Below are 69,143 nucleotides of genomic sequence, written 5' to 3'. Positions count from 1 at the left end.
GGGCCATGGATGGCTGTATGTGTATCTGTGATCGGTGCCCGTGCATAGGTGTGTGAAGGTCTTGCATGGATGTGTTCGCGGAAAGGCTGTGTGTCCACAGGACTACTGTGTGAGTGAGCACATTTATTGGAAAGGCCCATGTGCCTTCTGTATGTCATCTTCGTGGAAGACATCCATTTGAGTCAGTGCAAGCTCTCTCCAAGGCGTGTATGTGTGTGTGTGTTTCTGTGTGTATACATGAGTAGTTCAGGTCCTGGGCCCAGAGAGCAGAGGGGCACTGATTGTCCAGGGTGAGTGGGTTTGGGGAGGGGGGGTGGTCTGGGCTTCCTGGGTTGGGGCTTGCCCAGGTCCTGGACCATTTTTGTTCTGCAACAAATTTACAAATAGTCTTCCCGTTTCTCCATCACTCCATTTTTGGTGGTTCTGACGGTGCGTGTGTGTAATGACCCACAAACCATTGGGACTCTGTGTGTAACCACTCCACTGATTCCTTACGTATGTGTTGTGTGTTTGTAGCCAACCTAAAACCCATGTGCACAGCATGTGAAACATGCACATGAAAGTGTGCCACACACTCCTGTGTGTGTGCAACAGCTCCCACAAACCACTGAGGATGTATGTTTATGTGCAAGAGTCCCAGGATCACTGTGCACGTGTGTCCTATGCAGTGTGTGGGTCAAGCTGACAGCATCCTTCCTCAGCCCCCACCCTGCTGGGAACCTCGTCCCCAGGCACACCCGGCTGCCTTGTCCAAAGCCCACATGTGCTGATGGTCACTCAGCTTCTCTCTGCACGCTTCCCTGGTCCCCACCCCACTCCTCACAGCCACCAGGGAAGCTATCTGGGCCAAGCTGAGAGCTGGGCCTCCATGTGGAATTGGTAATTTTCCCCTAAGTTTGCCCATATAATGGGGCCAGGTGCAGGCCACCACCAGCTAGAGGGTTCAGGGAGCAGCCACAGTCAATGGAAGAAGCATATGTTTTAGAGCCAGACAGACCTGGGTTCAAACTCACATTCTTACATACTGCACCTGTGTGATCCTGAACAAGTTGCCCCTCTATGCCTCAGTTTTTCCTCTGTTTATTTTTGGAATTCCTATGAGAAGCAATAGATGAGGTGAATGTAATGCTCCTAGTATAGGGCTTGGCACACAGTGGTCTCTGGACAAATGTGGACCCCTTTTTTTTCAAGGGCTCACTCTGAGATCACTTTGAGATCACTTTAAGATCACTGTGAGATCTTGCAGGCAAGGGCCATAGGGCTTGGAGAGGGTATCTTGAGCCTGATGCAGTATAGCATTTGGTTTCTGATCTTTAGGGGCCCTGCAGTGTGGAGGTGGGCAGAGCCAGAGCCAGAGAACTCTCCAAATGTAGTGCCTGCCAGGCTTGTCTGGACCTTTCTGAGGCCCAGACCTTGAACACTTCTCAGACAGGGGCTTAAAAGAAGCATCCAGGCTGTGTTTGGATGGAGTTGTTTAGGGGTGCAGAGATGATCTTGAAATGGTGGTCATGGAGCTACAGCCTGAAAGGACCAATATGGAGTCGCCAAAAGCTCCCAGAGACACCCCCAGAGAGATGACACACAGCTTCCCATTTCAGAGGGACAGAAGTCCCTATCACCCCAAGGGCAGACACTCAGATTCCCCAGAAGAGCACCACCAGATTGCCTACCCCGAAGAGGGCCCGATTCTTCCACAGGGTTGGACACACATTCTTCACCCCACCCTGTCCCTGGCCCCTGGGAAGGACGCAAACAGGGCGGCAGGCAGGCCCGGCTCCCCTGCTGAGTCAGGCTGTCCCGGCTTAGCGGGCGGGTCTTGGGTGGAAGTGGCTGGGCACTAGTCCAGCTCCAGGGGTGGGGCGGAGGAGGGTGAGTCACGCAGAGGGGCCCCGCCGGAGCTGCCTGGGCCCCAGGCGGCCGTGGGAGCGCTGGGCCAGCCAATCAGCGGCTGCCACTCTGCCTACCTCTCTGGCCCCGCCTCCGCCTCCGGCCGCGGGCCTCCTGCTGCCCAGTTCCCAGCAGCCCTCGCAGCCCCAGCGGACCCCTGACCCGGCACCCAGCCAGATCCTGGGGTCGCTGCTCCGGAGAGAGGCTGTAGGGGACAGAGCATGGGGATCTCAGGAAAGAGAGCTTCCAGCCAAGGAGCCAGGTCCTCCTGCAGGGATTCCCCTCTCTGAGCTCCTGGTTGCTGGTTAGGGCTGGGGTGGCCCTGCAGATGACAGGGGAGACTGCCTCCTTCTTGCCGCCCTCTGAGCTCTTCACAGATTCTCTGCAGGGCACTCAGCCCCTCCTTAGAGGGGGCAGACTTCCCTTGTTGCCCAGGCTAAGAGACTGTGCTGGCTTCATACTGGCATTTCCTGCAACAGACTCGATAGCAGAAGTTCTCTGCCTGGAGTCAGCCGCCCCACATGCTCTGCTTCTACTTCAGAAAATACAGTCACTATTCTCTGGAGGATCACTGTTCCTCAGGCTCTGGTGACCTCAGCTACTGAGCCTGGCCTGGCCAGGGCCTGGGCCTTGACACAGACACACACGCAGATATGCATAGATTCACCTGAACAGGTGTAGACCGTGAGGACACAGACAGGTGTGCAGACATGATGCCCAGATTCTCATTTAACACACACAGGTATTTTCAGCAGGAGAGGCAAATGTCCCATCTCTGTCCCTTACTAGTCATCTGACTTTGGGTCTGTTAGCAAATCTCTCCAACTGTTTTCTTGTTTGAAGAATACCTTCTTCTAGGCTGGTTGTGGGGATTACAGGGAATAGCAGCTGGAGAGTGCCCAGTACATTGTGATAATTCAATAAATGGTAGCTACGATGATCTCCTAGACCAACATGGGTTATCGCTACATCAGCACACTCATGGACACACACCAGTGCACACAAATACACACACACACAGCCTCAGACATCAAGACATATGCAAGGACCAGGTGTGTTTGCATATAGATACGCACACACAAACAGCACCCAAGGAAAACAGCAACCCCCGCAACAACCATAAAAGCAAGTTTTACTGCCCAGGGTGTGATGGGAACAGTCAGCTTCGCTGGGCCGGAGGTGGGGCGGGGCCGCGGCGTCAGGCGGAGCCCGCTCTGCTCTGGCTCCCACTCAGCCCCAGGGAAAGGACGCTTTCATTCTTCTAGCACACCCCTCTCAGTCCCCCAAGAGCAGTCACCCCATCCTCTCTCCACTGTCACCTGAAATCAGGCCCCACCCTCTCCCAGCAGCCTGAGCCCCACAGTGGGCTGCCCTCCAAGGATTTCAGCTTTCTGTGGTTGGTGGGGAGGCACACGATGGCCTGGCTTCCTGGGGAAGGCTTGGGGGTGGGCAGGGGCAGTCCTGCCCCCACCACTTCTCTGGGCTAGTGGATTCTGGAGGGTAGTGTTTGTGGGAATCTGGCTGCTGGGCCCTGGAAACAGCCAGAGGACCCCACATGTGGCTGGAAACACTCCTCTGGGCTCAGATTCCCCCTCGCTCTGGGCAGGTTTTAAATACTTTGTTTTATTTCTCTTGTGGTGAGATACTTTGTGAGATCTACCCTCTTGCATTTTTGCATGTCCAGCATAGTGGTGTCATCTAGAGGCGGAATGTAGAGCAGCTCTTGGGAACCCACCCATGTGGCACAACTGAGCTGCCCTGCACTTCACCTTGTGCCCCCATCCCTAGCCTTGCCTGGCACCCCTCCCCAGAGCTGGGGACATTTAGAAATGTTTTTCAAGTCTCAGGGAACACAAGAGGGATCCCTTGCCCCAGCTCGGGAGTGAGAGCCCTTTCCTGTGAAGCCATGGCCATACTCACTTTATGCTTTGCCATAGCCCTGGAGCCCCTTCCCCGCTTTAACACATTAGGATGCTGGACAATCCTGGCACCACAGGGACATATGCAAGGACCGGGTGTGTTTGCACATAGACATGCAGACACAAACAGCACCCAAGGAAAACAGCAACCCCGACAACAACCATAAAAGCAAGTTTTACTGGAAGGGAACCCGAGGTTCCTGAGTCCAGACCCAAGATGGAAGGCCCCACGTCTGATGTCACACCGATTCTGTAGAAGCAACAGTGGAATCAAACCTGGGGCTCCTGTCCCCTTATTCAGAAGGACCCCAAGCCTCAGTCCCCTCCACCCCATGTCATTTTCACAGTGACAGGTCTGCAGCCCTCCCATGGCCCTCTGGTCCTAGGAGCTGGGGTTGGAGACCAGGGCAAGGAGGCTATCAGGCCTTGTCCTCTGAAACTCCATACTGATAGGAGAGGAAGGAACAGGGAGATCCAGGGGACAGAGAGGCACATGCCACAGGTGGGGCCCGCACTCACTGGACTGGAAGGGTCTCAGACTCTGGGAGGTATGCCAGGCATTTGCCTAGAGGATGGACATGGAAAAGTCCAGAGGTGGCCTCTGGACTGTGGGGTGGGGGTTTTTGAGGACCGATAGATGAGTCTTACTCCAACCCCTTCATGGAATAACCTGCTGCTTCCCACCCTGGGGGTTAGATTCTTGTGGTTGGCCATGAGAGACCAGGTGACTCTGCTTTGAATGCTGGGTACAACTGAAATGGCCAGAGGGAGGCCTGAATGCTTCACCCAGGCCTGGACCCATAGTGGAACCCCAGGGCTGGAACACAGGATACTTTCAGGGACTGGTCATCTTGTGGGAGCTGGGAGCGAGGGGACGGCTCTGACTTCTACTCTCCTGCTCCAGAAGAAGCCAATTCAAGCTTCCCGGAGGCCAGCTGGCCCTCGAGTGTGGCTGTGTCCCTGCCAGTGGGTCTTCAGAGGACTGGGAAAGCTCAAATGCCCAAGCCTGCGACAGACCCCTTCCTTTCCTGCTTTCAGATTTTCTGCCTCCTTCTACCCCCCAGGGCCTTGATGAGCCAGGAGGGTAGGGAGTTGGCAAGACCTAATTTTGCTGGCTGGGAGTTTTTCAGGGTGTTAATTAAAAGGAGCCACCCAGAAAGAATGACTTCACTTGTTCACACACACACCCTTCTGCCCTGCCCTCTCCTCTGCCCCCATTCACACGCCCAGCCAAGGCAGGGGTGGGTGGAGGGAGCCCAGCAGCACTGAAAGCATGGGCTGTGAGCACATGCAGATGTCAACAAGCAAACTGCAGGCTCAGAGCATTTTTGACATTTTTTTCGCCCTGGTCAAATGTTGCAGTCACTGCATTTCCGTGGTTCTTCCCCTCCCGCTGACCAGGAGGGTTGGAGCTAGTTGTCTTTCAGGGCCCCCAAAGAGCCCTGCTACTGTGGGGAGTCCGGCCCTGGCCCGACCTCAGTGCAGCCAGCTGCAGCCCATTCCCCGTGGCTTCATTCCCTGTGGGTGAGGCCCCAGCTGGGAAGACCCTGGCGGGTCCACTTACAGTACAAGCTTGTGTGAGGGTTTCCCCACTTCTTCACAATCCTCTCTGTTCCCCAAATGCTTTCAAAAGCACTATTCCCCCTGTTTCTGGGATGCAGGATGGGGTGTGGCACACCGGGTGGGGTGCTGCTGACAGCCCAGCACTCCCAAATACTCCTGCTACAGCCCAAGATGACCCTCTGGTCTTGGCTAATAGGGGGCAGGATGTGAGCTTTTGGATTGTGTCAGGATCCGGCGGGGTACTACCCTCAACTCCGGTGCCCAGGAGCAGTAGGGTGTGTGGGAGGCACAGGGGCCTGACGGCTGCGCCCATGGGGCGCGGGGAGGGGCCTCGCTTGCCATCCTGGGAACACCCTGTAGGGGTCGCCCTAAGCCAGGCTTCAGACCTTCCGTCTAAGTTTAGGCCCTCTTCAAAGGCTGGGTCCCATCTCCCACCCCTGCCCCCAGCTTGGGCTCTTTTCTTCTTCTGGGAGCCTTCAGTCTCAGGAGTCTAGGAAGGGCCACGAAGAAGCCACAGAGAACGTGGGGCCTAGTTGGCTCGGAAGAGACAGGAGTGACAATGTTGGTAGCCAGACAGAGCACATGCAAATGACATGTAGATGAGACTGGCTAGCCTGCCCTGGCCGAGCCAGAGCATTTGGGCCCAGGCCCCTGCTCCGTTGCCCTGGGGTAGGGAGAGAGGTTGCAGCCTGTTTTCTACCCTGACTATGGGTGTTCGCATCCCTTATTTGCTGTTCCCTCCCTCCAAGGCACCTACTAGATGCTTTAGACACTTCCCTTAATTGTCACAATTACCCACTTTGTTTCCCAGGCTCCCCCTTTTCCCTCACAAACCACCCAGGTATCAGGTAGGCTTGAAAAGGATGCCACAGGCCCTCCCAGCCCTGGAGGTCATGGTTGTCCTGAGTTGGGGGACTCTGGTCTGCGGTTTGGCACAAAAACCCTCCTGGGGGTCAGGCATGGGAGGGAACTTTAGAGAAGCCATCCTGAGCATTCCCCTGCCTCCACGGGGCAGCCTCTCCCTGCCTGACTTGGGTCTCCTTATCCAGTCCCAAGGCCCCTTACTCTGTCCTGTCCTTTGATGCAGTCTCTGTACCTCCCTTTTGCAAAAGGCCTTTATGAGGCTTGGGGGCCTGCAGATGACACTGGTCACTCTCCTGGCATAAGGTCCTAGAGGGAAGGCCAAATGGAACTGATGGCCTGCTCCCCTTGGGGTTTGCCTGGGGTTCTCCTGGCACTTGGTTGGTCCTGGGGAAGCTGGGAGGGAGTTGGGAGTGGGTCTGTTGAGGTTTTCCCTGCCTGCCTCCAAGAGCCCTGTCCCAGCCTGGCTCAGCAAGGAACCCCCCCAACTCCATGGTACCCTTAAGCCTAATTCCTCCCATATGGTCTCTTCCATTCACTCTGCCCTGCTCTTTCCGGCTCCTACCTATTTCCTGAGTCTTCAGCTAGGCATCCCCTTCTCTAGGCCCCTTGGTGGGCCACTTCAGAGTCCCACTTAGTTTATCTTCCTCACAAGCCCACGGGCTTGAGTGCTCCTCCCTGTTGCTGGGAATGAGGTGCCTCAAGGAATGAAGCCCCGACACATTCCACAGTTTGGAGGTACTCGACTGCCCAGCACCTCCGCTCCTTGGGGCTGAGAGCCCTGTTCTAGCAGGACCTGTTCTAGCAGGCAGATGGGTGGATGGCACAGGGGACACGTATTTTGGGGGCTCAGCCACCAGGCCTCAATTTCTACCATCTCTGTTACTCTCTGCTACATTGCATACAGCCATGCAGCCACCCTCCCGTCAGATGTCCCAGAGGCCCAGCTGCCCTCCTCAGCCCTTCCTTCCTCCACTCCACAGTCCCTCTCCCTTCTTCCTGAGGCTCTTCTCCTCTGGAAGTCTTTGCCAACTGCCCCAGCTCACTGTTCCCCCTACTTGTTCTGTCTGGTCTGAGCATGTCTGTCTTCCTTTGGACTTTCCCATCCCCCTGGTGGAGAGGGAGGAACAGAGGGCCTGATTCTGGCTGAGAATAGACAGGTAGATGCAGGCCTCAGAAAGGGTCCAGGCTTTACAGAGAGATCTGGGTTCAAATTGTGCCTTTGTTACCACTGGTTGCACAATCTAGGACAAATTATTTAGTCTGACTGAGCCTCAGTTTCCCCATCTGTAAAGTGGGGGTTAGAGGTACAATATATAAAGCACCTGGCATATAGTAGTTGTGAGTTAAATAATAATTATTCTTAATACATAGAATAATATTGATGCTTGACACAACTTGCTGGAGGAGATGCCTCCTCTGAACCCCTAGATGAAAGGAAAGACCCCTCTTGATGTCCAACTCCTGCCTCCAAGGGGCCCCTCTCTCTGAGACACCCTTCTCACCCAGTGTGCTATTGGGATTTTTGCCTTCTTAGGAGATGCAGGGTGGGGTGAGGTGCCTGCCTCCTGGGATGGAGGTTGGCCATGGACTCTGAAGTCAGTTCCCACCCCCAACCCCCAGTTCCCCTCTGGCAGGGAGTTGCCAGCTGCCCCTAGGGTAGGGCCTGCCTGAGCAGGTAGGCTAAGTGCTCTCAAAGCCTGGAGAGGGGCTTAAGCTTTCTGGGAGTGGCCCCAGGCGCTCTCAGAGGGGCTGGGAGAACAGGGAGAGGGTGTGGCTCTGAGCAAAGCAGCGAGTGGGAGGTGCAGGGCAAGGTGTGGGTCCTGCTGTCCGCCAGGAACGTTCCGGGGGGGTGCAGGGTCAGGGTGGCTAGCGCTGGTTTCTTTCCTGAGTTTTCCTCTGTGGGGCAGGTTTAAAGCTGCACTCCTGAGCTAGAAGCTTTTCTCCAGAAAACTTGAAAGCTTTGAAGAGAGAAAACATCAAGGCTATTCCACATCAAGTGGGGGATTTTTGTCTCTGATGAAGCCCCCTCTCCAAGAGCCACGTGTCCAGGGTGTGGCTGGTGAATGTGGACGTTCACACACAACCTTCATACACACAAGTACCCTCACACAGTCATAACACATAACCTGCTACACACTCACAGCTCATCCCTCTCTCTCTCTTATGCACCCTTCCACACTGCTGTACACAGAAACTATACATTCACACTCCACCTTATATGTACACAACTAGCCTACACATTCACACATAAAACTAGGTTTCACATTCCTGTGCTTTTATGTGTATGCATGAGCGTCTGACCTCTGCACACTCACTCAGTCCTCCATCACTCACAAGCCCCTGCAGTACGCTCCCCACACATGTCTACACACGCCCCTGCTCTCTCTCTTCTGCCCCTGGAGGTCAGAAGGGATGGCCATCCTCACATGATAGGGAGAGCAAGAGGAGTCCCAGGAAAGTCAACCTTTAGTACGTCAGACCTGTTGGTGAATGGGGCTCAGAGGATAATAATAATAATAATAAAATTAATAGTTGGTGGACACCACCCTGTGCTAGCAGTTCCATGTGTCATCTTGTTTGACATACACAGCAACCCTATGAAATAAGAATTATTATCCCCTTATTATAGTTGTGAATAAGGAAGCACAGAGAGGTTAAGTCACGTGCCTGAGGCCACACAGCTACTCAGTAGAGGAGATAACATCAGAACCAAGGGGTCTGACCCATGCTCTTAACCACAAGCCCATAGACCCTCTCTCCCAAACCCTGAGCTTCTTTTTTTTTTTCTTGTTAAAAGAACAAAAGTTTATTACTCTACCTTTAATGTTGAAAGATTGTAGAAAGTTTTCTAATTAGTTATTAAAACAGTTTCTTATGCTTAAAGACTTAATAAATTGTCTGTGTATTTAAAAAAAAATAATGAGATCAATATTAAAAAGACTAAGCTAAGTATTGTTAACAACTATGTAACCTGCATTTGCTTTTTTTTGAGAGGGCATCTCTCATATTTATTGATCAAATGTTTGTTAACAACAATAAAATTCTGTACAGGGGACTCAATACACAATCATTAATCAACCCCAAGCCTAATTCTCAACAGTCTCCAATCTTCTGAAGCATAACGAACAAGTTCTTACACAGTGAACAAGTTCTTACATAATGAATAAGTTCTTACATGGTGAACAGTGCACGGGCAGTCATCACAGAAACTTTCGGTTTTGATTACACATCATGTACTATAAACAATCAAGTCAGATATGATTATTCATTTGGTTTTTATATTTGATTTATATGTGAATCCCACATTTCTCCCTTATTTTATTATATTATATTTTATTTTTAATAAAATGCTGGAGTGGTAGGTAGATTCAAGACAAAGGTAGAAAACATAATTTAGTGCTGTAAGAGGGCAAATGTAGATGGTCAGGTCTGTGCCTATAGACTAAGTATTAATCCAAGCAGACAAGGGCAACAAAACATCCATGGATGCAGAAGCTTTCTCTCAAAACAGGGGGGGGGTGAGGTTCTAAGCCTCACCTCTGTTGATCCCCAATTTCTCACCTGATGACCCCCCCTGCGACTGTGCCTGTCTTAGGTTGTTCCTCCCTTGAGGAATCTTACCCGTACCCTGAGCTTCTTTTGTGCTGTGCCCAAGGCACCTCCAGGGTCCCAGGGGCTAGCTTCCAGGGAGTCCTGTACTGTGGATTTTCCCAGGTTGGCCCAGGGCCAGCTAGGACTTCTCAAAAGTTCAGGAGAACACCGAGGAAACAGTGGTGCTCTAGGTGGGGGCCTGTTTAGGGCCTCTGGCCTTACACCTCCATCAGGCACCAGGGAAGCAGTGGCAGAGAAGGGACTTTAGGGAGAAGACTGCTTCTTGTGCGGCTGCTGGGCTGGCTCCAGCTCCAGTTGCTAGAGCCCCCGGCCGCCTGCAGGGGGAGTCAAGAGTGGGAGAAGCTGGGCTCCTGCTTTCGCTTGGAAGGGAACGCTGGCAATGGGTCTGTGTTCTGGAAAATCCTGGAAAGATGTCTGGGACCAGGCTGGAGTGGACTGCACTGTCCAGCGACCAGCCGGCTGGCTCCCTCAAGCCATGCTCATGTGCGCATGCACGCTCGTGTGTGTGTGTGTGTGTGTGTGTGTGTGTGTGTGTGTGTGTGTGTGTGTGTGTGTATGTGTGTGCTGGGACTCACAGGGGCTTCCAGAGGTTCAGCTCTCTTCTGGGAAAGAACTCAGCGGACCTGGTGGAGGCCTTGAGAATCCATGCAAGGGAATACTCTTAACCATTCCCAATAATCTAATGGTATATTTATTGACACAGACAGGGGAAAACTGGCTCTAAATCTGTATGTGTAATATGATCCCACTTCTGGGAAGTATATAGTTATATGAATAAATGGTACTTACACTAGAGTAGAATAGGGTGTTATACTGGACATATGAATATACACATATACAGACACATATACATAATTATGAAATACAAACTCCATAAGGGCATGGATTTTTATTTTTCATTTACTACTTTAACCCCAGTGCTAGAACAGTATCTGGCACATAGACTATGTCCAATAAATATGGGTTGAATGAATAATGAAAGTTATTTGCATATGGAAAGTTTATGCACCAAAATGTTAGTAGTGACTACTTCTACATGGTAGTATTTTGGAAGAGTTATTTTTTCTAATTTTATGATCTATTGTTTAGATTTTTTCAACAATGAATTTGTATTATTTGTATAAAAAAAAGGAAGTGCTACAGGCCTTAGGATCTTCTTCCTCCATAGCCTTAAAACAACAGCCTAGACTTTAAGAAGCCAGACAGGGGCTGGGGTCTGCCTTTTCTCCTCCCTCCACCTCTCACCCAACATCTTTCCGAAGGTCCTCTCCTTTCTCTGCCCCCTTCCTGCCCACAAGCTACTGCTGGCACAGTTCCTCGGGTTTTTATGCCACCTTAGCAGCAAAGTCATTGAAACAAGATTGGGCTGACTCAGGAGCCAGGAGAGGGCCCTAGCAGCATGGGCACCCTCCCCAGCTGCCAGGCCAGGCTGGCAAGAAAGTGCCTCAGGGGCCAAGAAGAACTGGGCTGATGATGCAGCAGGAAGGGGTGAGTTTAGACCCAAGAGCCTCCTGAGAGCAGTAAGTGTCTGGAGGAGGTCAGGGAGGTCACAGAGCCAGTCTTCTTTCCTGGAGGGCAGCAGGTGTACTCCATTCTTATCTGGAAAGACTTATTCATTCTATCTAAAGCACCCAGCATAGTGCTTGGCACTGAGGAGTGCCCAGAAAATGTTTTTGGGGGATGATAGCATTCATGAGCTTGTTGGAATGGCTGGGGTAGGTAGGGGGGATTGGAGTCCTCTTTGGTGGGTCTCTAGCCTAGCCTCATGGCTATCTGGTGCAGGATGAAATGAGTCCTGCCTAGTGAGCACTAGTGCTATGTGCCTTGGGCAGGTGACATTCCCTCTCTGGGCCTTAATTTCTTGTGCTGCGAAACAAGGGTGCTGGAGAAGATAACCTCTTAGGTCTCTCTGCTTTGACATTCTACAACAACTGGCAGATGTGCATGTGTGGGGTGTTCGTGCTGTGGATCACTTTCCAGTTGTCATCTTAACTATTGTCTCCTTTCCCCAAGGACAAGCATGCAGTCTGGCCTGGTCTGTGTCACCAAGAACACATGGGCTAGCCCACAGCAGGCCTGTGGTCAGGGCCTCCTGCCTTGTCTGCACTCAGCATGCTGCTGAATGCTCTCCCTGGCCCAGCTGGCCTTACCCTCCCTGGATCCAAGCAGTGGTGCCTGTCCTTGTCACTGTTGTGTCTCAGTGGTTCAGTGGAGGAGGCGACTATGGTTCTTCCTTTTGGAGAGCAGCTGGGATGCTGGGCAGAGCATGCATCAGTGCATTTAGGGATTAGATTAGATGCTAGGAGGCTTTCCTAACTCCCAGGATAGACAGGGAGACATCCCCCTGTCTCTGCTTTCCCCCTGCTGAACTCTGCTTTCATTACTTGTTTCTTCTGGAAAAGCTCCCCAGATGAAACCTCTGTTTTCCTATCCCTCCAACCTGGCAGTGAATGCTGTTCCTGGTTCTGGTCTTATTTCTTGGTTTTGTGTGTGTTTGGGTGTGGGACCACCTCCTCTATTAGAGGGTTTCTCAAACTTCTTTGGACAGTGATTCCTAGTAAGAAATTCATTGTGTATCACAGTCTGTACACACTTACACAGATACACACACATACGGAATAAAATGTCCTGGTGCAATAGGATACTTACTACCTGTAATGCTCTCTGGTATGCTGGTTGAGACCCATTAGATGGACTGACCCATTAGATGAGATTACAACCCACTACTGTGTTGTAACTTGCAGTTTTGAAAAATACTGTTCTGTCAGATTGCAGTTCCTTGGGGATGGGGGCAGAAGATTCACCGCCACCCCCACCCATGCCCCATGCCGAGGGCTCAGCTCTTTAGATGGCCATGGGAGAGATGCTGGTGAGGGGGGGCTGAGGGCCAGGTTGCTAGTGCCGGTAGCCCCCACCCCGTCTTCCAGTCCTGGAGTTCTTGTGGAGCCTTGACCTTATTTTCCCAGGGTTGTAGGAATCCTGGGAACTTTCCCTTAGAAGTTGCTCCATGGGCCTTTCACCCTCTGGGGGTATTGGGAGGCTGTCTTAGTAACAGCCATCATAAATATTTGCTAATTCAGGAGCAGTTGCTAACAGCAGGGTACCCAACTGGCTGAACCTGACTTGGTCAGAGTGGCAGTGGGTGCGTGCTGAGCCCTGGATGGGCAAGTCTGGACTCTCAACTCAGGCTTTCCAGTCTGAACACTTCTCATCCCTGCCCTCTTCCCCTCTCAGGCACCACCAGTCTGCCCCCCCAGTCTGAGACAGTCTTCCCTCCCCAGAAAGGCCTTTGCCTTCTTCACCTCGGCTGGCAGTGTGCTGGAGCCAGCTTGTGCAAATGCAGAAGAGCTCATTGTGTTCATCTCTTTCCAGCTTTGCTCTGCGTGACATCATGCTGGTAGCTTGAACTTAGCTGTGGTTGGAATATTTACACTCCAGAAAATGGCAGATGTTACAAAACAGATACATGTCCTCCTGCCCTTGCAGAGAGCTAGCTGTTACACAACAACACACTGCTGCCTGGCCCTGAGCTGGGAGTCCCCTCCCTGGGCTCTCTCTCTGGCACTCATGGTGGGGGAAACTTCCAGTTCTCTGTGGAATGAGGAAACATGTGCATGCACACATTGCACAGAGGAGTCTTGGAGGATGCTGTGGTGTTCCCGAGAAGACTACTGGATCAACGAGGAGATCTGGGTTCTCATCCTGAGTTGGCCTCTTCCTGCCTTTGAGATACTGGGCAATTGCTTTTTCTTCTGTGTCTGTACAGTGAACAACAGTGAAACCCACTTCTCATATTGGGATGAGGTTTAAAGAGGATGAAGTCCACTGCAAAGGCCTGGGACAGTAATGGCTTTCAGAGCATCCTCAATAAAATTTTTCAAAGTGCTTTGTATAACATAATCATGTCACACATGTAGAAGAGTTATAATTCTAAAGTTAGGGTTTGGCATTGTCTCTTCCCTCATGGCCACCTGCAACCCATAACTTGGAGACATATATTAAATTTCTGAACTTGCAGGCAAAGCTTTGCACATTCCTCTTCTCCAAGGCTTCTGCCTTGGGAATGTGCTCCTGGTGGATTGTGGGGTCTTGTTACCTGGGCATCAGGGGCTGTCCTTGGCTCACCCCTTCTCTGTTGCCATAAGCCCATGCTCTGGATGAGTGCCAAGTTGCACCACTTCTAGTGCAGCAAGGAGGGCCGGGGCCACCTGCCCCCAGCCCTGCAGTGCCGCCTGCTCCCCAGCGTACAGGTAGGAGGGCGCCAGGGCAGAGAAGGCTGGAGTGAGTGTGCTCTGCCTGCCTCCCCTGAATCTCCTCCCTCTGCTTTCCTGCCCTGACACGTCAAAAGAGGTGTAAATGCAGGTGTCATATCCAAAGGGTACTGCCCGCTCCTCGCCCTCCCTGACTTTGGGGCAGCTTTGAGCCTTCCAGCTTTGGTGCAGCCAGCAGGTCAGGGCTCACTTGGGTTTCCCTGAGGATGCTAGGAAGCCATGGGCACATGGACGAGTGCTTTGCATTTTGAATAGTTATGTTTTATCCGAATGAGAATTAGAAAGATTAGAATTAGCACAGAAAAGCCACTATGCCAAGGATATTATTGCTTAGGGTCAGGGTAAAAAAATAAGTGAGTTGGTTTAATTTTATTTAAAGAATAGTATTAAGTATGTAATAGTATATACGGAATGACAATATGGAAAGATGGTGAAGGCTAAGTGAGAATGACTGATGTTCACGATATTCTGGGTTAGAATTTGGCATGTATTACTCAGATGCAAAGGACAAAGTGAGGGAGGTTTCCCTGACTAGATATGGGGAAGTCACTGGGCTGTCATGGTGAGGGAGGGGAGGCAGACTAAAGGCAGGCCAGGGACACCTGAGTCTGTTCCTCTCAAACAACGTGACAGTAACCAACCCCTCACTGCCTTGTGGAAGCCAGGACAGCTAGAATGTGTGGGTAGCCCAGCCTCACCTTGACATAGGAGTTGACTTTTGTTCCAGAACAGGTCAAGAATAAGATTGCCTGCTGCTGTGGCTTCGAAAAGACCCCTGAGCACCCCAATGCCTTGTACATCCTACAGGGGTGCCTCCAACACCTGACTGTGCTTACTGATTTTCACATAGATTCCCCACCCCTCACTCTTTCCCCCACCAGCTTGTGAACTCCTTAGGGCAGGGACTTTCATTAAATCTTCGCTTAACCTAGGCTAGCATGGTGTCTTGGCACCTTGTGGTGCTTATGAACGCTGATAATGGATGAATGTTGAGGAATGAGCTTGACTTTTGGATCTGCTGTGGGACCTTGGGCAAGTCATTCCACCTCTCTGGGCTTCAGCTGGCTAAGGTACCCTTCAACACTGACATTCCCATGTCTCTGAGAAGAGCATGGTGTGGTGGTTAAGTGCAAGGACTCTGGTGCCCAGCTATTTCTGTTCAAGTGTTGGCTCTGCCACTTACTAGCTGTACGGCCCTGGGCAAATTATTCGTTTTCTCTTTGCCTCAGTTTTTCCTTCTGTTGGCTTGTGATAATAATAGTATCTACTTCATAGAGTAGTTAGGATTACATACTTAATAGATGTAAAGTTCTTAGAATCTTAGTAGATATAAGGGTTTTCATTTGTTATTCTCTTGTTGGATAAAATAGCTCACTGACAATGTTATCTTGATGGTTTTATAAATCAGACAGAGGCTCTCTGGGATACAATGAGACATTTGATACAGTTTCTGATGTCCTTGTAGAAAGATGGGAAAACTGGGTCTGAATAAAAGTACAACTGTGTAGATTCCCACACGGAGCCTAAGATCCAAAGGGCACACCCAAGGAGGCCACCAAGCTGCAGAGGGAGGGTTTCTAGTGGCAGGCCACAGGGCTCTGTCCCTGCTTTCCTCCAAGGCTGCTGGGTCAAGGGGATAAGAGGAATCCCCCACTATTACACCAACACTGCCACTTGCAACTTGGGGCAGCCCCTCTCAGATGACCCCCACTCTGTATTCATACATGTGTCCTCTATGGGGCTACATATTCCTTCCAGGTGGGAATGGGGCCTTCCATTTTCTGTCTCTTGTATCACTTAGCTCAGTGCTTGTCCCACAATAGGAGCTCAGTAACACACACACACACACACACACACACACACACACGCAGGACCATATTTCTCAACTGCATGCATTCTCCCAACCTTGGGTTGATGGGTAGGGAGTTACTAATGCTTCAGAGAGCATTCAGAGAGTCACAAAGATATCCAGAGGTTGAAAGATAGAAGGAAATCAACCAGATGAAACTGAATGTGGATTCATTCATTCAAAGAATATTTTTTGAGCACCTACTGTATGCCAGGTACAAGTGCAAAGGCTACAGGAGTGAGTGAAGGGATCAAATGTCCTCACGGAGCTCACATTCTAGTGGAGGGAGACTGACAAATGAGATGGGTCAATAAAATTATAATATGTTAGGAAGTGACAGATGTTAAGTGGAAAGAAAGAAACCTGGGCAGGAAATAAAAGTATCTGAGGAGGGAGGGATGGTCTCAGGGTTGCACTTTTGGTTTAGGGTAGCCAGGGAAGGTGACTTCTAGCTATGTGGGTCTCTGAGGAGGAGCATTCCAGGAAGAGGACATAACAGGTGCAAAGGTCTTGAGGCAACAGTGTTCCTGGCATTTTTGAGAATAAGTCAGGGGAAAAACTATGTTAGGCCTCTTTCATGCCCTGTACTTTTTCTCTATTATAATAATTGAAATTAAATACTTGTCTAATTTATTTAGTGTGTTTCTCTACTAGACGCTAAGCTTTCTTAGTGCAGAGGCTGGGCCTTTGTCTTTGCTCAATTCTCAACTCTCAGCAAGTTCCTGGCCCTTAGTAGGTGCTCAGTCATATTTTGTTTGTGAATAACTGGCACGGGGTAAAAAAAAAACTGTACAAATAGAACAGGCCTAGAGAAAGAGGCTGGGGGATTGTAGCTGCGGCCAGGGGTGAACTTAGGGTGGGGCCGCTGGGGAGCGACAAGAAGCTGCACTGGGATTTTGCTTGCCATCGCGGGCGGCCATTTTGGAATCTCTGGCGCTCAGTCGCCTTACGGTTCTGCGGTTCTGCGCGTGCGCCTGGCTACTGGTCCGCGCACCCCTTGGAATCGGCGGTTATGCGCGTGCGCCCGGCAACTGTTTGGTCCGCGCACCTTTTGGACACGTAACGGCCGCGCCGCCAACGCGCGAAGGCAGGTGCAAACGGCAGCAAGCGGCTATCACCATCATGCCCAAGAATAAAGGTAAAGGAGGTAAAAACAGACGCAGGGGGAAGAATGAGAATGAATCGGAAAAAAGAGAACTGGTGTTTAAAGAGGATGGACAAGAGTATGCTCAAGTTATCAAAATGTTGGGAAATGGACGTTTAGAAGCTCTGTGTTTTGACGGTGTGAAGAGGCTATGCCATATCAGAGGAAAACTGAGAAAAAAGGTTTGGATAAATACCTCAGACATTATATTGGTTGGTCTGCGAGAGTATCAGGATAACAAAGCTGACGTAATTTTAAAGTACAATGCAGATGAAGCTAGAAGTCTGAGGGCGTATGGCGAGCTTCCAGAACATACTAAAATCAAGGAGACAGATGCATATGGTCCTGGAGATGATGATGAAATCCAGTTTGATGATATTGGAGATGACGAGGACATTGATGACATTTAAATGGAACTCGAAGTTTCTGAGGCTCATTCTGCAATTTGGGTTTTGGCCATCACTTGTTAAGAAGAGAACTTTATTCGGTGTGGATGTAGTTTGCTAAGGCCCCCTGATTTATGTTCATTATTTTAAAGTGTTTATTGTATTTTTAAAAAATTGATGAAGCTGACAAGTGAAATGTAAACACTTGTTCTTCTCATAAAGTGTAACTTAGGAGTAAAAGACCAGAACATCAGAGTTCAAGTAGTTTCTTCAAAAGAAGTTTTCTTTCGTTCAAAAGAAGAAAAGGAATGCCTTTCCCGCTGCAACTACTTTTCTTCCAGTTAATGCATGTTTTGAATAAATTGCCTTACCAACATGGACTGTGATGAGCCCTATTTCCAACTAGCCTGCTTACTCTAGAAAGTCTTTCTGTATGTTCCAGTTACCTGTATGTTCTCTTGAGATTTTTGATGAAATTTGAGGATGTAGAAATCTGCATTTGAAGTCAAGAAAAGGGGCTAATTCAAAATTATGTAGTCCTATGTATTTTTATACTGTTTGATAACATAGGCATTCTTTCTACCACTTTATGTTGCCAAATGCAGTTTTTAGAACATGAGCTTGAGCATAATTTTGAATTCGTAAGATTAGTAATAGTTGCAAAAATTCCATGCTAGGTAATACCCAATTATCTTATTTATTTATTTATTTATTTTTAAATTAAGATATCATTGATATACACTCTTATGAAGGTTTCACAAGAAGAACAATGTGGTTACTACATTCACCCTTATTATTGAGTTCCCCCCGATACCCCATTGCAGTCACTGTCCATCAGTGTAGTAAGGTGCCACAGAGTTCCTATTTGTATTCGCTGAGCTACACTGTCTTCCCCATGACCCCACATACACCATGTGCACCAATCATGATACCCCTCAATCCTCTTCTCCCTCCCTCCCCACCAGCCCTCTCCCACCCCTCCCCTTCGGTAACTACTAGTCCTTTCTTGGAGTCTCTGAGTCTGCTGCTATTATGTTCTTTCAGTTTTGCGTCATTGTTATACTACACAAATGAGGGAAATCATTTGGTATTTGTCTTTCTCTGCCTGGCTTATTTCACTGAGCATAATATCCTCTAGCTCCATCCATGTTGTTACAAATGGTAGGATTTGTTTTCTTCTTATGGCTGAACAGTATTCCATTGTGTATATGTACCACCTCTTCTTTATCCATTCATCTACTGATGGACACTTAGGTTGTTTCCATATATTGGCTATTGTAAATAGTGCTGCAATAAACATAAAGGTGCATATGTCTTTTTGAATCTGAGAAGTTGTTTTCTTTGGGTAAATTCCTAGGAGTGGAATTCCCAGGTCAAACAGTATTTCTATTTTTAGTTTTTTGAGGAACCTCCATACTGTTTTCCAGAATGGTTGAACTAGTTTACATTCCCACCTGCAGTGTAGGAGAGTTGCCCTTTCTTTGCATTTTTTGTTCCTATTCTTTTCTATGTTGGCCATCCTAACTGATGTGAGGTTATATCTCATTTGTGGTTTTTAATTTGCATTTCCCTGATGATTAGTGATGTGGAGCATCTTTTCATGGGTCTGTTGGCCATCTGAATTTCTTCTTTGGAGAACTGTCTGTTTATATCCTCCACCCATTTCTTAATAGGGTTATTTGCTTTTTGGGTGTTCAGAAATGTGAATTCTTTATACATTTTGGATGTTAACCCCTTGTTGGATATGTCATTTACAAATATATTCTCCCATACTGTAGGATGCCTTTTTGTTCTGCTGATGGTGTCCTTTGCTGTACAGAAGTTTCTTAGCTTGATTTGTTCATTTTTTATTTTGTTTCCCTTGCCTGAGGAGATGCGTTCAGGAAAAAGTTGCTCATGTTTATATTCAAAAGATTTTTGCCTATGTTTTCTTCTAAGAGTTTTATGGTTTCATGACTTACATTCAGGTCTTTGATCCATTTTGAGTTTACTTTTGTAGATAGGGTTAGACAATAATCCAGTTTCATTCTCTTACATGTAGCTGTCCAGTTTTGCCAATACCCAATTATCTTAACATTGGCAATATTGACATATTGTTGACAGTGTTTTTACTTAACGTGTAGAAAATTTCTGAAGACAGCTTTTGATGGTAAAATAAGTAGACTTTTTTATTATACAAAACAGGTTGTGTTAAAATACATCATTTATTTTTATTGTCAAAAGTCATATGCATTGTAGCCCATAGTTTTGGGCTCTATGAACATTACATTACAATGTATAAATGAAAACCTAATTTCATAAATTGAAACTTTAACTGTCCCTTAGCTGGGGTAAGGGAAAGAAGGAACCATAGCTTAGAAACATAATGAAATGCCGCACTGAGTATATATATATATATATATATATGTATATATATATATATATATATATACATATATATATATGAAGAAGCTGCACTGGGCTGGGGCTTTCCTGAAGGTGGAACCAGGGTGGGCAGGGGCTGCAGAGCATGAGACATGGTTGAGGATGGTTGACCTGGAGCGACGGAGACTGCTCAGCCCTCTAGAGCCTTTGCTGGGTGTAATGTGAAATCCATGATTTGAGCTGTTTGTACTTTTGCTGCTGCGTGAATTGAGATCCCTTTGTGTACCCCCATGTGCAGAACAAATCGCTCAGCTGGTGAGGGCCCTAGCATCCAGTCTCCAAGCTGTTTCATCATGGTCTCCATCACCGCATGGCTTTTATTTTTAAACAGGGGAAGGCATATGTTATAGCAGCATTTGAGAACCTGGGGATTTAAGAAGGTCCCTGGGTGTAACTGTCGTGGATAAGAATTCATCTCATAACACAAGTGCTTACTGCTGTCGAGTGTACTCCCGACCCTGAGTGGACAGAGCAGTGGATGAGACGTCCTGGAGTCAAGATCGAGGGTTTAGCAGGCTGTCCCATGGGGCAGCGGTCTGGGCTGGGGGGTAGTCCTGGCTCCAGCCAGATCAGTGGTGTGGGTGGCCTTGAGCAAGTTACTCAGACCACAAAGTGATGTGTCAAAGCAGGCTTAGAGGTCATCTGGTGGGATCCCTCAGGTTTGCCAAGGGTGCATAGTCTCTGAACCCACCCTATACCCTGTGGGGCCTCAGAGGACTTAATGAATGTGTGAAATGAGAGCATTGGACCAGACGACCTTGAAGTTCACTCTGGCTCTAATATTCTGTAATATTACAAATATGAGGAAGTTTCAGGAAGGCGGATTGGGCCCCATCTTAACTGTGACCTATCTTTCACCCTTAATACCAGGGTGGAGGGGTGGTAGAGTCTGGCTCATAGATATTTTTCTCAAGTACATCCTTGAGATCTTTCTCAAGGAAGGCAGTTGGCCTCTTTGCCTCTGTAAAGTGATCCCAGGGGACAGGGTTTAGAGGTGGGTCCCCAGTGGGATTTGACTAATTTCCCACATTCTCTTTCTAGACTCTGGGTCTACTCCCTCTCCTGGGGCACCTCCATCTCTTGCTTGGGTCTTTTCTCTCCTCTTCCTCACCTGGCCCCTCAGTCCCTTGATCCTTTTGTTCTCCCCACTGAGGCCCAGCCTATTCTTCCCCATGAAGTCATCACCCAGTTTTGTTCAGGGATGCTGCTTGATGGGGCTGGGGGAAGGAAGAAGGGGCTTCTAATCCTCTGGGTCAGACTTGCTCCCCACTGTCTGGCCTGGGGCAGAGTACCTCTGGGATGTCACAGTGCTGGGACTGACTGCCTCACAGCATGCCTCTTGAGTATTTATTATGCTGAGTCTCTGTCCTTGCTTTGAGCTGTATTAGGTCCCAGTATCCTCACTTCAGAGCCCACCAGGCTCTAGGAATGGGTTGGGGGACAGGAAGAAATAGCCAAGTAAAGAAGACATTTTAGAAATGTCTAGAAATCAGAGCTGCCCAACTTGCTGGCCAGCAGTGGAGGAGTTTCTGAGGAAGGGGCTGGATGCCTCCTACCAGGGGCCCTGCACCAGGTGGAAGCTCCCTGAATACCAGGTGAACTCTGGGCTCCTCCACCTGGTCGGCTCACAGGGCAGACAGAGTCAAACAGGGGGAGCCCCAAGCCTCCCCTGTCTGCTCCCAATCCCCCAGGGGAACAGTTTTCTAAACACACATTTTGTTTCAGAGCCTACGTACCTCTGATTGCTAACCCGACAAATGTAGTGCTTGAACCAAATGATGCGCCTGGTGCTGTGTTTGTGGAAGGAGCAGGGACACAAGCTGGGCTCAGAAAAGCCCCACTAGCCTTTGTGCATGGAGATGCCTGATGTGAGTGGGGTGGTGCCTCATGTACACTTGCTGGGTTGGGCAAGAGGAGGTGCTTGGACACCCTGTTTGTCTGTCTGATTTCCAAATCCTGGAGTGTCTTTTAGCCAATGAGGACGGTAACACCTCTATTAACCTTCTGGCTTCTCCTGGTGTTGCAAAGTGCCTTCTTTCTCCAACTCCTTTAGGTAGATTCTTCCTGGAGATGCCTTACTCTCCTCTGTCCAGCACCTCCGGGGCACTCAAAGGCTCCACCTCCCCCCCCTCCATCTTCTTCTTCCCTCTAACATCCTTCCCTTCCTCCCCTCTCCTTCTCTGGAAGCCTCCCTGGAATGACCCCCAGTGATTTTGCCCAGGGCCATCACTTCCTGTCCCCCAGCACTGCAGTCCAGGTCCTTGACTACTTCCTTGTCTCCAAGACATGCCCAGCTCTCCCACCATCCTAGGAGCTCTGAGGGCAGGGCCTGGGTCTCCATCCTCCTTGGGCTGGGCATGTGTTGAGCACCTATATCCCAGGCATGTCAGAAGAGGTCAGCTGGAGCCAGTGACAGACACAGTCAGGCCAAGAGCATCTTGCTCTCCAAGGCCCAGCCCAGGCACAGGAGAGGATAAAAGTCCCGTGCTGGGGCCTCAGGGCAGGAACTCACACACCTTGACAATCTTCTGTCTGCCTGTAGCTGCCTCGGTCTCTGTCATGTCTTTCTCCTCATGCCGGGCCCAGAGGGGCTTCAGCGCTCGCTCAGCCTGTTCTGCCCGTGCGGGGGGCCGTAGCAGCAGTAGTTTCAGCAGCAGGAGCATCAGTTCCTTTGGGGGCTACCGAGGAGGTTCTCATGGAAGGGTCTGGGGGTCTGGGGGAAGGCTGGGGGTGCAGTTTGGGGAGGGCAGTGGGGGGCCTGGGCTTTCCCTGTACCCTCCGGGGGGCATCCAGGAAGTGACCATCAACCGGAGTCTGCTGACCCCCCTGAAGATTGGGATGGACCACCAGTTCCAGGCGGTGCGGACTCAGGAGACCCAAGAGATCATAACTCTCAACAACCAGTTTGCTTCCTTTATTGACAAGGTGAGGGTCAACTCAGCTAAGCCCCTCTCTCTCTGCACCTCCCTTGGAGGAACTGTGCTTGATTGAACTTGGGAATGGGGAAGTCTGGTCTTCCACCATGTTTCTAATAACTTCTGCAGCAAGGAAGTTCCCCCTGTAGTCTAACTGGAGCCTTTCTGGTTGGGGTTCAGGGGCAAAGAAAAGCTGCCGAGCAATGGAAATACCCTTCCCTGTTAGTTCTTGCCATCATTTTGACGTACTCAGAGTCTCACGGAAGGGCATGAGGCTGCCCCTGCCTGGGCTGGGTGGGGAGGCAGGGGAAAGGTGGAATGACTGGAGGGTCCTTGAGGCTTTACTTTCCAGAGGCTGTGCCTGGAGAGTCCACAGGAGTTTCAGGGAGTCTTTGCTTGTGCTGCAGGTACGGCTCCTGGAGCAGCAGAACAAGGTCCTGGAGACCAAGTGGACCCTGCTGCAGCAGTTGGGGGTGAGTGACAGACCCCAGGGCCTGGACTCTTTCTTTGAGGCCCACCTGGCTCAGCTCCGGAAACAGCTGGAGCAGCTCCAGAGAGAACGAGGGGCTATGGATGCTGAGCTGAAGTCCTGCCAGGACCAGGAGGAAGAGTATAAGGCCAAGTAGGTGACTGGCAGTGTCCCCATGGGCCTTGGTGGGGGCTGGGAGGGGCTGTCAGTCAGACGGTCTTCCACTGCTGAGCTCCCAGACACATGACTGGCCTCCTCTCTAACCCCCTCCTCATCCCCATTCTCTCTGATTCTCAGGGTGCCCCACCTGCTGCAGGGCAGGAGGCCCTGCAGCCCCTGATGGCCTGGTCTGGAGAGCCTCGGGTCCAGCAGGCCCCAGCTATGAGGGCCATACTTCCTGTCAAGGCTGGGAGGGGCTTATTTGAGCAATGCCTCAATGGGGTGTTTCTCGAGAAATTCCTGTTGAGCAGGCTGTGGGCTAATGTGACTCAGATGCTCTCTGGTCGTAGTGGTGGAAGGGAATCCATTTAGTGGGACCATCCTCAGGCCGGTGGCATGATTCACAGCTGTGCTGTGGTTCTGCAGTCCCCACCTGTGTCACCTGGTGGTGTGGAGAGAGCCTTGGACTAACAAGAGGCTTGGGTTTGGAGACTGTGAGCCAGGGGTAGCTGTGCTGCCTTGGGCCAGGCATTTTACCTTTCCTGGCTTCAGTTTCCCTATCTGTATTGTGGAAAATGTTGCCTGCCCTTCCTGCCTCTCAGAGTCATTGGGAGGATGGAATGTGAGGTGGAGTGGGACCCACAAGCAGCTGAAGACTGGGGCAAGGAGACCCGGTTTTAGATCTGCCTGGGCAACCTAACTATTAATGACTTGGCCAAGTCACATAATTTCTCTTATAAATCCAAAATGCCTGCTTACATGATGGTTGAGAATAGTAAGTGAGAAGAGGTATTTGAATATGCCCTACACCAGTGAAGTAAGGTGGGCCATGTCATTAAGTGGACACGGGCTGATAGTGTAGAGAGGGACATAGGTAGGACATGACCAAAAGTTCCTGCCAAGAAAGGTGGAGAAGCAGGCTGGCTGTGTGTCCTGCTCTGGAGCATCTACAGGCAAGAGTGGCCTTTTCTGGGAGGTCATGCCTGGCGGACGGGCTCTGGTTTCAGCACTTCAGGCCGTACTTGTTTACAATCCTTCTGTACTTGTTTGGCAGGTATGAGCAGGAGGCCAACAAGCATGCCATGGTGGAGAATGACTTTGTGGTCCTCAAAAAGGTGAGGGTGGGGATCAGCTGCTCCATTCCAATCCTAGCACCCAGTGTGCCCAGAGCCCAGTCCTGCCCTGGAGAGCAGGGGGTGGGAGAGCTTAATGCAGAGCATGCTATCCCACTGCCTGCAGGAACCCCCAGGGAAATGGGGCAGCTATGTGGACACAGGGACCCCAGGGCAGGATCCGACCGAGGGGCCATCTGATGGGCTCTGGTGTCACTGTGGGGGTGGGGTGGGGAGGGAGTGGGAGAGGCAGAACTGGTTGTGAGTAATTAGGGAAGGCTTCCTGAAGGTGGTGTGGGTCAGTATCAGGCAAAAGAGAGCAGGGCAGGGTGGAACTGGAGGAAGAAGGAGTGGGACTCTGGAGGTGGCTGTGGGTGGGTGTTGGGTTATGTGGGAATGAAACTCCTGAGCCAGAGTGGGACCAACAGAGAGGAAGTGAGGGTACATAGTTTCTGTCTTCCTGTCCCCAGGATGTGGATGACTTTTTCCAGAGCAAGATGGAGTTGGAAAGCAATTTGGAGGCTCTGAGAGAGTACATCTGCTTCTTGAAGCGTCTGTATGAAGAAGTGAGGGTCTGCCAAGGGCTGGTGGGAGTGAGGGGAGGGGACAGGCATGCATGCTCCCTGTGGCTACCGTGAGAGAGTGGCCTGGAGGCAAAGCATGGTTAGGGACTTAGATCCCAGTCATTCAGTCATTTGACAAACAATAACTAAGACTTTACTATGTGGCCAATCAATATTGGTGAATAATCAGACCAAAGTCACTAAGCTTGCTTTCTACTGGGAGACAGGCAATAAACAATAGATCTAGGAAATAAGTGCATTATATAGTATGAAGGTGATGAATGTTATGGAAAAAAGGAAAAATTAGAACAGGGAAAGGAAGTTTGGGGATGGGGGTGGTAGGGCAGGTGACAGTTTCCATGGGGTGGTTAGGATGGCCTTATTTAGAAGATAAATTTAGAAGCCAAGATTTGAAGAAGGTGAGGAAGTTAGCCACGCAGGTGGGAATGGGTGATTCCAGGAAGAGGGGAGTGGCCCACAGCCAAAATGGGCTGGTGTCTTTGAGGGGACGTAAGGACCTTGCTATCAGAGCAGGAAGAGCAGGAGGGAAGGGAATGTACTAAGTCAGAGGAGGGATGGGAACCAGGCAATTCGGGGCCTTGTAGGCCATTTATCTTTAATGTCTAAGCTCTAAGACTTGTTAGAGACCACCTCCCATAGCCCTCATTTACAGAGGAGGAGATGGCCCCCAGAGGGCAGGGCATGCTCAGTGCCTTCCAGCATGAAGGAGGCTGCCCTTGGACAGAGAGTGGGGAGCAAGTCAGACATCCTGCCCACCTTCCCTGGACTCCAAGGGAAAGGGGCCTGGGGGTGGGGGTTGGTAGACACTGAGTCAGTCTTTCCCGCAGGAGCTGGGCCAGCTCCAGACCCAGGCCAGTAACATGTCTGTGGTGCTGTCCATGGACAACAACCGCTGCCTGGATTTCAGCAACATCATTGCTGAGGTCCGCGCTGGCTACGAGGAGATTGCCCGGACCAGCAAAGCTGAGGCCGAGATGCTATACCAGACAAAGGTGCTGGGGCTGGTGGGCAGCACCGTGCTGGAAGAGGCTGGGTCGCCATGCCTGTGCCCTGGGGTGTTGTTCACCTTGGTCCCAGTGGGGCAGTTCTGATAAGCTCCCTGAAGCTCCAGGGCTGGGTGGGCATGACCATTCTCCTCTCCAGGAGGGAGCAATGAGGGAAACTGGGGAGCTGAACCTGGGCTTCGGCTAGCACATCCCAGCACGTCTGGCCTCAGTGTTTATCCCACATTCTAAATGAGGACAGGAGGAGGCATGTGGGGACATTCTGTTTTTCACAGTCTTGGGATCAAAGCTGTGCGTCTTATCAACTAACGGTGTCACCTGTCTCCCTCCAGTACCAGGAGCTTCAGGTGTCTGCCCAGCTTCATGGCAACAGCATGAAGGAAACCAAAGTCCAGATCTCTCAGCTGCAGCGGGCAATTCAGAGTCTGCAGAGTCAGATTGAGAACCTCAAGAAGCAGGTGCGGGCCCCAGAGCTCCCCAGGCCCTCCTTCTTACTGCCTTTGTGCCAGGGTCAGCACTGGGTTTGTGTAAAACCTTGATAACTGGATGGAACTTTGGAAAATTTGAGGTGGAGAGAACCTCAAGCCCCGTTTAAGAGGGACTCAGCCTTCCTCCTATGAATTCTAGCCTGTGTGGGCTCTGCACTGAATAACACCGGGGGCACTGCTCACACTGCCTTCCATGTCCAGATGCACATCTTGCTTTCAGCTGCTTAAGGGGAGGGTTAGTTAATCTCTCTTCGTATCTCTTCTTTTGATTCATACTCCTTGAACCCAGCAGGGACTCTACAGCGATGCACTGAATTTCCTGGTCTCCTTTTGGGAAGGGTGAGGGTCAGGACCTCAGGGAGCAGGTGAGATGGTCAGTGCAGTGGGGGGTCGAGCCCTCCTTAGGCAGAGACTTTGCGTGGATTGGATGTAATGCTGTTGGCGCCTGGCCTGGGAAGGAGCAGGGAGAGGTTGGGGGAGAGGATGGCAAAGGCAGGGATGTGGTCTCCTGCTCCTCCTGGAGGCCTCGCTTCTAGGTGTGAAGGGTGTAGGTGTTAAGGTCTTCAGTTTCCAAGTGTCTTTGCACTTACTTTCACCAAACAGAGGATTGAAAACTGAGGCCACAGGGGCAGGTGGATTCATTCAAAGCCTAGGCCCAGTCTCCAACATCCTTCCGTGCTCTCCTTAGGAACGCGGCACAGGACCCAAGGTGAAGGTGCTCAGGTCCTCTTACTCAATTTACTGTCACAGTGTTTTGCCCCTCAGTTTGGACTCCTTGTTTTGGAATCTCCTGTGACTGTTAAGATGCAGAGTCCCGGGCCTCCTGCCAGACTGAGGGAATCAGAGTCCTTAAGCGTGCAGCCCAGAAACCTGCTTTTTAAACCAAGCTCACCCAGGCTGCTGTGAGCACGTGGAGTCTCACAGCCCAGTGACCAGCACTTAGGAGTGTCACTGTGTCTGGGAGCCACAGCTCCTCCCACGTGGCAAACGGCCTTTGCTGCTACAGAAATCAAGGACTGTGGTGGCTCTCAAGACGACACTTGTAGATAGCACCATACAGGGCAGGAAGAGCTTTAAGTACCTGGGAGAGAGAAAGGACCGCAGGTGGGCTGCTGAGGCTAGGGGGTGGGAGGAATAGGGGAAGAGCACTGGAGCGGGTGGTGAAGGAGGTGGAGCCAGTTCCTGTGGCTGCTGTAACAAAGTTCCACACACTTGGAGGCTTGAAACAACAGAAACTGCATTCTCTTAGTTCTGGGGGCTGTGTTCTCTGGATTCTGCGCTTCCTTGAAGGAGCTTGGGAGGGATTCTCCCTTGCCTCTCCTGCACCTCTGCTGGCCCTTGGTATTCATTGTCTTGTCATTGTGTCACTCCAATCTCTGCTTCCATCTTCACATGTGTCCTCTCATTTTTTCTAGGGACACAGTTATTGGATTTAGGGCTCACTCTAAATAGAGTATGACACCATCTTGAGATCCTACCTGGTTATACGTGCAAAGACCCTAGTTCCAAAGAGGATCATGTTCTGAAGTTGTAGGTGGATGTGACATTTTTGGGGACACTATTCCACCCACCATGGAGGTTAAGGAAGCAGAAGAGGTGATACTGTACTTTTCCTAGAATGAGAGAAGCTGGGGGCCATGGATCCTTTTGAGCTTGGTAGATTAGGTCCCCCCCAACCTTTATGTTATATCCACAGTAGGTGCCTTTGGTGCTGCTAGGCTCACAGTCACTTTCTCCTCCGTTTCTCCATCCCTCCTAGAATGCCAACCTGCAGGTCGTCATCACTGATGCAGAGCAGCATGGGGCCTTGGCCCTCAAGGATGCTCAGGCCAAGCTGGAGGAGCTAGAGGCTGCTCTGCGCACCGCGAAGCAGGACCTGGCCCGGCTGCTGCGGGACTACCAGGAGCTGATGAGCACCAAGCTGGCCCTGGACGTGGAGATCGCCACCTACCGCAGGCTGCTGGAGGGCGAGGAGTGCCGGTGGGGACCTGGGAATGGACAGCTGAGGTGGGAGTGGAGGACAGAGTGCCTGCACAGCACTCTCCTCGCGGAGGGGGCTTCTGAGAGATTTCCTGACACTCTGAGCCACTGAGGGCAAGCCATTCTTCTGGGAGGGATTTTAAATTGGGGACTGTGGATTTTATCTGCTGAGATGGGGAGAGAGGTGCTCCAGGAGGCAAGACCACCCAGGGATACATTCTCTGCAGCCTTTCTTACATCTCCTCCTCTTGTCCTCACTCCCTCAGGATGTCTGGGGAATGCACCAGCCAGGTCACCATCTGTGAGTATCGGGGAACTTCAGGGGAGGGGTCCCCGTGGGGAGCTGAGGTCCCTGCTGTGACCCTGGTGCATTTTTTGGCAGGTGTCCTTGGAGGAGGCAGTGCTGTTGAGTCTGGAGGAGCCGGTGGCCCGGTGGGCACTTGTGGACTTGCAGGTGGGAAAGGCAGCTATGGGTCCAGCTGCTCCAGCATCGTGACTGGAGGCTCCGTCGTCCTGGGCTCTGGGCCGGGCTCTGTTCTGGGCTCTTGCTCTGTGTCTGGCTCTGGCTCCAGCTCCAGCTCCAGGTCCAGCTGTGGCACCATCCTGAAGAAGACTGTCGAATCAAGTCTGAAGACATCTGTTATATACTGAGTGACCTGGCAGCCATTTGCTACCCCTGCCCCTCACCACCCCCCAAGTCCTCTCAGCGCTGCTCCCACCCCCATCATCCCCATCCTTGCGTGGCCAGCTTTCTGTTCATTGCCCATGGCCAGAGCCAGCCAACAGGGGACTCTGCAAAAGTCAATAAAGCCACGCTCTTCTAAGCGCTTATCCAGTCTGGCCTTACTCTGCTTGCTGATTTGCGTCTCGTTTGTTTGCTGCCCATGCCAGGCCAAGGTGCGCTGGTGCTCTCCAGCCAGCCAGTCCCACCCTCTCTGCTCTCCACAGCCTCAGGCTGAGCTATGAGAACTCAGGCCTGAGGCCCACTAACCAGAGCCTGGGCGCAGGAACCAGGAGACACCACCCTTGTCCTCGTTACCTGCCCTCGGGATTCCGTTTCTCTTGCTCTCCTGTGAAATGGAGCAGTGCCCAGTTCTCTCACTGGAAGGTCTGCTTTTCTCTCCCCGCCTCCCCACTTCCTCCCTCCCACAAATTAGATAGAGTGCAAACCATACCTGAGGCACTGTGCGGGGACTGGGCTGCTCTGGCAGGCAAGGTCAATCCCATTCTACCCTCCTGATGGGTCTCTCCCACCCCTTCTGTTTCTGACGGCCTCCGCCCCTGACAACCAGATCTCAGAGCCCTTGGTTTCCAGGGCCAGAGGCCGGCCTCCTGCAGCTCATCGGACACCCTGGGCTGGGAGATCCTTTGTGTCCTTCCCTTCCAGTCCCCTCCCAGGAGTGCCCTGGCTCCCGCTCTACCTAGCGGCAAGCCTGAATCTTGTCACCTCACCCCCACCTCTCACCTCTGAGCTTCTCCTGGATAAGGGTACCCTGGCAGGTTATAATTCAGCACTGATGTTAAGCGATCGCCTTAAATACGTGCTCAAAGGGGCATTTAGAGAAGAGGCTGAAGGGCAGAGATGAAGTTCCCTTGTGGCAATGGTGTAGCTTCTTTGCCACTCTTTCCAGCGGCTCAGCCCAGCCCCCAGGCTGGCACCCGGCAGAGCTAAAGCAGTGTGGCTGCCCCATCCCTTCTCCCCAGAACGCAGCTCACGGCCCACCTGTGGTTGTTCAGGGTGTCCCCCTTATGCCCCCTCCTCATCCCAATCAGCTCTTCGAGGGAGTCACTCTGCTTCCTGGATGCCCTCCATCTCCTCTGCCTCCACTGATGTTTCAGTGACTCTTGCAGCTTCTTCTCTGCTTAATTGCCTGCAATAGGCTCTATTCCTGACCCAGGGCACCCCCTTCACCCCTGCTCCTCCTTCCCAAGTCAGCCCCAGAGTTTCCTCCTCCTGGAAACCTTCCCTAATGTCCCATGTCTGAGCACACCAGAACCTTCCTGTCCCCAGCATAGCCTGGCTGCACTTGTTACTGTCCTTGGCTCTGTTTCTGTGTTGTTCTGGTCTGGGACTCAGCTTCCCTACTGGCCAGGGGCCTCTGGGCAGGTTCTTCTGCACCCAGGATGGTGAACTGCTGCTCAGCTTGTGCTGGGTTGGGGGAGGCCGTGATGGGGACTTGGAACTGAGCTCTGCCCCAGCCCCTTTACGCCCTGGCTCTCATCCCATCACTGGGCCTGTTGAAACCTGAGGCTGAAAATGTCTCCCCTCTTCTGCAGGAAGCCAGGAGTATGAGCTTCAGGAGTAGATGCTAGGAGGGTAGGGAGGCTCACCTTCACCCTCAGCCCCCAGCAGCTGCTTGGCTTCCTGTACTGCTCCTTCCAGCTCTGCCCTCTCTACCTGGTTCAACTCCAAACTCCATAGCCTGGGCACTGGAACCAGGAGGCCAGGCCATTCTCCTCTGCCTGAGGGGGAGGTTAGCCCTTTTCTCAGATCCATGGGTTTCTCTATCAAAAGTATACTTTCACCAAAATATGTAAAGAGCTCACGCACCTCAACAAACAAAAAGCAAATAATCCAATTAAAAAATGGGCAGAGGAGCTAAACAGACAGTTCTCCAAAGAAGAAATTCAGATGGCCAACAGACACATGAAAAGATGCTCCACATCGCTATTCATAAGAGAAATGTAAATTAAAACCACAATGAGATATCACCTCACACCAGTAAGGATCACCACCATCCAAAAGACAAACAACAACAAATGTTGGAGAGGTTGTGGAGAAAGGGGAACCCTCCTACACTGCTGGTGGGAATGTATATTAGTTCAACCATTGTGGAAAGCAGTATGGAGGTTCCTCAAAAAGCTCAAAACAGAAATACCATTTGACCCAGGAATTCTACTTCTAGGAATTTACCCTAAGAATGCAGCAGCCCAGTTTGAAAAAGACAGATGCACCCCTATGTTTATCGCTGCACTATTTACAATAGCCAAGAAATGGAAGCAACCTAAGTGTCCATCAGTAGATGAATGGATAAAGAAGATGTGGTACATATACAAAATGGAATATTATTCAGCCATAAGAAGAAAACAGATCCTACCATTTTCAACAACATGGAAGGAGCTAGAGGGTATTATGCTCAGTGAAATAAGCCAGGCAGAGAAAGACAAATACCAAATGATTTCACTCATCTCGGGAGTATAAGAACAAAGGAAAAACTGAAGGAACAAAACAGCAGCAGAATCACAGAACCCAAGAATGGACTAACAGTTACCAAAGGGAAAGGGACCAGGGAGGATGGGTGGGAAGGGAGGGAGAAGGGCGGGGAAAAAGAAAGAGGGCATTATGATTAGCATGTATAATGTGGTGGGGGGCATGGGGAGGGCTGTACAACACAGAGAAGACAAGTAGTGATTCTATAGCATCTTACTACGTTGATGGACAGTGACTGTAATGGGGTTTGTGGGGAGGACTTGGTGAAGGGGGAGCCTAGTAAACATAATGTTCCTCATATAATTGTAGATAATGATACCAAAAAAGAAAAAAAAAAGTATACTTTCAGCCTTCTGTGTGGGAGACATGAGGGGTGAGCACATGGCCCTAGAGCCAGGATTTTGGGCTTGAATCCCAGCTCGCCGTTTCCTAGTACTGAGACTCTGAAGAGGGCATCTAACCTCCCCATGCTTCAGTTTGTGCAAAGAGATGAACAAGTAGACCTACCTCTGTGGGAATTGTACCATGCAGGATCCCAAAAGGAAGCAAAATTCACCCAAGATAGCTCCATTAAATGGACTTTAATGAAAGGAATTCTTACTGAGGAGGCTAAGGGAACAAAAACAAACCAAGGATGGAGAGGCCACAACACAGAGGGCCATCAGTGGGAAGCCATTGCTGCACCCAGAGGGCTGAGCGGTTTCCCAGGATGTGAGAATTTCAGTGCTAAATGGGGACAGTCCTGAGAAAAGCAGGATGAGGTGGTCACCCTGTAGAGAGCTGGAGAGGAGGAAACGAGTGACTGGATGACAGAGATGCAGCCACTGTCACCCCTCCCTCCTTCCCTCCTTCCTCCATCTCCTGATGGTGTCTTCCCTTGGCCAACCCTCCCTGGCAGCCAGAGAGCAGGTGAGCAGTCTACAGGGGTCAGCGAGGCTGGTGAATGGCCTGTGGCGGGCAAGAGGCAAATGGAACATGGCCAGAATGGAGGTGAGATGCGTTACTGCATGGACAGTGCTGCCACATAGCGGGTGCTCACCACATGCTGGCTGTAACCACAGTATTGCTAGATGAGGAAGTCCTGCCCTGGATGGCGGCTCCTCAAGGACAGCGACTGTTTGCTTCACCTCTGCATCTTTCCTGTTGCTCTGCCCCCAGCCTGGCCCACAGTGGGTTCTCCGTTGGTGCCATCAGCAACCACAGAGAGGGACCCTGGGCAGGTGACAGTCTCCAGAGGTGGAGGCCCTTGGTCTGAGCAGCTGTGGTGGGAGGAAACTGCTGATCCTTGGTTATAGAAGGAAGGTTTGAGTTGGGGTGTCCCTATGCAAGTAGAGGGGAGAGTCAGGCCTCGGGGTGGCACAGTGGCTCCCACACTCTGGGCTGGGACAGGTGAGCTGCCCCAGCTGGGCAGGAGGGGGGCTGTCTCTGGGCAGTAACTGTCTGTCACAGCTCCCAGCACAAAGAGCCAGGTAAACAGATGTTACTGTCAGTCTCTGCAGAGAGGCAGAAAGTGTGTCTGCAGTCGGCTCTACTCCCACCGCCACTGTGCCTGACTCAGGGGGCAGATATCAGTCCTTCCCCAGGGGGCCTCACATGCGACTCTCTCCCTTTCCCACACCCCTGTGGGGAGTGATGAGGGGAGCTGAGGAAGTTAGCGCAGCCTGAGGGATGGGAGACAAGGGTCAGGGGGAAGTGACAGCTTAGTCCTGTGATCACAGGCCAATGTCTTTTGAAAGAATGTCCCTGACATCATTATAGGCAGAGACAAGTAGTCCCAGAGAGGTTGAGAATTGCCCAGGGACACACAGCTCAGTGGGGATTCATCTTCCAGCTGGCTCCCTGCAAATGCCTGCTATTTTACTCCAAAGCAGGGAGGAAAATCCGCTCTTGAGCATTCAGGGACTAGTTCTGTGAGTGCCCCTCTCCCATCCCTCATGGGAGTTAGGTTCAACTCCACAAGCTGGGAGCCACTTATGGCTTCCCAGTGGCCTTAGGAAAGAATCCTACAGGCTCCTCTGGGCCTGGAGTGGGCTTGCTCTGCACCTGCCTTCCTTGGACTGTGGGAGTGGTCCCATGTCCTCTCTCTTGGGGCCCTGAGGTCATAAGCGGTGAGAGGCTCAATTCTGGCCCTGGCTGCGTGTGAGAGGTTAAAGGCAACTGCTCAACACTGCCTGGCAGTCTCTAAGTCTTCCTTTAGGCTGTGTTTGGTCCCAGTAGCCTGAGGTGGGTGGGGTGCAGAGGGGCTGTGTGAAGTGATTTGAGCAGCCCCCAGCCTCTTCTGAATCAAGCATCAGGGTGCTTTGTGGGCTGGGAAGACAGGCATGTGGGGTGCTCCATGGGCCTCTTGGGGCTTTTGTTGAACAATACGTCTTAGGTCTCCACCTATGTCCGGCCAGGATGGGATGTGCCCTGCACCCACCACCACTCCCTCCAATGTGGCTGGGCCCTTCTGGGGCAGCTCTGCTGTAGGGCAGAGGGTCGGGGGGTCTCAGGTGATGGATAGAGCCCCCTGTCTCTCATCAGCCCCCAGAAGGGTGTGCTTTGACCCCTTCACGTCGTTGGCTTTGGGGCACTGCCTGAGGGGTTCAAGCCTTTCTACCTCCTCATCAAGTGCCCAGGCCCTGCGGTCAGGTAGACTCTCTTCCTGTCCCTGTGTCCATTTTGCCCAGCACAGGGTCTCCCACCCAGCAGACAGTCTGCCAGTACATGACAAAAGAGCAGATTGCCCCCATCTTCACTCTGTCACCTGTGTCCCCAAGCCTGGACCTGACAGGAGGCAATGAGGCTGTGGGCTAAGAGGTGAGACTGGAGCAGTTCTGGCACCCTCTCCACAGCCCATTGCCCAATGCTTCCTCCTTTACCTGCACAGCCCTGGGCCCTGGGGCCTTGGCTTATGACAGGGGCCTGGGACAAACTCCACAGAACAGAGAGTCCCATTGATGGTGGCCACCAGGGCTGGGTGGGAGGAGGCCACTGGGTGGTGGGGGTGGCCATGAGGGCCTGTATTGTTCTGTTCCAAGTCAGGAGAGCCCCAGGGAGAGAAGGTAGCATCCTGTCCCACACGGTCTTGGCTCATCTCTGGCTCCAGAGTACAAGGGATAGCTGGGCGCAGCCCCTCCCTCCCACTGGGGCAGAGGGGACTCCCTTGCCCACAGGGCCCCTCCCTCCTCCTGGGGCGACGGGGCTGACGTTTCTGCAGAGCCCAGGAGCTAGGCCAGCTGGGAAAAGATAAAAAGCCCGTCAGTGACCCAGCAGCTCACTGCATTCCCTCCCTCCCAGCCCTCTCAGCCTACGCTCACGCTCTGACAGCCATGATGTCCTCTGTGTCTTGGCAGCCATGCTCCACCAAAGGGGGCTTCAGCTCCAATCCTGCCAGTGTAGGGGGCAGGTACCCGGCTCGTGCCAGCTTCAGCTCGGTGATGGTATCCCAGAGCTGTGACAGTGGTAGGGGATTCCACTGTGACCCCAGCATGGGCAGCTTTGGCAGTCGGAGCCTCTATAACTTGGGAGGCAGCAAGAGCATCTCGGTCAGCGTGGCTAGAAAGGCCTCATTGGGGTGGTCCCTGGGGGACCTTGGCCTTGGTGGCAGGGCTTACCCTGGCCTGGGGGCTGGCAGGCAGACATTTGGGCCCACCTGTCCTCCTGGAGGCATCCAGGAGGTCACTGTCAACCAGAGCCTGCTGACCCCTCTCAACGTGGAGATAGACCCGGAGATCCAGCGGGTGCGCACCCAGGAGCATGAGCAGATCAAGACCCTCAACAACAAGTTTGCCTCCTTCATTGACAAGGTGGGCTCAGGTGGAAGGAGGCAGGGTAGAGCAGAAGCAGGAGCAGAAGCCAAACCCCTAGGAGAGGGTGGGCTGGGTAAAGGCTGCTGCAGGCCGTGTGCACTGGGGTGGGGATTGATGGGATGACTGTTAGAGTTCTTCTGGCCTGAGCCTGGGACACCCAGATACGGATGGCTGGAGACAGTTTTCTGGGCCTTTACTGTGATTGCTCAGGTGAATCTTGTGTCTACCCATCTTGAAAGTGTTGCAGCCTTTCATGTAGTCATCCATGATGCCATTACATGCAAACTTCTCGCACAATTAAAGAGTGGATTGTTTCCCTTGTGCCTCTTAGTGGGGTGGCCCTTATTGCCTCTTGTCATTTTATAGATGGGGAAACTGACTCAAGCATCAAGGAGCCCTGGCCATTCCCTGTTCCCTCAGTCTTGGAGGAGGCCTAGGGACAAATACGTGGTCAGGACACATTGGGGGTGGGGGGCGGTGCCCTTTCTGCTTCTATCCGTCCTTGCTGTTCCAGCCAAGAAGCTCGTTTGGGGTGGACAGTCAGGAGGGTGGTCCCCTGGGAGTACAGATTTTGATCTGTTCCAGGTTAAGAGTGTCCTGGCTCCTTCCCTGGCCTCCGGGGCCCTTGCACTGTTCTCTGGCATTTCCAGGGCACTTTGCTGCTTTGTCTTCCACTACCCCGAGACCCCAGACCAGGCAGTGGGCCATGATGGGCAAAATCCTGGTGGCTGGCTACCTTGCTTCAGCCTTTTGTGGGTTCCCAGAGGACAGTCACATCCTCCTAATCATGCAATATACACAGTGTCTCTTGAGGAATGAGAGTAGGTGATATTGTGTCCATTTTTAAGAAGAGAAAAACTGAGGTCTGGAGAGATCAAGTGATTTTCCAGGGTTCATACAGGTACTTGGCGGTGAGGTGGGCCTTGGTGTCAGGCCCGTGGGCCTGATGGTCCTAGGCAATAAGAGGGCTTGTTATTAAGAAGCACACCTGGTGCGGGGCGCCTGGGGCAGGTGGCTGTGAGCCTGGGGTATTGCAGAGGCAGGATCTGGAGAGATTGGATGGTAGAAGGTGATGCAAGTCCTTCCACCCACCTCCTCACCTCTTCCCCTAGTGACCTTGGGTTCTTCTGTGGGACTGTACCAGAGGTCAACAAGCAAAAACTCCCTTGTGCTCTCAGAATCATGACGTGGGAGCTGGGGTCCTGAGATGTTATCTGTGGCTGATGTCTTTGAATCCTGGGTGGGCAGAGAACCCCCTTCAGGGAGCCTGTTAAACCCATGCCAGGAGCCCTCTTCTGAGTCAATAGAAGTAGGGGTGGGCATCCATATTTAAAAATAAAAAGACACATCAAATTTATAGAGAACTTGTGAAGAATTGTATAACCTGTTCCTATATATTCTTTCACCCAGATTCACTAATTCTTGACATTTTATCACATTTGCTTTCTCTCTCTGTGTGTACACATACATACCTACATATATATTTGTATGTATGTATATATATATATATATATACATACACACATACACTATATATGCATCTGCATTTTTAACAGTTGGTTTTGATGCAGAATTAGGGTTCAGAAACATCGACCTAGTTCACTTTACCCAGGACAGCTGAGAAAGGGAGACCCAGAAAGGAGTGACTTGATTGTCACCAACTAGTGAGTGACTGAGTTGGGGCTTTGATGTTTATCAACTCTTTAGGGTCCTTGGCATCAGATTAGACTGTCTTTCCCAGAAGATTGTTCCCTCAGGAACTCCTCTCCTCAGCAAGGCTTGGGCCCTACACCCCTGTGGCATCCTGGTCGGGGGGAGATGGTGACTCTGGGCCCCTCCCTTGGTCTTTCCTGGGGCTGGGGGATGGTTTCAGCCCACCACCCTTCTTGCCCTGGTTCAGGTGCGGTTCCTGGAACAGCAGAATAAGGTGCTGGAGACCAAGTGGGCACTGCTGCAGGAGCAGGACCAGGACTCGGGCGACACCAGGAACACCCTGGAACCCTTCTTTGAGAACTACATACACAACCTGCAGAGTCAGCTGGGCAACCTCCAGAGTGAGGGGCTGAGGCTGGACTCAGAGCAGGGGAGCATGCGCAATCTCCTTGAGGACTACAAGCGCAAGTGAGGAGGGGTGAAGGGGCTGGGGCCGCGAGGGGGTGGGGGGGACAATGTGGGAAATCTCCCCAGAGAGGCTGCCCCTTTCCCAGGGCCCCTAGGCCCACCTGGTGGTGGGCGCACACAGAGGTGTTTCCCTCAGGTGCTCGGGCCCTGGCCCACTGACTCCTGGAGAATTGTCACACTTGGTGTGTTGTTGCTCATAATTTTTAAAACTCTTTATTATGTGGTAGGGAGGATGGTGTAATGAATCTCCATGGTGTCATTACCCAGCTTTCATATTATCAGTTCATAGCCAATCTTGTTTCATCTATGCCCCTAGTCACTCTCTCCTCCCTTGCTATCTTGAAGCAAATCCCAGACTGAAGCAAATCATGTTATTTCATTCACAAATATTTTACTGGATATATTTATACAGTTCATTTGCATAACTTGACTTAGTAAAACATAAACACAATGCCATAATCACACCTAAAACTTAAAACAGCAATTCCTCAATATCATCAACTTTCCAGTCAGTTTTGAATTTCTAATTGTCCCATAAATACCATAAACTAAAAAAAAATAGTTTGTCTGAATCAAGATCCAAATAAGGTTTACATATTATGATTGGTTGATAAGTATATTTATACTTCTAAGGTATAATCTTTCATAACTTTCCTGATAACTTGACACTGGGCAATTTCTACTCTTTAAAGTCTCAGCAAAAGCAGTTGAAGAGAAATTAGTTATTTTAAATGACGTCCTCCTGTTCTTGAAAGTGAATGCAAAGATTAATCACTGTTGACGCATCTTCTATATACCTGTTTCTCTAAAGCCCTGTAAGGGCTCTTATCCAAAAAGATGGCTGCTCTCAATTGCCCTATTATACATTCTGTGCCAATTTCCTTAAAAGGGGATGGGTAGGTATATTTAAGGACTATCCCCCTAGTTTCTTCACTGGTTGGCTACATTACACAACTGCTCTTCAAAGGTATTTTTGGACAATGTGGGACCCACTAAGGCTTAAAGCCAAGAGGGTTCAATGTCTTACAAGGCAGAACTGGGCTGAGCCTGTCCTGAGTCTTCCCTGTGTGAACAGGTACGAGGATGAAATTAACAAGCGCACTGCTGCAGAGAACGAATTTGTGGTGCTCAAGAAGGTGAGCAGGGGGCAGGGAGCGGGGCAGGTGGTCTTTTGGCTGCCAGGGTGCTGGGCTGACTTGGAGAAAGGCAAGAGCCCAGGAAGCTGAGCCATCTGCCTTGTTCTTTCCCCGGCCCCCAGGACGTGGATGCTGCATACACGAACAAAATGGATCTACAGGGCAAAGAGGTCTCCTTTACCGAGGAGCTCAAATTCCTGAGACATCTCTATGAACTGGTGAGATGGGGAGGGAGAATTACCTTCATATACAGCATTAGGGATTCTCCCTGCAGGTCTGATCTGAACTCACCAGTGCAGTTTAATTGATAGGAGGTAGAACCTGGACCTTTAATTAGTACTAGCTTCCATGTATTAAGTGCTTGTGATGGGCCAGGTGCTGAGCTAAGCTGTCTACATAATCCTCTCAACAACTCCCTAATAAAGGTATTATTATTGTCTCCCCTTTATGATCAGAGACAGGCTCAGAGTAGCTTACCCATGGTCACACAGCTAGAGGCTGTGCTGGAATTAACACCTAGTTCTTGGACTTCAAAGTCTGACTCTTGCTACTGTGTTACACTGTTCCCCTTTTTGTCCAGTTAGTAATGGAGCAAGAAGAAATGGAGGAGTAAAGATGGGCAGAGAGGGGAGACTGAGAGTCCAGGTTGGAGCTGGAGGTGAGCAGCTGGGAGGGGGTAGATCACAGAATCTAGGAGGGGTCCGAGTAAACAAGGGGACTTTGAAGACTAGGATGAGTGTTGAACTTAGCTCAAGCTGACCACAGAATCACAGATTCTTAGACTCACTAGGGACGTCAAGGGCAGCCACTCAATGCACAAACACTTCCTCTAATATCCCTGACAGGGGGTCATATGACCTCTATTCAAAAACTTAGAGGGACGGAGCTCACTATATTTTGGGGTGGAAATTTCTATTGTTGAGCAACTTTATCAGAAAGTTGACTTGACTCTCCTTTCCATGACTTCTGCTCTTGATTGGCCCTGATTCTGCCCTCTGGGCTGCACATATCCAGTTGTCTTCCATGTGACAGATGTCTTTCATATGAAAGCCTTTTAGAGGTTAGGATGATGAGGGGACATCTGTGGCATGGGGGAAGTTGAAGAAGCAGGGTTCTTGGTCCAGAATTCAGAAAATGAGGGGTGGGGAGGTTATAGATACAGACTTCTGTTCATGCAGTCACCTGTTGTACTAGTTTGTGTGTTATTTCTAGAAGCCACTTAACAATGTTTGCTCCTTAAAAGCCCCTGGGATTTTTTCATGCGAGTCCTTTCAAGTGAGACATGTATCCACTCTCCTCCATTTCCTGTAATTGGGCAATTGAATTTTTGAAACCAAATGCAAGAGTTAAAGATTTCTGTTTCCCTATGAAATGGTATTGTGCTTTCATCCCATCATTTTAGGTAATTGTGGGCACTTTGAAACTTGATTCTCCTATCCATATATTGGAGATACCCAACTGGATAATTGGATATATTAGTGATGTGCCAGCTTTGAGTTATCTGCAGACCTGATAAAAATTCAGTTCAGTTAATTTAATAACGTTTCAGTGTAAATCATTGGTAAGCATGTTAAAGCAGACAGAGCCAAAAACAGAGTCCTCGTACAAAAACTAGGTTTTCAATGGTTCCTTCCCATCTGGCTGACCTCGCTCCACTAATCCATCAATTTGTGGTTCAAGTGACTTGGCTACTTTAAAATCCAGTTAACCATATCCGGTCCACATTCTTCTGTCTTATTTTCATTGGTCAAACGATGTCTCTGGCAGTCTTTCAGCAGTTTAGAAATACAGTCATGGAAGGAATGAAATCCCTTTCAGTGGACTTTTTCTTAGGGACATCTTGCTGGCTCCATGCCTCTTGTAAACATTTTATAATTCTTTCTAGAGGTTCATAGGAGACTGGCATCAAGTTTAACTTCAAGCAACCTTAATCTCATTCCTTTGAAAATGGGAACGTTTGTTGTGTCTGGGGTTCTAGAACCTCTGCTACTCTCCATATTCCTCAAGGATGTCCAGAGGTGTTGACTCCCTTGGCAAAATCCCCCTGGTCTCCTAGGATCTGCTCTTCTGCCCTGGGCCCCTGAGATCCCCAACAAGGCCAAGGCCTCTCATGCCCTGTGTCTGTCTTGAGTCTCCATTTCTTCTCAAGCATTCTGCCCTTTCTAGTTTGATGACTATTCTCGTTGATGGAAAAGAGGCAAGTGACTTAGCAGTTGAGTCATTGGCTTTTCCTGGGCCTTCTGTAGGGTTAGCCCAGTGCTGCTTTCCTTGTTCTCCTTGGCTACAGCCCATCTAACAGCCCCTGTCCACTAGCTTTAGCATTTCCCCTGGCTCATCCTCGGCTGTGTTGCTCTCTTTCCAACATCTCTACATGTCCTGTAGGATGGAGCTTGCTGGGGAGTTTTATGCCATCATCACTGATTTCTTTGGTGCCTCCCCAGTTTCTTCTTTACTGGGGTCCCTGATGGTCGCTCCCTGTTCTAGGCCTCTTAGGTTCTTTTCTCTTTTGGGCCTGGTCAAGTGTGTGCACTCCCCTCTTCTCTGAATGGGTAGGAACTGGCTTTCCTACTGCTTAAGGCATGTGTCTGGCATGTGCTGGCCAGTGTTCCTTTCCTCTGCTGCTCCTTGTTCATTTTACACATGTTACTGAGTATCTTCCACATGGCAGCAGAAGGACTAAGTCCCTGCCTTTGAGGGGGCCTGCAGTCCTGTGCTGAGTCACCATGTGATGAGAGCCATGGAGGGGCAGGGCACAGGGTGCATGGAGCAGATTGTGACTGGCACTTTCTGGGACGGCTTGGGGAGCTACAGAGGAGACAGCATTTGAGCTGGATTTTGAAGGAACAGCAGCGCATTTAAAGGAGGAGCAGGAAGGGTCTTCTGGCCAGGGCCTCAGCCTGTGCAGTGACACGGAGTCACCAAAGAACGTGGTGTGTTTGGGGAGCAGCAGGTAGGCTGGGCCTTGAGTGTGTGGGAGAATTAGGACAGGGAGGATGAGCTAGGGACCAAGCCGGGGCACCTTCCTGTCAAAGTTCCTCACTGCCTATCTGTGCCTGCTGTGGCGTAAGAATGAAGGCCAGAGCAGTCTTTGCCTTGCCGCTTCATGGGTGAATCAGGCGTGAGTGCCAACATGGCGCTAGGTAGTGGATTTCATGGCTTGGGTTTGGTCAGGCCAGATCTCAAGGAAATCTGGAGTGCCAACTGCCAGTCCCTGGTGTACCTTACAGGGTAGGAAAGCAGCCTCAGGGCCTCCCTGTGGCCTGGGGTCCCTGTGGGATCCAGTCCCTGCTCCAGTGACATCATTTTGGCCTGTCTGGCTTTTTATCCCCTTGCCCAGGTGATCTCTACCTGCTCTTCCCCAGAGGTCAATGGTGCCTAAGGAGAGATCTTCTCTCCCACTTGCATTAGCTCTGAGTCTTTGGAAAGCCTGATCTTTTTATCCCCTTGTTCTAGCAAGATCACCCTCATCCGTTCTAGGTGGAATCTGGAAGGTAGTTTCTGCCTCCTTGCCTTACCAATTCCAGCACGATTCCCCAGGACCATGCTCCGGCCTGGGACTGCAGAGGGCTCCGGCACTGGGGAGGGGTGATGTTGCAATATGGTGCTGGCAGTGCTGTCACAGCCATGACAAAATGATGTGATCTGTGGCGGTTATGCCTTGTGGACATCTTAACTGGCATTCAGAGATGTTTGAGCAAACGATGCACTAACTGAACACCCACCATGGGCCGCCATGTATGGATCTAAATCCTCACATCAGCTGCACTAGGAGGGTATTATCACGGCCATTTCATAGGAGGCGGGGCTGAGGCATTGGGAGGTTCAGCTAGTGAATATTAGGCTGGGGACTTAAATTTGCTTGGTCTGTCTCCAGAGCACGTGTCTGTTCACTAAACCACAAATGTTTCAGTGATTGTATTTCTGCCCCTTCTCCCCAGTACATTCTCCCTTTTAAAAGACAATGTAATTTAATAATCTAAATCCAGTATGGATATCAGTTTTGGCTTTTGGTATTTCTCTTGCTCTTTATTTCTGTCTATCTCTACTTTAGTCTATGTCATTGGAGGTTCTGATGTCAGCTTCCTAGTTTTGAGACTGGACTCCCCATTTATTAGTTGTGATTTGGGGCCAGTTAGTCTTTGGGACTTTGGAAGAGGGCATGCAACGGATCAGTGCTTGCCAGTGCTTAACCCAGTGCTGACCACAGGAGATGTTCAGTAAATGAGAATGGTTATGGTTATTCTGCCTCTGTCATAATCCCATTGGCTTCAGCGAAGGGCCAATGTTTGACAAAAGCTGGAGACAAGAACAGAATGTAGAAGGTACTGACTTTCACATGGAAGATTCTCTCCCCTTTGGGAGCTACTGAGGAGCACTGAGTGGCTGAGTGATTTGATCAGAGCTGCGGTTTGGGGCAAGGTGTCAGCAGCCAGGGTAGGAAGGGCCATGACAGGACAGGCAGAGCACCCCTGGGAGCCAACACAGTTGTGACGCAGTGATAGAGTAGATTTCAAAGCCAGAACACAGCAACCAAACATCGTGGCATCTCTAAATGTCTGTGCATGAAAGTTGGTGGCCCTAGAAACACAGGGAAGGTCCAAGAACACCACCATGGTCTATAGATATCAGTGTGCTCTAGAGGAAACCACTGGGCTTTGTTGCTCAACGGGCTGGTTCCAGTCTGGACTCTAGGACCAGAATGGATGACCTTGGATCTGGTGACCTTGGACGTGTCAATTCTCTTCTTCAAGCCTTTTCCCTCACCTGCCTAAATCAGGGCCACTGTGAATGGAGGTTCCGGTTGGTAAGTGGCTGAGTGGAGAGTGCGATGGAACCAGGCCCATGCTCAGCTCCCCAGGCCTTACCAGTTGCCAATGCCCAGAGGGGAGCCTCCTCCCAATTTGAGGGCCAGCTGTGGCCCTGCTTGCCTCACAGGGTGTTCTGAGGATTAAAGGGACTAGAGAATGTGCTGGTTCACTGCCTGGCAGCAGCCTGAGTGCAGTAAGTACAATTCCCTTTCCTTTTCTTTAGTCTCTTAGAAACCTGCGTGTCCATAAGAAGAAATGCTATCTATGAAAATGGGAGCTGCATTTCACAGTGAGAGAGATTGAGGACTTCCCTTGCAGTTACAGCTTTCCCCCAGGGTGGAGCCTGGGGCAGGGATGCTGGCGGCAACTATTTCTGTCTCTGCAGGAGCTGAGCCAAGTGCAGACCCATGTGTCTGACACCAGCGTCATCTTGTCCATGGACAACAACCGCAACCTGGACCTGGACAGCATCATTGCTGAGGTCAAGGCCCAGTACGAGCTGATTTCCCAGAGAAGCAGGGCTGAGGCTGAAGCCTGGTACCAGACCAAGGTGACGAGAATGGCTGGCTCAGGCATGTGGGCTGGGACTGGACACAGACGTTCCCCATTATGAGAGGCCTGGGCCACTGGGCTCCTTGGAAGCTTGAGGCCAGACGCACCAGACTATTCCGGGGCCTCTAGCTGTGAGGGTTTGCCTGGGCCTGGAACTATCTGACAGCTCACTGCCACTTCTTTGGCCTACAGTACGAGGAGCTGCAGGTGACAGCTGGGAAGCATGGGGACAATCTGCGGGACACCAAGAACAAGATTAATGAGCTCAGCCGCACTGTCCAGAGGCTGCAGAGTGAGGTGGATGCAGTCAACAAGCAGGTGAGCCTCTAGATGGGGGCCTGGGGGTTCAGTCCTGGGTGTTGGCAGAGGTGGGGGACCTTCTTATTGTCATGCTGAGGGGCGAGACCTGCTCTTCTGATGGACAGGTCACACTCAAATGCTAGACCATCAAGGTCCATAAACTCCTCTTATAGAAAGGAAACTGAGGCCCAGAGAGGGAGAGGGACTTGTCTAAGGTCACATAACACATTAGTAGTAGAGCAAGTGGGGCGACCTTATCCAAGGATTTTGATCTTATCTCTAGAAGTCAGAGCAGGAGACTAAGGGTTTGAGGGTCAGGTCGTAGCTGCTGACCCCACCTAAGGTATGGGTTAAAAAAGCATGGGCTCCTCCCAGATCAGAGTGAAGCATTTGGGTAAGGGTGAGGCATTATTTATTTTATCTTTTGAGGCACTGGGCTGAGCTGAAGCAGGAGGGACTAAGATTAGACCTCAATAAGGACTTTTCCAGGGGTTCTCCGTGGTCCTGCTTATGTAACAGCATCTTCTCTCAGATGGATATTTCTGCTTTCCTTCTTTCCCAGTTGTTTGGGGTAGGGGAAGCTAGGGAATGGTGATGCCTGGCTTGAGGGCAGAGAGATGGATGTGATGACCCTGGAGCGAGTTCCCAACACTTGTCATCCCTGGGCAGGGCCAGCAGCTGCAGACCGCCATTGTGGAAGCAGAGCAGCGCGGGGACCTGGCGTTAAAGGATGCTCAGAAGCAGCTTGGGGACCTGGACATGGCCTTGCACCAGGCAAAGGAGGACCTGGCCCGGCTGCTGCATGATTACCAGGCCCTCATGAGCGTCAAGCTGGCCCTTGATGTGGAGATCGCCGCCTACCGCAAGCTTCTGGAGGGCGAGGAGAGCAGGTGGCTGCTCCTCCTGCCTCGGTTCAGAGGGCTCTTCAGTCCTGCCCTGTGGGAGGCCAGGGTGGGCAGCTCTGGTCGGGGGCAGGGAATAAGGGAGGAGCTAGGCTCCTGATTCATCACCCAAGGGGACTCTCTCACTTGCGTTCACCATCTCTGCCGCTCAACCCTCAGCAGTCCTCACGGTGGCTGGTAGCCCAACAAGGGGGAGGTTCTCTTCCAGCAACAGATTCCACCACTGGTGGCAGCTCTGAAAAAAATTCATCGTCTCTGTTCTTGGGGAAGGAATGAGACGTAGAGAAAGTCACTTTAGCCAGAGCTGGGGAGCTTGTTTTGGCATGGGCTTTGTTTCCAGGGGAGCAGGCATGCTGTCCATGGACTGCATGTGGAAGGAGGGGAGGCTGGGGTTGGATGGAGGGTGTGTGGCCTGCTGCCCTTTGCTTCGTCTGCAGCGCTGGTATTAGGAGCTGCTGCACAGGCTGCCGGGTCCAGAGCTGCCACATCACATACTTCTCGTGTCTCCTGGTCTTGTCAAGCGGGCCCTGGCTCTCGAGTGTTGACCCACTGAGTTGATCCACTGTAAAGGCAGAGGGAGAAAGGGGTTCTTGCTTGGGCTCCAGGGATCCCTGACACCTTCCTTCTCCTGGCTTCTCTGTTTTCCCCAGGATGTCTGGAGAATGTCCGAGTACAGTCAGCATTTGTGAGTATTTTGCTGCCCCACACAGGGCCCAGCCCCAGTCCTTTGCTCAGTCCATTCAATCTGTCCTTGGCCAGAAGAACATATTCCCTCCACTTGAACCCGAGTTCAGGGGACCCCAGAGAATGAGCTTCCTGCCCCAGCTTCTCCAACCATTTCACATGGCTGCATTGCCTGGTTTCATCCCATCCTTCCCTGATTTCTGGAAGCCTCTGGCCCTCTCCCAGCATGACTCTCCTGCCTCACCTAAATCCTTTGTCTTGCAGCGGTGACTGGCAACTCCACCACTGTGTGCAGAGGCAGTGCAGCTGGCTTTGGGGGAGGCATCTCTCTGGGTGGGAGTGGGGTTGCTGGCAAGGGTGGATTCAGCACCCATGTGGGCTACAGCACTGTCAAGGGAGGGCCTGTCTCTGGGGGTACCTCCATCCTGCGGAAGACTACCACAGTCAAGACGTCCAGCCAGAGGTATTAGCTGCCAACCCTTGCAAGCCGGGGCCCTTGCAGTCTTCTTCCTGCTCCACTCACCCACCTCTGCTGCCCACCCCACTCACCAGAGGTGCAGGAATAGCTCAGGATCACAGGTCCAGCGTATTTGAAGCCAGACTCTCTGCATGTGATCTGCATTTTGGGAAGGGTTCAAACCATCCAGGTTTTCTTGGTTCTGCAATGATGGGATGGGATGGGAAGTTATGGCCGCCAACTTAAGTGATTTGTTTAGGTGTTTTGGGGGTTGCCTTCTGACCACTGAGAGTAGGTTGGGTTTTTCAGGCTATCTCAGGTTCCCTAACTTCCTCTGCTCCTCTGCTCTGAGCTCAGGACATGCTGGGAGAGGAGGGATGGAGGTTGGGAGTGGTCCTCAAAGGCCCTTCAACTTCCCTAGTTTCCCACTAGACCCACCCTCCCCCTGAATCTACCCTCACTCACCTCCCCTGTCTGTGCCTGTGAAGTGTCTCAATAAATAGCAACTGCAGCTTTCTGTGGTTCCAGTCTGATCTGCCTGGGGAACCAAAATTGTCAACTGATTAAATCCCTTATGGTTGAGGCAGCAACAAATAAATGCTCAGTGTGTCTCAATCACTGTGATAAAAGCATGTTTACTAATATCACCACCACTTTAGGCTTTTGGTCTCTCCCTCACAGAGTTCACAGAAGAAGGCTCATGGGAATACATAAGTTGCTTAAGGTAGGACCCAGCTACTGAGCAGATGTTTATTACCTAGCCTATCATCTGATGTTGTTGAGCCCTCTGCTAACTCTGCAAGGCAGGCAGCGTGATTGTTCAGTGGAGAGATCCTGGGCTTCAGAACTAGACAGACTTGGGTTTAAATCCTAGCTCTGCCACTTACTAGATGTGACCTTGGGTGAATTACTTAACCTCTCTGAACCCCACTTTTCTCTTTTGTAAAAGCAGGGTGTGATGAGAAGAACATCTGTAAAGCATCTGGCTTTTTATTTTTTTGTTTTTAAAATTTTTTATTAAGGTATGATTGATATACACTCTTATGAACGTTTCACATGAAAAAACAATGTGGTTACTACATTTACCCATATTATCAAGTCCCCACCCATACCTCTATGCAGTCACTGTCCATCAGTGCAGCAAGATGCCACAGATTCACTATGTGCTTCTCTGTGCTGCACTGTTTTCCCCGTGATCCCCCTACACCATGTGTACTAAACAATACCCCCCAATCCCCTTCTCCCTCCCTCCCCACCCGCCCTCCCACACCCCTCCCATTTGGTAACCACTAGTTCATTCTTGGAGTCCCTGAGTCTGCTGCCATTTTGTTCCTTCAGTTTTGTAAAGCATCTGGCTTTTAAGGGCCTTGACAAGAATTTGCTTTGTTTTCCTTACCCCTGGCTTCTGGTTTTCCAACTCATAATCTAGGAGACAGATGATTTCTCTCTCAGACCTCATACCCAGTCATCAATAAAATCCACATCTTTCCAACAACAGAACACATATTTTTCTCAAGTACACATGGGATATGATCTAGGATAGATCATATATTAGGCCACCAAACAGGTCTAGCAAATTCAGAAGACTGAGACCATACCATGTGTCTTCTCTGGCTTCAATAGTATGAAACTAGAATTCAATATCGGGTGGAAAACCAGAAAATTCACACATATGTGGAAATTAAACAACAGTCTTCTGAACAACCAATGAATCAAAGAAGAAATTAAAAGGGAAATAAAAAATATTTTGAGACAAATGAAAATGGAAAAATAACATACTGTAACTTATGGGATGGTGCAAAAGCAGTTCTAAATGTGCTATTTATAGGTTAAATGCTCACATCAAGAAACCAGAAAGACCTCAAATAAACAACCAAACTTTATACTTTAAGGAACTGGAAAAAGAACAAGGTAAGCCCAAATTAGGCAGCAGGATGGGAATAGGAAAACAATAGGAAAGTAGAAAACAGTAGAAAAGAGTTTGTTCTTTGAAAAGATAAACAAAATTGACAAATCGTTAGCTAGACTAACCAAAGTAAAAAAGAGAGGACACATTAACAAAGTTATAAATGGAAGAGGAGATGTTAGAATTGATACCCCAGAAAAACAAAGGATCAGAAGAAGCTATTACGAACACCTATATGCCAATAAACTATATGCCATCCTAAAAGAAATGGATAAACTCCTAGAAGCATACAATGTATCAAGACTGAATCAGGAAGAAACACAAATCTGAACAGACCATTACTGGTAAGGAGATAGAAAAATCAGTAATAAAAATATCCCCCAACAAAGAAAATTCCAGGACCAGATGGCTTCAATGGGTGAAGTCTACCAAAGATTTAAAGAAAAATTAGTGCCAATCCTTCTCAAACTTTTCCAAAAAATTGAAAAGGACGGAACACTTCCAAACTCATCTTATAAGGCCAGCATATCCTGATACTGAAGCCAAGATAAGGACACTACAAGAAGTGAAAGATGTGTGCCAATTTCCTTGATGAATACAGATGCAAAAATTCTTAACAAAATACTAGCAAACTGTAGCAGCACATTAAGAGGATCACGATCAAGTAGGATTCATCCCTAGGTTGCAAGTTTGATTCAACATACACAAATAAATAAATATGATATATCATATTAGTATAATGAAAGATCAAAATCATATGATAATCTCTATAGATGCAGAAAAAGCATTTTACAAAATTCAACACCCATTCATGATAAAAACTATGAACAGACTAATCTATGCATGACAAGCCCACAGCTAACGTCATACTAATAGGGAAAAGTTGAAAGCTTTACCTCTAAGATCAGGATCAAGGCGAGGATGCTCATTTGCACAACTCCTGTTCAACACAGTAGTGGAAGTCCTGGCCAGAGAAATCAGGCAAAAAAAGAAATAAAAGCCATCAGAATTGGAAAGACAAAAGTAAAATTGTCTATTTGCAGATGGCATGATTTTATACATAGAAAATCCTAAGGATTCTACCAAATAACTGTTAGATCAAATCAATGAATTCAGTAATGTGGCAGGATACAAAATCAACATGCAAAAATCAGTAGCATTTCTGTACACTAATAACAAATTATCTGAAAGGTAAATAATGAAAACAATGCCATTTACAATAGCATTAAAAACAATTAAATTGTTAGGAATAAATTTAACCAAGGAAGTGAAAGATCTTTACACTGAAAACTATAAAACATTGGTGAAAGAAACTGAAGAAAATACAAATAAATGAAAAGATATCCCATGCTCATGGACTGGAAGAATTAATATTGTTAAAATGTCCACATTACCCAAAGCCATCTATAGATTCAATGCAATCCCTATCAAGATTTTAATAGCACTTGTTACAAAAGTAAAAAAAAAAATCTTAAAATTCTTATAGAAGCAACAAAGACTCTAAACAGTCAAAGTAGCCTAAGAAAGAGTAACAAAGTTGGAGGCATTATACTTCCTGATTTCAAAGTTATTATAAAGCTACACTAATCTAAACAGTGTGGTACTGGCATAAAAATAGACACATAGACCAGTGGAACAAAATTGAGTGCCCAGAAATAAATCCCTGCATATAAAGTCAACTAGTATTTGACAAGGGAGATGAGAATACTCATTGGAGAAAAGATGGTCTCCTCAATAAATGGTGCTGGGAAAATTGGATATTCACATGTAAAAGAATGGAACTATCTTACACCACTCATAAAAGTTAACTTTGTAATGGATAAAGACTTAAATGTTAGACCTGAAATTGTAAAACTAGGAGAAAACATAGGGAAAAGCTTCTTGACATGGGCTTTGGCAATGATTTTTTTTGGTATAACACCTAAAGCATAAGCAACAAAATAAAAAATAAACAAGTAGAACTATATCAAACTAAAAAGCACAGAAAAAGAAATGACTGACAAAATGAAAAGGCAACCCATGGAATAGAAAGAAAAATAATATTTGAAATCATATACCTGACAAGGGGTTAATACCAAATATATAAAGAACTTATACAACTCAAAAAGAAAAAAAATTCCAATTAAAAAATGGGAAAAAGACCTGAATAGACTTTTCCCAAAGAAGTTATTCAAATGGCCAATAGGTACATGAAAAGATGCTCAACATCACTAATCATCAGGGAAGTGCAAATTAAAAACACAATGAGATATCACCTCATGGCTGTTAGAATGGCCATCATGAAAAGGTAAGAGATAACAAAATTGGGTGAGGATGTGGAGAAAAGGGAACTCTTGTGCACTGTGTAGGAGTGTAAACTGGTTTAGCCACGGTGGAAAACAGTATCGAGATTCCTTAATAAGTTAAAAATAGAACTACCATATGACCCAGCAATATTACTTTTGCATATATAGCTGAATAAAATGAAATTTTCTCAAAGAGATAATCTGTCCGCTCATCTTCATTGCAGCATTATTTACAATAGCTATGGCATAGAAACAAACTAAGTGTCCATCTGTGGATGAATGGATAAAGAAAATGTGGTAAATATATACAATGGAGTACAATTCAGCCATAAAAAGAAGGAAATCCTGCCATTGCAACAACATGGGTGGACCTTGAGGGTATTATACTCGGTGAAATAAATCAGAGAAAGACAAATACCGTATGATCTCACATCTGTGGAGTCCCACCCCTGCTTCCATCGCTTTCCAAATCTTACTGCTCCCTCCTCTATTGTGTCTCTCCATTTTCCTCTTCACCTCCACAGCTTCCCACTCTGAGCCTGGACCTCACTCCTCAGTCTATACCCAATAATTCCGAATTGGCTGAACCCCCCAGCCCTATACCGCCTCCACCCCCAAACTCTCCTACCACATTGAAGTGCTTGAGAGAGGCTATCATTTACCCCTCCCTTCCTTGGCAAACAACAACAAAAGAGCTCCTGCTGGAATAAACCCTTCTGGATGTGCCCTCCCTTCTGAGCTCCATCACTCAGTCCTCCTGGAAGGAACCCAGATGTGCCCTGTCAGCACCCCCACCAGGTCTGTGGGAGTGCCAAACCCTAAACCACAGCTTAGGAACACAAAAGCTTAGCACTCACTAAATCAGCTCCCTCTCAGCAGCCTGGGTGGTCTCCAGCTGGGGGAGGCAGCCACACTTTCAGGCTGATGCTTCTCTTCTCAGGGGAAGGAAGTACACCCCCCTGATGTGCACCACCTCTAGGAATGATAGCTGAGGTTTCCTGAGTGCTTGCTGAGTTGCACGGCTGTCAACCCTCCAGCTGGTTCACTCTTCCCAGCAGCCTATGATGGTGATACTATTACCATCCCCAACTTGCAGTTGAGGAAATTGAGGCACAGAGTGGTTAAGTAACTTGTCTTAGGTCACACAGCTAGTGAGTAGCAGAGCTGGGCATGGAGTCCAAGCAGTCTGGCTCCAGAGCCCAAGTTCTTAACAACTGGGTTATGCTGCTTTTATAGAAAAGAAATAGAGAAGCAGTGGGTGTCAGAGCTGGAAGGGATTTGGATATATTCTAGTCCAAATGTCCCATTTCATAGGTGAGAAAACTGGGGCTAAGAGAGGGAAGAAGTTGATAATGGCAGAGTAAAACAAACAATTTTAGTGAAATTATATTTCTGGCTTAAAATCCAGAGATGTTTTACATATCATGTAACAAAACTCAAGATTCTATTACAGGCCAGGAAGATCCATTAACAATAATGTGTTGCTTAGAAATACTTGGTGACTGTCCAGAAATAGCTTGGACGTAGGGGTTTCCACACTGAGTTCCTGGAGCCTGAGGACCTTGGGGAGGCTGTCAGGGATTGGGGGAGGCCAGGTGCTGAGGAGGCTCAGAGTTGCTTTCTCTGCACCAGTCAGAGCATCTCTCCTTTTATCTGTTTTACAAATGGGGCTTTCCACGTGCTTTTAATGACAAGGATGGTTTTGCTGCCCAAACACGTTGGGTAACCCTGCTTGCCTGTGTCCAGGATGGATGAGCAGGAAAGAATGTTCTGTATCCTCTGGGAAAGGGAGGACCTTGTGCACAGGCAGTCCCCCTATCCCACCCCCACACCCTGTCCTTGATTCTAGGCATCCCCACCCTCTCCCTGCACTCACTGTCTCCTTCCTGAAACGCTGACTGGGCCTTTTCTGCTGAGTTGCTGATCCCCAATTGGCTCTGGCTCCCCAAAGAGTGACTCAGGCCCAGTGGATGGCAAGGCCTGGTGACCAAATGGGAGGACCGGGCCAGGGAGGGCGGGGGCACCTTCCCACAGTGCACACCACATCTGGGGCTGAGAGTGAGAGATCCCCGTAATCCAGGGCTGAATGCTGGGCTTGCCTCCCTCACCCAGAGAGCCCTGAGCAAACACACCCTCTGGCCCCTGCGCCACGCCCCTGTCAGCGGCTCACCCACTTTGACAAGATGGGGAACAGCTGCCCGAGGGGGAAGGGCCATGGAGGACAATAGAGGAAGCTGTGGGGGTAGGGTGGAGACCAGCTTTTACCTATTACTGCCAAGTAGTCCCCTTGTCCAGTACCCTGACTCTGGCCCAGGGGGGCAGGAGGTATCTTTCCCTTTTTTAGGGAAAGAAACCCACACTCAGGTAAGGGCTCAGGGGTGCACCGAAGGTATGTGTGCCTCCACTTTTTCATGCTACAGTTTGAGGGTTTTGTAAACTTCTGGCAATTCTGACTTAGTAAGTCCACAAATGTGGCTCTGGTCTAGAACTTTCTTCCTGTTTGGTTTGAGTTTAATACAGGATTTCCTTATAAGAGTTTATTATAGGATTTGTTAATTAGGCTAATTTGGATTTAGTTAATTGGAGGACACAGAATTGGCCCCTCAGGACAGTGTCATACCTTATTGGGTACTTGTAAGGACAGGGCCACATAAACCAAACAACTGATCATGTGACAAAGCAAGAACAGAAAGAACTGAGACACGTCTGTGGAACGTGCAGTATTCTGGGCAAGAACCTGTTGCTGCTCTGGTGGACCATAAGCTATGGGTCTGTGTAAGGTGCTGTATGTTTTTTTCTGCCAGTGGTGTATGGGGGCAGAGTCACTGGTATAAAGCACCGTGGTGTAGAGATTAAGGTCACAAGCTTTGAAGTTAAATAGGACTGGCCTCCCACTTTCTCCACTTCCTAGCTGTGTGATCTCAGACAAGTCACATAACCTCTCTGAGCCTCAATGTCTGTAGCTCTAAAACTGAGCATAACACCTCTTTTGTAGGGTTTTTGTGAGGGATGGAACTGTTATAAGAAAAGAACCCAGTATCCAGCTCTAAAGGAGAGTCCCTTCTATCTGAAAAGCATGGTGGCCTTTACCTCTTTTTACTTTTTGTCTCAGGGATGGTGTTTGCCTCAATTTTGTGTTAATTTCCTGAGAAGTACCTCAGTTGTGGCTTCATGATTTGGGTGCCCCTCAGGCACAAAGTAAGATTGATTGTATATTATATACTATCTATCTGAAAACCCCTTCCACCCCATGTGCTTTATGTTTTAGGACATGAGTGGACGCAACTCCAGGTACAACACCACATAATTTTCTCCTAGTGTTGGAGCCACAGATGGCAAGACACAAGGAATATGTCACGGGCCACCTTGGGCTTCAGCTCTGTGGATGTCCATGAAAGGCCCTGCCACCCCTCTAGGGGCAGCTGGGAGAGTGGAGCCATGAGTGGAGGATACAGAGACCCAGGTGAGATAGCCATGGGTCTGGGCGCCAGGCTTTCGCTCAGCCCACGATCCTGGTGATGGAACCTTCCATCTCCTCCCCATGCAGGAAAGCAGACCTCATCTCCCCAAAGGGGTGGCTCCAGCTGTTCTCTGCTCCTGTAGCTGCAGCCCCTGAGACCTGGAGAGCTTCATCTTCCTTTGCAGCCATATCCACCCTGAGATTCGATGCCCTAAAAGCCCCCTCAATTTGAGCAATTTGTTCAATCAAGCTCATTCAGGTGCCAAATTCTGGACTGGCCACTGAACAAAGTAGATAGACTGACTTCGTTTCATATCAGGCAGTATGATACAGGTGAGAGGCCAGGAAGGGCAGATCCTTTGGGACCAGACTGATGTGGGTTCAAGTCCTGGCCCCACCACACACTACTGTATAAGCTCAGGGTCTACTGTACCTCCCTGAGCTTCCAAGTTATATATAAGCATGGCTGTGATAGAGCTGCATAGATCTTTAAGGAAGATAAAATTATAACCTGTATACAAAGCATGTAGCACAGTGCTTGGCACAAAGCTGGCCCTCAATAAACCCTCACTAGAAGGATGAGTGAGTGTTCAGCCACATGAGGAGTTGGTCCTGGCTCTAGGACGCTCACTACAGGTGGACAGACTATCCCTCAGGCTTGCTCCCATGGACTTGGATGGAGCCTAGGGGCCTTTGCCAGGGTCCTTCCCCTGACCCTCCATTTACTTAGGGGTCACCTGGGCACAGGCAGGGAGAGCTCAGCCAAGCTGAAGTAGGTGGGATAGAGGGTGGGGTGCAGATCAGAGACAGAGGTAAGAGGAGGGCAGGGGAAGGAGTGAAGGTGGAGGTGGGCTGGGGGGAGGAGATGGCAGAGGACAGAGGGCTCCCAGCCAGCCCAACCCTCCCAGCAGCCAGGTCCTGAGAACTGGCTCCCCTGACCACCCTCTTCATACCCTATGGGCCCTGCATTCTCCTTTGCATGGAGGGAGATGTGCATTTTTGCCATAGCAGCTTTCTTTTGGCCAGGGTTTGGGCCTGTGGGAATTATCCAGGTCCTGCCCCCAGATTTGGAAAAGCAGTGTCATTAGGGATTGAGAAGAGGAGAGGGCCACAGATTCATCTGATTTCTCTTCCTATGTGGCAATGGCAAAATTTGGACATCATAAAAATGAGTGCCTACTGCCCTACTGTGTGCCAGGCATAGTAGGCACATCATCTCATGATCTATGAGGCAGGTGTCCCATTTTCTAGGTAAGAGGAGGGGTTGAATGGGTTCAGAGAGGTTAGGTGACCTGCCCAAGACTGCACAGCTAGTTAGGGACAAAAGGATTTGAACACAGATCTGTTGCACTCAGTTGGGAAGAATTTAAGTTCAGGCTTAAAACTAGGATTTTCCATTTGAAAACATTGCTCTGAGATGGGGCTCATAGGTTTCATCATTCTGTTAAAGGGGTTGCTAGCACCAAAAAAGTTACAAGCCTCTGCCCTGAATGTTGGGGTCACTATGGGAAAATAGAGCATGCTCTGTCCTGGTGGAACAGCAAACAGAGCAGCAGAGCACACAAAGCAGGGACCTAGCTTGGCAAAGGCTGATCTAGAACCCTGCAAACACTAGCCTGAACAGAGGCCAGAGAAAGAACGTGAGTCTTGAGGGGACTGAGGCAGACTCACCTCTGGTGAGTCCCTAACGCTATGCCTGGCACCTAGCAGGTCTTCAATAACTGTGTGTCAAGGCAAGGTGAGTCTTCATCCAGGTTTGAAAGGCTCTAAAGCTTGAATATGAATTTCCCCTTTTGTGTGTGTGTGTGGGACCAAGTGCACATGGAGGAATAATGATGACAATAATGGCAAATATACATGCAGCATCTGGCCGTTTACAAAGCACTTTGTTAATCACAATCTCACTGCACAAAGCTGGTCCTCAATAAACCCTCACTAGAAGGTTGAGTGAGTGTTCAGCCGCATGAGGAGTTGGTCCTGGCTCTAGGACCCTCACTACAGGTGGACAGACTCCTCTGGGGAGGAGGTGAAGATAAATATTTGTATTATTTCCAATTTGTGGGTGAAGACACTGAGCCCCAGAGAGTTATGTTCTCCAGGTCTGCAGAACTGGTAAGAGCAGGCTGTGCACTTGGACCTAGGCCCTCAGTTTCCAAATTCTGTGGAGTGAGAGAATGAGCTATGGGTCATCTTGTCGGGAACAGGGAAACTGCCAGGAGGCTGGTGAGATGTCAGTGCAGTGGGTGGGGGGCCTGGAGGGCTGGGCCCAGACAGGGGCCAGTGTTCCAGGAGGCCCTGGGGCACCTGTTCAGGTGCTCCTGGAGGGGGGTGTGCCCTCCGATTGACTTCTGTAGGTGTGTTTAGTGACATGCACAGTAGGTGCTAGAAGGATGGGCCGGTGCCAAAGGCCAAGCCCAGAGATGTTTCAGATTTTTCCCTTTATGCCCCTGCAACCAAGCCCTGCTGCTCCAGCACATATAAGAGACCCAGACTAAGGCTGCAGCATTCACTGGCCTGGCCCCTCTCACTTCTGACGACTTGGAGCTCACTCTCCCTCTCTCCAGCCATGATTTCTAGACAGCAGTGTGTCCAAAGCGGGCCCCGGGGTTTTAGCTGCAACTCAGCCATCGTAGGTGGGGGCAAAAGGTCTGCTTTCAGCACGGTCTCCTGGTCTGGGGGCCCAGGCCGTTACTCTTCTTCAGGCTTCGGCAGCAAGAACCTCTTTAGCCTTGGGGGAAACAAGAGCATCTCCCTCAGTGTGGCTGGGTCCCGGCAAGGTGCCGGCTTTGGGGCTGCTTGTGGCTTTGGAGCTGGTGGCTTTGGGGCTGGTGGCTTTGGGGCTGGTTTCAGTGCTGGTGGATATGGGGGCTCCTTCAATGGAATGGGTGGTCCTGGCTTCCCTGTGTGCCCTGCTGGGGGGATCCAACAGGTCACCATCAACAGCAGCCTGCTGACCCCACTCCGAGTAGAGATTGACCCCAATATCCAGAAGGTCCGGACTGCGGAGTGGGAGCAGATCAAGACCCTCAACAACAAGTTTGCCTCTTTCATCGACAAGGTGAGCTGTGTCCTTGGCCAGACAAGAGGCCAGGGCTCCTGAGTCTTGAGATCTCAGACCCAGGCCTGATACAGGCATTGGAAGGCACGGAATCTCTGGGCTTCCACTTTCCAGCTGCTAAAGGGAAGTCACCGCTCTGCGTCTTTCTATTTTGTCCCATGGCTGCTAGGAAGATGGGCTGCTCAAAGCAGTTCAGTATTTGGATTGTCCTGGAAGTGCTGCGTGATACTGGACAAGTCGTTCTGCTTTTCTGGGTCCAGTCACCACAGCTGTACATTATTTCTCTCCTTTTTCATAGATTTTGGTTTTGGAAATAACATGGTTAATAATTTAATAATTAACTAGTAATGAATTACAGTTAACGTAACAATTTAACTATTGGCACTTATGTTGTTGGCGTAGAAGGAAACCAAGCTGGTTTCCTAAATTAACAGACCAAGCACAGTGGCAGATCTAAGTCCCCACAGGACCCTAGAAGGTCATCTTTCAACACCCTGACTTGGGGCAACATTGGTCATTTCTGAGTCTGTTTGAAGAGGGGATGGGTCCCTCCTTTTCTTTTTGTAATCCAACTTCTTTTTTCATGCAAGGTCTAGAAATTCAGGTCTTTAAGCTCAGTTACAGCCGAGTTTGATGGATGATGGCAAGCAGAGCAGGAGCCAGAGAGCTGAGTCATACAAAGATGAATGACTGAACAGGAAGTGTGCAGCACACTTGGTCAAGGATGCCCTGGCTCACTGTGCATTGAAGTCTTAGTCCTCTTAGATGTATGGGGAAAGAATGAACAATCTTCAAGAAGACTGAGTGGGAATATTTGCTCTTCTTGCTAGTTTGAATAAACCCATAGTAGCTTAAAGAGGCTTTGCTGTAACTCAAGGACATGCAGGTATGAAAGCGAGGTCAAGGGTTCGGTTCTTCCTTGTCCCATTCCCCTCCTCTCATCAAACTCGGATCAGTCACCCTTACCTGCTTTCCTTTTATTCTGAATCACATAACGAGGGAATGTCATGCTAAGCTGCTACCTTGGTTTGTTTGGCTAGATCTCTTCATAATGAGAGGGAAAGTTCAGGGAAGTCCCCTTGTAGGAGTGAATCTAGCTGAGACTCAGAATGTCTAGGGCCTTGATCTTAAAAATTCATACTCAGTTGTGCCCAGATTTACAGGGCTGCACTGGGTCCATTTCTAAGTAAGCTTATTAAAAAAACCTTCAGTGAATGTATCATTCCTTTGCCTTGGGCCAGGGTCACTTTGAATGCAATAGCTCCTAGACTGTGGTCGATTCTCCTAATTTTGTTTTATTTTATTATTTCATAAAAGTTCAATGTTCTTCTCAGCAACTCCTCTCAGGGCCTCTGATCCTGTGGCTAGGCAGTTGTTATTCCAGCACGGTCAGGCCCTGTTGCTCTGGCTGTGCTTTCTTTTCCATAACACACATGGCCCATTGGCTGCTGTGCAGTGGGGCCACCATGTTGTCCTCAGTGGCTGGTGCCTGGAACTGAGACATGGTAGCCTTATTTGAGTGGCTCTTGGCCACCTGGTTGGCTTGGATTGATTGGGTTGGTGTTGGCCTTGGCCAGTCTTCCTGCCAGAGCTTCAGGCCCTCATCAGTTGGTTGGTACCTTTTAAAAACATAGGTGCGGTTCTTAGAGCAACAGAATAAAGTCCTAGAGACCAAGTGGAAACTGCTCCAGCAACAGACGACCACCACGACTGGCAAAAACCTCGACTCCATCTTTGAGACTTACATCAGTGTCCTGAGGAAGCAGGTGGATACTCTGGTCAATGACAAAGGACGCCTGCAGTCTGAGCTGAAGATCATGCAGGATAGCGTGGAGGAATTCAAGACCAAGTATGTGGAGAGGCTGGAGGGGATCCCACCCAATCTGCTCAGCCATGCCCCAGCCTCCCTGGGCTCCTCTTCAGTCATTTAAAATCTCAGGCTCTGAAGAGATCCCAGGGCAGGTCAGGAAGTTCCTCTAGTTGGTTCCCTTGCATCTATATGATTACTTTTTAATGAGGTTTAGCAACTCTAGGTTGCCCCAAACAGAAAATGAATGATACATTCAGGGATCTGGGTCTGTCATATATAAGCAAGATCAGAAACCAAACAGATGAAAAGTAGTATAGCACGGTCAGAAGAATATAGGTTGTAGAGACAGATGGATGTGGCTTGAAAACGGATTCCTCCATTTACTAATTGTGTGATCTTGGACAACTTGCAGTTTTCTTCATCTTTAAAATGGGATTAATAGTCCTATCTTTTAAGTTGTGAGAATTAGATGAGAAAGAGGAAGCAGGTAGCATACAGGTAGCATAATGCTGAACATAGAATGAATGTTCAGTGCGTAGGAGCTCGTATTGTGCTCACCATGGGATGCAGCCAAGAAAATATCAACTCTGTTTCTCAATTCACTCTCACACCAAACAAAGAGAGCCAGAGTGTCAGCAGCACTCCTGAGAATGTAATCCACTACCAGTCAAAAGGACAGCCCTTCTGTGGAAACCACATCAATCAGATTGTTCCTGGTTCTCCTCATATCTCATCTCTTGAAAAAGAGTCTTGTTAGAGTTTGCTTTTCACTTCTCGGAATAAATCAGGGTCTAGACTGGTACCTCATACATGGTAATTACTCAACAAATGTAGGTTGAATGAATATCTGTATGAACATGGGGAAATGCAACCAATTAGCTGGCTATTTCCAAATAGATGTGTGAAAACCATCAGCAGATATGCTTTTCCTTCCTGTTCCCACACGCAGGTATGAAAGTGAGATTCACAAGCGCACAGCTGCTGAGAATGAGTTCGTGGTCCTTAAGAAGGTGAGAGAGGAGGGAGGGCGGGGCAGTGCTGTGAGGGTGCCCCTTCCCTCGGGACTGGGCTTCAGCTGGACTCATTGGTTTGGTCCAGCTCTGCCTCATCTCCAACCTACTCGGTACTATCCGATCTATGTGGTCAAAGGATCTGATAACTGATGCTAAGGAATTAAGGCTGGGAAAAAAGCCGATCTGGATAATTAACTTCCATGTCTGCAGGTGTCTTTAGGGGCCGAATATGTCAAATGATTAGTCTCTTACCATCTCACCTGGTGCAGAGAAGCCTTCCCTAAATGCTGCTGAGAACACCTCTGTGTGTCACTTAACACCCGTTCTCCCTGGTGTAATTCCTACGCTTTGCCTCTTACCCTCCCTCTCATGCAGGATGTTGACGCTGCCTACATGAGCAAGGTGGAGTTGGAGGCCAAGATGGACTCTCTGAATGATGAGATCAACTTCTTGAGGGTCCTCTATGAGGCGGTGAGGACCCCATCGCCCTCCATGCAGGGAAGGGAATCCCTCATCTATGAGGCTTTTTGTGGCAATTCACAGTTCTTTGAAAGGCCTCCAGTTCCCTTACTTGCTGAATGGGTTCTCAGCAAGGTCATAAAATGGGTTGAAGGGGGAGATTCAACTGGGAGGTTCTTGAAACTAGCTGTTGTCTTAGAAGAGGTGATTAGACATAAAGATTGCATGGGATAGACTTCATTGCTGTTTAGTATTTCTCTGGTGAATATATCCATTCCATTCTCTTCTATCCCATATACTCAGCACCCACAGACAGATTGGCTTATAGTTCCCAGGGAACAGAAAAGATTGGAAGCATGCCTTTTCTGTCTTGAGGTGTCACCAATCACTTGATTTCTACATAGAAATGTGACCTTCCTTCCCCTCCCTGCACATTGGGAATGCCAGCTCTGCTTCCATCTGAGCCTGTGGAATAGCCATTTCCATTACAACAGCAGATTGCTGATGTCAGATATTAGGGAAGACTCTCCATGGGGGCCTGATGTGAGACATTTTCCCTGCAGGAGCTGTCCCAGATGCAGAGCCACATCAGTGACACCTCTGTGGTGCTGTCCATGGACAATAACCGCTGTGTGGACCTGGACAGCATCATCGCTGAGGTCCGTGCCCAGTATGAGGAGATCGCCCAGAGGAGCAAGGCTGAGGCCGAGGCTCTGTACCAGACCAAGGTGGGTGTTGGGGATCTTTCAGGAGAGGAGAGGGGTGTCTGAGACTGTGTTTTCAATGTCTGTGAGCAGTTGATCACCAGCTTAAACCCAAGAGAAGTCAGAGATGGACCGATTTTCCAGGCATCACTGGAGAAGAGACCCTACCCAAACATCCTGACCCCTGGCTCCCTGTGTTTCCTTGGATATTAGGTCCAGCAGCTCCAGATCACAGTTGACCAACATGGTGACAACCTGAAATGCACCAAGATTGAGATTTCAGAGCTTAACAGGATGATTCAAAGGTTGCGGGCTGAGATAGAGACTGTCAAGAAGCAGGTGGGTTTCTCCACCTTCCAGGTGCAGTACAGGGCCGGGGCCTAAGGCAGATGTCTCCATAGTAGACAAGAAGACAAGGCATTGGGCCAGCAGATCATGAGCTTGTCTGCAGGGCACTTGTGGCTCTTTACGTAAGCCATACCAGATCTTTTCAGCAATATCCTTGTTAATACGACATGACAGCCTAGTAAATAAAGTTTCTTGGAAACTCATTTCCGTAAGTAAGAACGGAGTATTTCCATTCCAAGTAAGAAACGTATTTCCCCAGTAAACAAGGCTTCTTAGGGCCTTGTTTCCCACGAGGAAGGCAAAGATCCAGTGCCATGGATTTGCACCTCTGCTGCTGGGCTCTCTGCTGCACTGATTTTTCCTCATCTCAACTCATCAATCTGATGGGGAGCACGGGGGACCCTGGCTGGGGTGAATGATAAGTATAAGGGTCAGGGTAGGTGGGGAGGAGGGCAGACAGAATGCTGACATCTTAACCCAAGTAAAGCTCACACAGGAGAGGGGACAGGCATAGAGGCCTTAGTAGCAGGACTCTGATGAGTGCCTATCCGATGCTCTGTCTACAGTGCCAGACTCTGCAGGCATCTGTGGTTGATGCTGAGAAGCGTGGGGAGCTGGCACTCAAAGATGCCAATAGCAAGCTTACAGAGCTGGAGACTGCCCTGCAGAAGGCCAAGGAGGAGCTGGCCAAGATGCTGCGCGACTACCAGGAGCTTATGAGTGTGAAGCTGGCCCTGGACGTAGAGATCGCCACCTACCGCAAGCTGCTGGAGGGCGAGGAGAGCCGGTGAGGGGGCGGGAAGGCGGGGTGGGTGGGAACTTGACGAAGGGAGAGACCCAGTGCCAGGAGTTTGCACCTCTGCTGGGCCACCTCTTCAGTTCTGCACTGGTGCGTTATGAACCAGGACAGTGTAGATACAGGTTAACAGTCAGGTCTTAGATTTGGCCACCTAAAGCTGGGCTAGGTGCTTGAGACCTCCTCATTGAACAAAGCAGGGCTTGGGGCTGTGCTGTGACGCACTGCTCTTTCTGCTCCCCACAGAATGTCTGGAGAATGCCAGAGTACCCTGACCATCTGTAAGTAGCTTCTGCCCCTGCCGTGGCCATCCTCTCACCCAGCTTGGGGCTGAGGCTCCTGGTTGCTGGCAGTGATGGAATAACCATGTCTTTTGTTTCCCCTGCAGCTGTGGTTGGTGGTGGCGTTAGTGCTGGAGGCATTGGTGGAGGATTGGGAAACTGCTCCGGGTTTGGCCTGGGCAGCAGCTTTGGCCTCGGCTCTGGAAGTGGCTTTGCACTGGGCAGTGGTGTCAGTGGAATTTCCACCAGCAAGACTGTCTCTACCACCAAGCGGTCACACCGATAGAGGAGACGGGGTCCCTGCAGCCCCTGAGCCCAGCTGGGCTTAACCTGGTGTCCCTGTGCTTCCTTCACCCCCGCCTCTACCCGCCCTCACTGGGGTTTATCTTACCAGTGTCACCTCGGTGCCAGGGCATGGATTCTGCCCTCTCAGAGTTTGGTAGCTTCTTCTAGACTTGGGCCTGGTGATCTACCCGGAATGGGAGGGGTGTCAGCTGACTCTTCACCTCCCATGCACAGAGGAGAATACAACCTGGAGCTTCCTCTCCAGAATTATCAGGGACACATGTCCCCTTCCAGCCCAATGCCATCTCCCAGATCCCTGATATCCCTTTACATCAGGACCAAACTCCTCCATTGCCTGGCAGCAACTGGCCCTGCAAGGGCGGGGCAAGAACCGCTGTGTCCCAGCCAACTCCTCTCCTCCTCTCTATCCACCTTCAGGTGAATCTTTAATAAAACGCTTTTGTCATTCCTTTGAGCAATTGTCCTTGTTCCTTGGGGAGAAGTCTCCAGAATTCAGGTGGCAGTGAAGGATGCTGGGGTCTGAGGGATCTGTCTATATGGATCAAGGCCCTCAGCTAATTTCTCAGGTCTCTATTTCTAAGTTGCCCAGATTATTGAGAGAGAAGTGGAATGCATGGGACCTGAAGGCTGGCAGCAGAACAGGGGCACAGACTTGAAATGACCAAGTGTGTGAAGATTGTCCCCCGGAGGCCTGCAGAGCAGGATCATCTCAGTGCTGAGCCTGCAGTGGGCCTGGAGGGCAGGGGCGTGAGTCTGGAGGTGTGGGTGGGGGCAGGTATAATGAGAGGCCACCAAGGGGTCTACATTGAATATAGAGCTAGAGGCTATGGAGTTCATGGAGAGTTTGTATTCAGCATCTAGCCAGGTCTCCCTATTTTCACAAAACTCCATGCATGCGGCCAAGTCCCACTGGGCCAGCAAAGCTTTTAGAAATTTGTTCTAAGAATCAACAGGGTCACGATTGTTGGGACAAGGAGCGAAAGCATGTTATCCTCCCAGAGCTCTGGTGCTGTGCTCGCTTCCTCACCTCAGGCAATTACATCTGGGTTAGGACTATGTTCCTTACTAGTGGGAGGGAGGGAAGGAGGTGAGGCAAGTCTTCTGGAGAATAAAGGGTGGAGATGCCAGTTTGGGGCCCTGTCCTGGAGATTCTGGTTGGCAAAATGTGGAATGGGGTGACAGTCGGAAGTGGGGGTGTGAACACAGCCTTTGTGGACACACTGCTTCCATATGGGACCAATTCCAAGACACCGGAGCAGCTCAATCACCCCTTCTCCAGAGAAAGATTGTGCAGCTCCCCATGCAGTGGGCCCTAAGTCCCTCCCGCTGTACAGGCAAAGCATACACATTCCCTTGGCCACCCACCTGGTGCTGCCTGCCCTGGGCTTCCAGGAAGTTCACTCAGACTCCAATCCCTCAAGCACAGTTCCCACGGGGACCCACTGTGTGCAGACAGGAGGGCACATGGCTGCCCAAGGCCCAGCCCACAGGGGGTGAGGGGGCAGACCTGGAGGCAGGCTCAGGGCAGCATGGGCAGGGCAGTGAAAATTAATCTCAGGGCTGTGCCCCCGGGGCAGGGGCCTTTGGCCAGGAGCAGCAGTTCCCTGACTGGATGGTTGGGCCCTTCACAATCTCCACCCTCCTCTCCTCATTGTCTTGGGCCTCTCCGCCCCTGGGTCAGAGCAGGAAGTCTTTGACTCCTTCCCACCACTGTACTCCTCCCCTGGGAAAATGCTGACTTCGCTCTTTTCTGAGTTTCTGAGGTGGGGAGTTGGGAAAGGACAACTCAAGTGCACCCACTAGGAAGCTGCAGCTCACATCGGGCCACACAGGGAGGCCGGGCAAGGTGATGGATGTGTCATGACCTCTGAACAAGTGAAGGGTGAGAGTAGCCAGTCTGAGTGGCACTGCTGGTTCTCCAGGGCCTCTTCTGTGGAATTTAATGATTTACCCAGCAAAGTCAGGTTGTAAATTGTATGTGTGCTTATGTATCATAGTATGTACATGTTTGTATTTGTAGGGGTGTAATGTTTTTTATCTAAATAAGAAGACTCCTGTTTTATATAACAGGAAAAACATTCATGTTGGCCTTTATTTCCAGAAGAGTCCAGGGGAGTGGATCCTGGCTCAGGTCCAGAGGTTGGGAGCTGTCTGGCTAGTCAAACCCATGGTTTCCTGGTTGACTTTGGGTCAAAGTAAAATAGTTCTTGCATCCGCAGGTTTTTTAACTTGAAGTGTGGATTTGATTCTCAAGAACTCAAAGAAGCTAGATGAACTAGAAGGAGGTCTTTTGGAGAAAGGATTTTTTTTTTTTTGAGAGGGCATCTCTCATATTTATTGATCAAATGGTTGTTAACAACAATAAAATTCTGCATAGGGGACTCAATGCACAATCATTAATCAACCCCAAGCCTAATTCTCAACAGTCTCCAATCTTCTGAAGCATAACGAACAAGTTCTTACATGGTGAACAAGTTCTTACATAGTGAATAAGTTCTTACATGGTGAACAGTGCAAGGGCAGTCATATTACAGAAACTTTCAGTTTTGATCACGCATCATCAACTATAAACAATCAAGTCAGATATGATTATTCATTTGATTTTTATACTTGATTTATATGTGAATCCCATATTTCTCCCATATTATTATTATTATTATTTTTAATAAAATGCTGAAGTGGTAGGTAGATGCAAGATAAAGGTAGAAAACATAATTTAGTGCTGTCAGAGGGCAAATGTAGATGATCAGGTGTGTGCCTATAGACTAAGTATTAATCCAAGCTAGACAAGGGCAACAAAACATCCAAGGATGCAGAAGATTTCTCTCAAAACAGTGGGGGTGAGGTTCTAAGCCTCACCTCTGTTGATCCCCAATTTGGAGAAAGGATTTTAATTTCCGTTTGCCACTCACCTATCTATCATCCATCTGTCTGCCCACCTACCCTCCCACCCATTCATTAGCCTCTGAATCTTTAAGGGCAGGGACCATGCTTTATTCTTGAAATTTCGAGACCTCTGTGCTTGCCATATAGTAGATGTTTAACAAGTGTTGGTTGACTGAATGAACAAATGTTCAGTGAGTGCTTAGTCTGTTCTAGGCAATGTTCTAGTAAGAATTAGCCTCTGCTCTTCTGAAGTTTTCAATCTAGATGATAACATCGAGATAAAAACATCCACATAAATAACTTGGTAAACTTTTAGACAGATAAATGCTCTTGGGAAGTTACAAACTTAGGAGTCCAGAGGAGGGTGAAATTACTTTTAGTTTTGGGTGAGGGGTTGGCGATCACAGGAGGCTTCATACAGGAGGTGGCATTTAAGTGGACTCTGGAAGGACAGGTAGGCCTGGTTGCTAGAATTGGGGTGGGGGAAGTGATCTGGCAGAGGGCAGAACTCTAATCTCCTTTCAGAGGAAGTCCTTTCTTCCAGGGAGTCTCCCTGGAGGGGCCCCACCCCCTCAGCTCAGCCGGTTGCTCTGTCTCCCTTCGGCCTCCTCAGGCCTCTTCTGATCTCTCTCCCTGCTGAGCAGCGTCCTGAGGAGCTGCAGCATTTTCTTCATCAGACTGGGAGCTCCTGTGCCTGCAAATTCACTGCCTAAGAGCTTCAGCTCAATAAGCATTACAGCAGGGTTCTCGCCTTTAGAAGGACGCAGTTTAATGTGAATATGTGTGGGTGAATATGGGATCGTTGGGGAGGCAGACACACTCAGTACAGATTTTCCAAACTTTCAAGAGAGTGTTAAGTGCAATGGTAGGTGCAACCACCGAGGCTCTGGAAGCACGGAGCAGAAGCATTAACTCATCCTTGTGGATTCAAGGAAAGCTCCGTGGAGGAGATGGCACCTGAGATAAGTCTTAAAGCCTGAGAAGGAGTCAGCCAGGTGAAAGGGGTGTGAACCTGGAGTTGAGTGATGGGCACAGGGGAAAAGGGTGCTCTAGATGGCAAGGATGCCAGAATAAAGACAAGGCAGTGTGATGTGGCGTGGTATGTGTATGAACCAAACGCAGTTTGGCGTCACTCCAGATTAAGGGTGGGGCCTGGTGGGAAGTGCAGGTTGGAGAGGAAGTTTGAAGCCAGGCTGTGGACCACCATGCTTGGCCCATTGTCCATTGTGTTTGGGGCTTGGGCTTTGTGTTCCAAGAGTAGACAAGCTCAGAGCAAGGTGTGTCTGAGAAAACAAGCTCTGAAAGAGATGAAAAGGGAATTCTTGGTCACCTACTTTCAGGGTGTGGCCTTTCGACCCATGATGCGCTTTGGACTCATGTCTGGGACCTGCCACATCTGTGCTTCACTCCCTTTCCACGTGCTGTAATGCTAAGCCTTGCAACTGCTCCACCTCCTTTCCCACTCTTGTTTTCTGTGAGGAAATGTCCCAGGGCCTAAGAGGATTGTCTTTTGTCTCCTGGAGAATCATCTTACCCACAATGGTATCCATTCCTTCAATATTTGTTGCACACCTTCCATATGCTAGGGGCTGGGAATCATGATTTCTAAATCTCCTTAGGTTACTCACACAGTATCCCATCTTGTTTCCTACCATGATCACACTCTGCTTTATGATCAACTGGATTCCCTCAAGTTCTGCAGTGGAGAGAGTGTCATCTATGCTGTCCAACTCATTGCATGGAAAAATAAATTCAAATTTATTTTCAACTTTCCCTTCCCCAGGTTAAATGATCACTTAACAATTTTTTCCTCCTCCCCTTTGCTTTTCGTTTTAAGTAACTTATTTAATAGCTTCTTAGGTTTATTTTGGAATCCCTCAGCGAGGACAAGGGGTGATTTCTGCTCTATACAACCTCCAGTTTGAGGAGGTCCACCAGACAAACAGTTCAGCACAAACATGGTGGAGAGCTTTTATCACACAGAGGAATCTTACGTTAATAAAAGGTTATTCAGGGTGGCCCACCCTTCAGTTTGTCCTGTTTATCTTCTCTGAGAGGGTTTTGTGGCTGCTGTTCCTTCACTTTATCCTTACAGCCGGACAGGGACGTGAGTTGTTTATAAGCAGAAGACAAGTTTCTGTCCTGGAAGGTAAGGGAGGGGGAATGGGTCACAACATGTTCTCCTCTTGATCTTTATAATCTATCCTCTACACTCATCCGTTTAGTAGTCGTCTCATGTCTCACCTTGGTTGAAACCCTTCAGTGGCTTTGCCTCTCAGAGTAAAAGCCTGTCTTATTCAGCGTCTCAAAGTCTTGTGTGATCTGTCTCCCAGCTGTCTCAGACCTCACCTGGGCTGCTTCTATTCCTCCCCCACCGTGCTTCAGCTGTGCTGGTGCCATGCTGTTCCCCAGACGCTCCTCATACTCTGCCTCAGGGCCTTTGCACTTGAGGTTACCTCTGTGCAGGACACCTTTACTCAGATGTCTGCAGGCCTTACTCCTTCACTCATTCAGATATCTGGTCAGGTCCACTTAGAACTCCCTCCTTGTTATGTCTACCCCTCTTTCTGCTGCATTTATTTCATGACATCTTTCACTGCCTGACCTGACTTGTATTTCTTTATTGTCTATCTCATACTGGCATGAGCTCTAGAAGAGTAGGGGCTTTATCTGTTTTGTTCACTATTGCATTCCTGGTGCCTAGAAAGTGCTTGGTTAGTACTATTTGTTACATGAATTGAGAGAGCCAGGGCAGGCTGATCAGGGCTGGTATTTTGCATCTGTGGAAGAGGGAGGACATTAAGTCAAGAATATGATGAAGAAAATGGGGAGCAACAGAAGAGGCCCTATCCTCATGTTAGGACAGAAGCACATCCTAAAGTGACACAAAATGACACATACAAAATAATAGCTAATGTATCTTGAGAACTATGTCTAGGTACCATCTTTAGTGTTTGTAATACATTGTTTAATTCAATTCTCACACAGCTATGGAAAATTCATCTGCTATTATTTTCATTTTAAAGATGAGGAAACTTAGTTTTGGGGAGGTTTGGTAACTTGTCTAAGATCACACAGCTATGCAAGTAAGAGGCTGAGCCAGGATTCAAGCCCAGAACTGCCTGATTTACAGGATAAAGTCCCTGTCAGATTGACATATGCCAAGAGCTATAGAAGGGGATAGAATCTTGACCACGGTGTCCACATCACAGAGAGTTAGGGTCCTCCTGGTAGCTTGC

The 69,143-nt window shown here is 49.6% G+C and overlaps 4 protein-coding genes across 5 annotated transcripts; all 4 read left to right on the top strand.

Annotated features, from left to right (window-relative positions):
* The first annotated feature begins 16,335 nt into the window (after nt 1–16,335).
* On the top strand, nt 16,336–17,871 carry LOC118927167 (eukaryotic translation initiation factor 1A, Y-chromosomal-like). The gene has a single exon (XM_036915052.2). The coding sequence runs from the start codon at nt 17,088–17,090 to the stop codon at nt 17,517–17,519; it is 432 nt and encodes a 143-aa protein (XP_036770947.1). The 5' UTR covers nt 16,336–17,087; the 3' UTR covers nt 17,520–17,871.
* A 4,121-nt stretch (nt 17,872–21,992) lies between these two features.
* Nucleotides 21,993–29,454, top strand: KRT78 (keratin 78). Of its 2 annotated transcripts, XM_036915179.2 has the most exons (9): nt 21,999–22,844; nt 23,242–23,456; nt 24,517–24,577; nt 25,045–25,140; nt 25,986–26,150; nt 26,495–26,620; nt 28,410–28,630; nt 28,897–28,931; nt 29,013–29,454. In XM_036915179.2, exons 1-9 carry the CDS (start codon nt 22,206–22,208, stop codon nt 29,279–29,281), a joined length of 1,827 nt encoding a protein of 608 aa, XP_036771074.2. In that variant the 5' UTR covers nt 21,999–22,205; the 3' UTR covers nt 29,282–29,454. The 2 variants fall into 2 exon arrangements, with proteins under 2 accessions (XP_057342625.1, XP_036771074.2); XM_057486642.1 differs by lacking the exon at nt 25,986–26,150 and having other exon boundaries at nt 21,993–22,844.
* Nucleotides 29,455–35,152: 5,698 nt separating this feature from the next.
* On the top strand, nt 35,153–46,806 carry KRT79 (keratin 79). Its single transcript, XM_036915183.2, has 9 exons — nt 35,153–35,629; nt 37,533–37,753; nt 38,829–38,889; nt 39,012–39,107; nt 44,083–44,247; nt 44,442–44,567; nt 45,219–45,439; nt 46,102–46,136; nt 46,400–46,806. The coding sequence occupies exons 1-9, from the start codon at nt 35,153–35,155 to the stop codon at nt 46,603–46,605; spliced, it is 1,608 nt and encodes a 535-aa protein (XP_036771078.2). The 3' UTR covers nt 46,606–46,806.
* A 9,931-nt stretch (nt 46,807–56,737) lies between these two features.
* KRT4 (keratin 4) lies at nt 56,738–63,472 on the top strand. Its single transcript, XM_036915182.2, has 9 exons — nt 56,738–57,301; nt 58,936–59,150; nt 60,061–60,121; nt 60,500–60,595; nt 61,147–61,311; nt 61,501–61,626; nt 62,202–62,422; nt 62,678–62,712; nt 62,820–63,472. Exons 1-9 carry the CDS (start codon nt 56,810–56,812, stop codon nt 62,996–62,998), a joined length of 1,590 nt encoding a protein of 529 aa, XP_036771077.2. The 5' UTR covers nt 56,738–56,809; the 3' UTR covers nt 62,999–63,472.
* The last annotated feature ends 5,671 nt before the right edge of the window (nt 63,473–69,143 follow it).

The sequence above is a fragment of the Manis pentadactyla genome, chromosome 10 (assembly GCF_030020395.1).
Source record: "Manis pentadactyla isolate mManPen7 chromosome 10, mManPen7.hap1, whole genome shotgun sequence".
Lineage (NCBI taxonomy): Eukaryota > Metazoa > Chordata > Mammalia > Pholidota > Manidae > Manis > Manis pentadactyla.
The sequence above is the reverse complement of the archived record's forward strand: the minus strand, read 5'-3'. Positions and strand labels throughout refer to the sequence as shown.

What these genes read in the sequence shown, in the direction of transcription:
- KRT78 (XM_036915179.2), top strand. Translation starts at nt 22,206, where the DNA reads ATGCCCAGCTCTCCCACCATCCTAGGAGCTCTGAGGGCAGGGCCTGGG. An exon ending in AGATGCTATACCAGACAAAG is followed by an intron (nt 26,151 to 26,494) that starts GTGCTGGGGCTG and finishes GTCTCCCTCCAG; the next exon opens with TACCAGGAGCTTCAGGTGTC. An exon ending in CTGGAGGGCGAGGAGTGCCG is followed by an intron (nt 28,631 to 28,896) that starts GTGGGGACCTGG and finishes TCACTCCCTCAG; the next exon opens with GATGTCTGGGGAATGCACCA.
- KRT79 (XM_036915183.2), top strand. Translation starts at nt 35,153, where the DNA reads ATGATGTCCTCTGTGTCTTGGCAGCCATGCTCCACCAAAGGGGGCTTC. An exon ending in TGAGACATCTCTATGAACTG is followed by an intron (nt 39,108 to 44,082) that starts GTGAGATGGGGA and finishes CTGTCTCTGCAG; the next exon opens with GAGCTGAGCCAAGTGCAGAC. An exon ending in AAGCCTGGTACCAGACCAAG is followed by an intron (nt 44,248 to 44,441) that starts GTGACGAGAATG and finishes TTTGGCCTACAG; the next exon opens with TACGAGGAGCTGCAGGTGAC.
- LOC118927167 (XM_036915052.2), top strand. Translation starts at nt 17,088, where the DNA reads ATGCCCAAGAATAAAGGTAAAGGAGGTAAAAACAGACGCAGGGGGAAG.
- KRT4 (XM_036915182.2), top strand. Translation starts at nt 56,810, where the DNA reads ATGATTTCTAGACAGCAGTGTGTCCAAAGCGGGCCCCGGGGTTTTAGC. An exon ending in TTGCCTCTTTCATCGACAAG is followed by an intron (nt 57,302 to 58,935) that starts GTGAGCTGTGTC and finishes TTAAAAACATAG; the next exon opens with GTGCGGTTCTTAGAGCAACA. An exon ending in AGTTCGTGGTCCTTAAGAAG is followed by an intron (nt 60,122 to 60,499) that starts GTGAGAGAGGAG and finishes CCTCTCATGCAG; the next exon opens with GATGTTGACGCTGCCTACAT.